This window comes from Triturus cristatus, chromosome 5_1, assembly GCF_964204655.1.
Source record: "Triturus cristatus chromosome 5_1, aTriCri1.1, whole genome shotgun sequence".
Taxonomy (NCBI): Eukaryota; Metazoa; Chordata; class Amphibia; order Caudata; family Salamandridae; genus Triturus; species Triturus cristatus.
Genome location: NC_140587.1, coordinates 86,910,032 through 86,982,120, shown reverse-complemented (window position 1 = coordinate 86,982,120; position 72,089 = coordinate 86,910,032).

Below are 72,089 nucleotides of genomic sequence, written 5' to 3'. Positions count from 1 at the left end.
CTTTATAAAAGTATGTATTTGTACTATTGATATGTACCTATATATGTGTATTGCTCTGTGCAAACGTGTAGAATAATTATGTTTTAAAACAAAGTAATAAAATACAATTTTTAAGTACAACACTTGAAAGCCGGAATTTATTGAATGCATCTTTGTCAAAGTTATGTGTATTAAATGTTTACAGCTTACAATCTGGGAAAGTACCATCACAGGATCCCGCGCTGGGGATCAGAAAACCTCAGCATGACCATAACAGTTGAATGATTTGCCTTGATCAACACAAAACCAGCTCCTTTGCTCTGAAGGTAAGCCGACTGGAGAACACAGTTTCTAAACAGAATGGAGCTTAAAAAGAGTCTTTGCAGAGGTACGAAGTTAACAGGCAAGTCCGTAGAAAGTTTAACTTCCGCCTGCGATGGAAATCTCCCCAAGCCAAGGTGCGCCAGTGTAATGCTAAACATGGAATAAAGAAACATAAGGGAAAGAGCAAAAGGAAAACCCCCACCCCCCACCCCCCACCCTACCCGTGGTGGCGGCAAAGCACAAAGATTCAAGATGGTGTGCAACACATGACTCTAATCAAAAGTGAAAGAGGTGAAGGCTTCTTATGGAAGAGGGACAAACAGCAGCCGGGAGGCCTCTGGAAAGGAAGGAAACAAGGGGTCCCCATTTAAATTCAAAATTCTTATAGTCATCTCTGAAAATATCAGCCATACGCTCCAAGCTAAGCAATCTCCAGAGACGGGAGTGCCAGAGGGAAACAGCAGGAGCCTCTCTCCGCTTCCAAGCGGCTGCAAGGGTGACTTTAGCCGCACTAATACAAAGCCACAGAATCATTTTATCGGCCCGTGTCTGATGTACTAGGGAGGCATCTCGAAGCCCCAGAAGCACTCCCGCCATGGTGAGGAACTTCGATTTCTGATCGCGATCGAATCGACCTGCCATTTTGTGGCCCGCCGCCATTTTGTGTTGCCATCACTCAGGCAGCACGGCGAACAAAGTCTATTCTGCTTTTTCTGTAGCCTGGTGTCGAAATATGCCTTCTGCCTCTATTTGCAAAGCTGGTGTTAGAACTAGCCGAGTACACTAATCCCTGTCTGGCTTTTCCAATCCCCGTCTCAACTATCTGTTGGTTCACACTATTCTTTCCTAACCTTATCTTATCGACTGGCCTTCACTGTCTCCTGCTAGCATTCTCTCATTTCACGACTGTCCTCCAACACACACAAACATATCTCGCCACCTGCAAGTTAGTTATGAGTCTGTTAATGAATTAGATTGAGGGTGGGGTGACAAACATAGGTGGAGGAGAGGTCTCTTCGAGTCATCTGACACTTTTGTTTTACAACTCTTCCCATTGGTTCCATCCTGTTTTCCTTATTGGCTCTTTCTTGTATGTTCTGGGAGGGCTTTGGGTCAATGTGTCTGAACCTTGTATGGTATTTAACACTGTGTGCCACAGAGCGAAGTGACAGTCTCCTGAGAACCTACTTTGTGTACTTCTAGGATAACTGTACTAGCTGCAGCTAAATAAATCTGATCTTTTAACGCCGACAGAGTGTCCCGTGTCTCTGTGTAGCAAAGCAGGTGAACTCCGGAGACTTTGGGCGTACCCTGAGCCGCCAGGCCCAAAAGGTTCTGGTTCTTCAACTGGCGCCCAACGTGGGGTGGCTTCAGTGGTACCGGTTCTGCTCGAAGGTCGTGAGGAACCCCGCAAGAAAATTCCGGAGGGTTCGCAAGCCACACTAAGTGACCCCTGTATGTCGAAAGTGGTCCGAAGGTCTTTTGCAGCGCGGTTACTCCTTCCTAACGGCTACTGATGACCGCTGCCCTGACTGCCGCCCTGCTTTGGCCCTTCCTTTGATGATGTATGGTAAGGCGAGATGATAGACGGGCCTCTGTTAGTGGAAGAAGACGTCCTTAGTTAAGTATTTTCGTGGATCGCGCCCACAAGTTTGGTTCTTTGATTGATTCCTTTGGGTACTTAGATTTATCCATTGCAATAGATAAAGCCGAGGGTAAGTGCATTTGTGCTGCGTAAACTGAGTTTTACTCCCTTGAAGTTTGTGAACAGGTCCGGACACATCTCGAGATGCCTGGTCTGACTAAGTTTGGAAGAATTTGTTGTCTTGGTTGTAATAGGGATTCCCGACTTGAGGACTCTTGTCCGATTCCTTCGGTTGGAACTCCCACATATGAGCTCTATTCAAAACATGGTATCGGCCCCATTGCCTTTAACAAGACATGGACCTGATACACGAAGAAAGATGGTGTTCTAAAATGGCCAGAAAATGGTAGTTTTGATCCTGATGTGCTAGATAATTTGGTAGCAATTTTATTCAAAAGAAAAGCCCGGCCGGCAATGTTTGACTCTTTCCGCCTTTGGCGTAAGGAAGTCAAACAGAAAGAAATTAAACAAGCAAAATGAGATAGGAAAGCACAGGGTATGACAATTATACAGGCTGCCCAACAGTTCAAAGACGATGAAATTGACAAAGCAACTGAAATTTCAGAAAGACAGCATCGTATGGTGATAGATAAATGCTATTGGATGTTGCCTGTTTCTCCTTCTGATAATAAGAAAGATATAGAAGAAGATCCCCTAATGTCCCACTTATTAAGGTTGCCTCCGCCCTATGCGCAAAGTGCCAATGTATCTCAGCCGTTACAGCCTGTGCAGCCACCAGCGGTACTTCTGCCTGTTCCGGCTCTTCTGCATTTGCCTCCTCCAGTATTACCGCCCTTGCCGGTTTTACCGTTAGTCTCAACTTCTTTGCCCTGATCTTAGATCTCCTTTGCCTTCTGCTCCTCCTGCAGTTATCGATTCTTCTCCTGTCAGTTCCCCTAATACTCTGTCTCCAATTCGTATGTCTAATTCTCCGTCTGTGCGTAAATGTCTCACAGACTCTGTCACTAGTATTCTATCTCCTTTCTTTGAAGCTTTAAATATGTCTCCGGCTTTTGTTCGAAGACAATCTCGTAGTCAGTTCCCAGATTTTGAGGAACGAGAGAGGTTAGACTCTCTTGCACGAAAATGGATCAAGGAGGGTCCACAATACAGTGTGCTTGATATTATGCCTACCTTTTTGCAATGGAATGCACCTACGCAAAGATATGTTTTTAATGTAATGTGCGACACTCTCATTAAAGAATGGGAAGATGTGAGTTCGAGTCCGATCCCACAGGATCTGTTAAATGTTCAGACTGATTTTGAAAAAGGACTTATTGTGGGTTCTAAGGTTGAGGAAGCTATAAGGATGCTTATCTCTTACAAATCCTTATTGTTTTCTCAGATTTTCCTTGATTCCGATCCGTCGGTTAAACTGACGTTGAAAAATTATCCTATGAGAAAGGTTCCTCCAGTATGGAAAGAAGAGGTTCCAGCAGCAGGTGCTAATCCTCTTATCCCTGCTCATTTCCAACGTATATGGGTACATGTCTCTTGGAAGAGATCTGAAGTTTTGGCCCTTAAGCAGACTCTACCAGATCCTCGTAAGAACCCTGCAGGTTATTACAAAGAATTATCACAGACAGTTGATGCTTGTATTATGAACCTAGCAGATATTGACATGCTAATGGGAAATGTAGTCCCACAGACAATATGGGCAAAGATTCGTAGAGAGGATCACGCGCAGGAACTTGGTGCTACTTGGGATGGTATAACTGATACAGATAGAGACCAAGTGGGTGGCGCAAAGCCTGACGCTCTGATCTCGGAACACCCTGGTAGAATCATTATGTTAATGAAAACTATGATGCCTGCATTGAGAGTTAATTGGGATAAACTAGCAGCATGCAAACAAAAGAAAGATGAAAGTGTCTCTGACTTCTTTACTTGTTTCGAGGAGACATTTATCGACCACAGTGGTCAAGATATGGCTACAGAGGGTGGACAGCGATTGTTCGTGGACAAATTTGTATTCAATTTGCTTCCTGAGCTGTCACACAAATTAAAAGATTCAGAAAGTTCATGGGCTGTTTCTTCTTCTGCCCAGATATTGGCTACTGCGCAATATTATGAGAATAGGGACAAAGAAGAAAAAGAAAAGCAAGAGAAAAAGACAAAAGATTTAAAAACAAAGGTTCTCTTGCAACAAGCCTATCCGCCACGTTATGCTCAGCCTCAAATTCAGCAGCCCCCGCAGTTTCAGAGGTTGTATCAAAAACCTGAGCCATACAATCCGCGTCCTTTGTTAGGTCCTAATCAATGTGCCTATTGTAGAGAGGAAGGTCATTTTAAGAATAGTTGTCCGGTTTCATTGCAGCGCAATGGAGCGTTATCTGCTCCACGAGGTCGTGCTGGCCTCCAGTCAGCAAACAGAGGTAGAGGTCGGGGTATGTTGACTCAAGAACTTCTCCCAATTCCATGAACTATTTTGATCAGCAAAATGTGAGGTCTACACAGTATTAAAATGAAGACCATTATGTTGAAGGCGAGAATGAAAGTCTTCATGCTAACTAGGACAGCCATGGACAAAGTAAGGGAGTTGTGCCAACCCCAGTAGATCAAAATGGACCTTATGTTAACATCACTACAATGGGTGTTTCAGAGCCATTTCTTCTGGATACTGGAGCAATGAGAAGTTCCATCATTCATTCTAAACTCCCTGGGGCACCTTTGTCTGGCTTAACCAATGTTTCCTTAGGATTTTCTGGCGCCCCTGTTCGCAATCCCGTTTCTTGCCCTTTGCCCATTTCAGTTGGTCCTTATGATTTGGAAGCTCCACTTCTGTTAACAAATGGTTGCGGTGAGAATCTGTTGGGTCTAGACCTATTGAAAAGAATACATGCTACAATATATTGTTCTCCTTCTGGTGTACATCTTACTTTAGGACAGAAATTGGTCTCCCCAATGTATTTGTCCAAAGATCAGTTTCCACCTGAATTACTTTCTCTTCCAACAGCACTTTGGGCCACGGGTCCGAACGATGTGGGTTGTCTTGAGATTCCGCCTTATGTTGTCACTCTCAAGCCCAATGTTAAATTACCGCGCATCCCACATTATAGAATTTCTGCTGAAGGTGAGAAAGCGCATTTGGGAATCATTCATGACTTGATTCGGAAGGGTGTGGTTGAAGAAACAAGAAGTAATACATGTAATAGTCCTATTCTTCCTGTTCTTAAATGCACTGATCCTTCTCAGCCTCCTGTGTACCGTTTCGTAATTGATCTGCGAGAAATAAACAAAATTGTTGTCCCACAATTTCCTGTTGTTCCAGATATCACTGCTTTGTTGACAATGATACCTTCCACAGCGACTTAGTTCTCTGTTATCGATCTACATAATGCCTTCTTTAGTATTCTCATTGCAGAAGAGAGTAGGGACATTTTTGGTTTCTCTCTTGGAGGCCGAAGCTTCCGGTTTAAGCGCGCACCCCAAGGCTATTGTGAAAGTCCCTCTATTTACAGCCAAGCTTTAAAATGTCATCTTGATACTTTTCATTTGCCGTCTGGTGCTGCTCTTATCCAGTATATGGATGATTTATTAGTCGCCGCCGATTCAAAAGATATCTGCAAAGATGTGACTGTTGCATTGTTACGCCACTTGTTTTAACTGAATCACAAGGTTTCACCTTCCAAACTACAATATGTTTGTTGAGAGGTTGCCTATTTGGGTCATCTCCTATCAAAGGAGGGACGACGATTGACACCAGAACGAATTCAGGCGATTACGCGAATGTCTGTACCATCCACACCAAGGGAAGTACGTGCCTTTCTGGGTATTACTTCTTATTGCAGACAGTGGATCCCCAACTTCTCTCTAATAGCCAAACCTTTGTTGGCACTCACTTTAAAAGATACACCTCACCCCCTTCCTTGGACTGATGAGTGCCAAAAGAGTTTCACTGACTTACGTACCACTCTGTGTTCTGCTCCTGTACTAGGCACTCCAGATTACACTAAGCCTTTTACGCTCTATGTTCATGAGAGAGAGGGTTGTGCATTGTCAGTTCTAACACAACAATTTGGAGACAAACAGCGGCCATGTGCCTATTTTTCAGCTACGTTAGATCCTGTAGCTAAAGCATTGCCTAGTTGTCTCAAAGCGACAGCAGCAGCAGCAATTTCTATTCGACAGTCTGCTGGAGTGGTGTTGGATCACACTCTCATTGTCATGGTGCCACATGCAGTGGATACTTTGCTAAACAGAACGAAAACGCAGCATCTTACGAGTGCTCGTTTAACTGGTTACGAGCTGACACTTTTGGCTAGTCACGTACACATCAAACGATGTAATACCCTGAATCCAGCGACTCTGTTGCCCCTTCCAAATGAGGAAAGTGTTGAGGATCAGCATGATTGTTTCGTCCGTACTGAGGAAGAGACAAAAGGAAGAATTGACCTGAGAGACACACCGCTAGAGAATCCGGATGGAACTCTATGGGTAGACGGTTCTTGTTTTAAAATGCCTAATGGAGATGCAGTTTCAGCCTATGCTGTAACTACTTTATATACGATTGTGGAAACTGCACGCATTAGACACAATTCAGCGCAAGCAGCAGAATTGGTAGCATTAACAAGAGCTTGTGTATTATCGAAAGGGAAAAGAGTGAACGTATACACTGACAGCCAATACGCTTTTGGTGTAGCTTTCAACTTTGGGCGTCTCTGGAAGGAAAGGGGTTTTTTTCTTACTTCACATGGCACCAAAATACAACATGGTCAGTTAGTGACTGATCTCCTCGAATCACTTGCCTTACCCACCCAAATAGCGATAGTAAAATGTAGTGCACACAAAAAGATTACAGATGATGTTGGTCGGGGAAATGCGTTTGCAGACGAAATAGCAAAGAAAACAGCGAGCGATTCAACAAGTCAAATGTATGTGGCAGGTCCTGCGAATTGGGTCAGAGAGAGAGGAATGTATGAGAATACAGTGGAAAGTGTAAAAGCGATTCAGAAAGAGGCTTCAGAGAGGGAGATAAGCAAGAAAGTATGGGAATGTTAGATGAGATGGGTTGTTGGGTGGAATTATCTGAACATCAACATTGGCTGTTACCAGATGCCTATGTTCTCCCAGTGGTAACTATGGCACATGGTCCAGCCCACTTAAGTGCAAAAGGTATTTGTAAACTTCTGGCTCCAGTGTGGCAGAATGAAGGTATCCCAAAATGTGCAGACAATGTAGTAAAGCACTGTATTGTTTGTTTAATGTACAACCCGGGAAAGGGAACCCCAACTCTAGCGGGTCACTTTGCTCCTCCGACATATCCATTTGAGGTGTTGCAAATCGATTACATTCATATGGAGCGATGCAACAACCTCAAATATGTTCTGGTGGTAGTATGCGCCTTTTCAAGATAGATAGAAGCATACCCTTTAAAGGATAACACAGCCCTATCCACAGCTAAAATCCTTCTAAAAGAATTCTTCCCCAGATTTTGTTTGCCGCGCATTGTCTGGAGGGACAATGGGAGCGAATTTGTTGGCCAAGTTATGCAAAAAGTTTGTGCAGGTCTTGGTATCAAGCAAAAGTTCGACGCAGCAAATCATCCACAGTCAGCGGGTTTAGTAGAATGTTACAACGGAACCTTGAAGTTAAAGTTAGCAAAGGTTCAAGCAAGTACAGGACTCAATTGGCCCGATGCTTTGCCGTTAGCTCTGCTATCCACCAGAACTGCAGTACACTCTCGTTTGGGACTTAGCCCATATGAAGTGGTGTTTGGTCGTCCGGCTAACGTATGGGGAATCCCTCGCCCTAAGAAATACTCAGACTTGCCATATCCAATGTTGATTGACTATCTGCATGACCTTACGACTAAATTGCGTGTTCTCCATCAACAGGTTCAGAGTGCTCTGCCGGAGGCTTCCACAGACCCAGGTCACTCCATCCGACCAGGTGACTGGGTATGTGTGAAGAATTTCCAGAGGAACAGCAATTTGAAACCCAGATGGCGGGAGCCCCGAGTGGTCCTTCTCACCACGAGGACAGCAGTTAAAGTCTAAGGAAAGAAAAATTGGATTCACGGTGTGCGTTTTAAGAAAGTGCCTTTGCCATACGATCAAGGGGTACGCAGAGGTGTTGGTGACTGTGAAAGTGAAAGACTTCCACGATTCGTACCCTTCAGCGATGCACACCTGAATGGGACACTGTCTGAGAAAGAGGACGACGACATTTTACAGGAAGCAATTCCATCACATCGTCGCTTGGATACGACTAAACCACGAACATTGTTCCAAGACCAGAGTGTTCCGGGGAAGGAACGATATAATTTAAGACCTAGACCAAAGAACATTTAAGACTCTTCTCTCTTGTGTAGTATTCTATCCCGGTTGCAGGGTCACGGTAGGAGTCTAAGTCACGACCTGAGTAGTGGCAATAGGCCTGCAGGATCTTCAGTGTCATAGGACGGTAGACCATCGTGACTTAACGATTGAGGAAGATTGCCGTGAGCATCCATTAGTAAGATGGAAACTACACTAGGTAATAGAGAGGGAAAAGATGAAATGAAGAAAGCATCCTGTAAAATAATGTACAGTCGTTTCAGCATAACTTTATGTGTTATTATATCATTGTGTATTGTTTTGGCGTTTATTAGTTGGATAATGTATGCTTTGCAGCCAAAAGATGCCTCCCCTTCTTCCTCTTTGCCTTCTCCTACTATCTCTCCACACCTCTTTCATACTCTTCCTTCACATGAACTCATCAGAAGAACCGAATATTATAACAATTCCTTTATCCAGCTATTACATCAGCACCAATTAGTGGTTAATACAACTGATTGCTGGGTATATGGTCTTATGCCACATACCACAGAGAAAGGAATGCCATATCTAGTTCTTCCTTTTTCTTATGAGGGTTATGCTTGGGCTTACTTTGTCATTTTTTCCAATGCTTATCAAAGCAAATTCAGACGATCTGTTAGTTCACATGTTAATTATCCGGATTTTAGTCATAGTTCTTTGATTAAGGGAATGGTAGCTATGGCTAAAATTATGGAAAATAGTAAAATCTCCATTGACGAAAGAAAAGCGTACACTAATTGGAACGTCACCCAATATATGTCTAGTCTTAGTAGTAAAGTTGGAAAAGGAAAGTCCTCGCCGATTCGGACTATACCACATCAGGGTAACTTCTGCTTACAGATAAACGATCGCTCTTCTGACACCATACACAGGAATAACTGCTCCTACACGTACGTTTATTCCTCTCAGAACTCGCCTCCTCTAGTGCCGTCTCAAGGCACCTATTTCATCTGCTATAATAGAGCTTATACTTGGTTACCAACGGGTTTCTCTGGTACTTGTTATATAGCCTTTCTTCTTCCCCCTACTTACACTGCTTCCGCAAATCATCACCAAACCCGATACGGCAGAGGGATTATTGATTCAAAGGACACAGCAGGACAAGAGGGAGGAGATTTCCTTAAGGGATTTCTTCCCTTCTGGGGTCCAATGGCTAACAGCAGAAATATAAGGCAACTGGTCCGTGTCGTAGAGACTACATTAGACATCACTGTAGGAGCCTTAAGTAACATCACGGCAGAACTACAGGCGGATCGTCTTATGACATTACAAAATCGAGTTGCCTTAGACTTTGTTCTTGCCGATCGTGGTGGAGTATGCAAATTGATCGGGTCAAGTTGCTGTATTTTCATACCTAATGATGCTCCGACAGTATACCAAGCTATCTCCAAGTTGCACATAATCTCTGAGTCTATTCATCAGGAAGAAGGAGATTGGTCTTTAACGGAATGGTTTTGGGGACTACTGTCCAAATGGGGTTGGAAAGCATTGACGTTTCTTGGTATAATCTTGGCCATTATTTTCTCCTGTTGCCTTTGTATTCACTGTGGTCCCACTATCTGTGATCTTTGTGCTACTATGTGCATCCCAAAACCCAAACCGCAAGTAACAGAAAACATAAGAATGATGTTACAGCAACAGATCGATGACCTCATGGCTATTGACGTGGACTCAGATTAGCATGAGTCTATCTTGCCTGAGTTCCGGCAAAAGGAGGGTCTGAGGAACTTCGTTTTCTGATCGCGATCGAATCGACCCGCCATTTTGTGGCCCGCCGCCATTTTGTGTTGCCATCACTCAGGCAGCACGGCGAACAAAGTCTATTCTGCTTTTTCTGTAGCCTGGTGTCGAAATATGCCTTCTGCCTCTATTTGCAAAGCTGGTGTTAGAACTAGCCGAGTACACTAATCCCTGTCTGGCTTTTCTAATCCCTGTCTCAACTATCTGTTGGTTCACACTATTCTTTCCTAACCTTATCTTATCGACTGGCCTTCACTGTCTCCTGCTAGCATTCTCTCGTTTCACGACTTTCCTCCAACACACACAAACATATCTCGCCACCTGCAAGTTAGTTATGAGTCTGTTAATGAATTAGATTGAGGGTGGGGTGACAAACATAGGTGGAGGAGAGGTCTCTTCGAGTCATATGACACTTTTGTTTTTCAACACTTCCCATTGGTTCCATCCTGTTTTCTAACTTTCCTTATTGGCTCTTTCTTGTATGTTCTGGGAGGGCTTTGGGTCAATATGTCTGAACCTTGTATGGTATTTAACGCTGTGCGCCACAGAGTGAAGTGGCAGTCTCCTGAGAACCTACTTTGTGTAGTTCTAGGATAACTGTACTAGCTGCAGCTAAATAAATCTGATCTTCTAACGCCGACAGAGTGTCCCGTGTCTCTGTGTAGCGAAGCAGGTGAACTCCGGAGACTTTGGGCGTACCCTGCGCCGCCAGGCCCAAAAGGTTCTGGTTCTTCAATGGTAGTGGGGATGGGGTAGCCCAGCATATCTTTTATATGCGCCAGGATTTCTTCCCAGAAAGGGGCGGATAGCCAGGCAGTCCCACCAAATATGTTGGAAGTCCCCGAGCAAACCGCACCCCCTCCAACATCTATCCGAGGTGGTGGGGAAGATCTGCCGGAGTTTGGCTGGGTGCAAATACCAGTCCATCATGGTCTTCAAGTGCGCTTCCCTGAGTTCTTAAGAATGAGTGAAGCCCGCAATGTCAGACCAGAGGTGCATCCATTCCTCGTCAGAGATAGGACGATGAATCAAGTCCTCCCACATGGACATATATCTGGGGCGTGGGGATGAAGCTGTAAGAAACTATATATGAATATATATATATAAGTAAGAAACTATATATGAACGAGATCACCTCTTATATACTAGTAGTCTTGGTGAGGTAGGCCTCAAATTTCGTGAGGGGCCGAGTAGCAGCATCCTGCACTGGAGGAGAGAGGGCCCAATGCATCAATTGCGTATAATGGTATTGTTCCGTGTTCTCTAGTTGATAGTCTCGCTTGCACTGATCAAAAGTGAGTGGATCAGAGTTATGGAACAAATGTGTTAGAGCCAAGCAGCCTCCCTTTCTCCAAGCATCAAAAGGTCCCTCATGTTGGGCAGGAGTGAATGCTGGATTAAAATGGAGCGGAGTAAACGGGGACGGGAACGTGGTCCACCTGTCGTCGCCCGAGACCAAATCCCATATTTTAAGAGTGGTGCATGTAGGGGTGCTAATGTACGTGTTTCGGGGTCTGTCCTCTCGCACGAGACATACCAGGTCCCAGATGGTTCGCCCTGTCACACTGCGGTCCATATGAAGCCAATGTTTCTCGGAGTCCCGTTGGGACCATTCAGTGAGGACTCTCAACTGTGCTGCTTTGTAATATAGGAGGATGTCCGGTAGGCCCACTCCGCCATCAGAGCGGGAGCGACGCAGCAGAGAGTAAGAGAAGCGTGCTCAACCTCCCTGCCAGATAAAACGCAGGATCATGGACTTCCCTTTGCGGAAGAAATCGGGCTCCAATTCAATGGGTAAGGCCTGAAATAAGTAAAGAAGTTTGGGCAGGAGAGTCATTTTGATCGCATGAATGCGGCCCAGCCAAGACAAGAAAAGAGGTTTCCATTTTGTGAGTTCCATTTCAATACGTGCTAAAATGGAAGGGAAGTTGGCAGCCTAGAGTCCCCCAAGTCTCAGCATCAGGTGAACCCCCAGGTATTGAATGGAGGAGGTGGCCCATGACAGTGAGTGGGGTAAGCGATTGAAGCCGGAGAACCTCTGTAGGTGAGAGGGTAATATTAAGTATATATGATTTGCCTAGGTTTGTTTTGAACCCTGACACTAGTTCAAAACGCTCGAGTTTCCCCTGCAAGGGCGGTAGGGACGACGCCGGCTCTGACAGGGATAAGAGGACATCGTCTGCGAACAGCAATATCTTATGGGTTTCTCCTGTAAATGGTATTCCCTGGATGGCAGGGTTATTCCTGATCGCTAGAGCCAAGGGTTCAATGCTGAGCGCAAAAAGTAGGGATGAGAGGGGACAACCCTGGTGCGTGCCTCTCGAGTGTAAAAAGGTAGAAGAGTGTACCCCATTAATCACAACTCTAGAGCGGGGGAGACGGTAGTTAGCTCTCACCATGTTGAGAAATTTAGGCGCAAAACCGAATGCCCCAAGAGTGCAAAATAGGAAACCCCAGTCCACCCGATCGAAAGCCTTCTCGGCGTCCAGGCCCACCAAGACTGCAGGGATCTGACGCTTATTGGCCTTTTCAATCAAGTGTATGATTCTACTGGTATTATCGTGCGTCTGGCGCACATTGATAAAACCCGACTGATCTGGGTGAATGAGGGCGGGCATGAGGTCATTTAGGCGTTTGGCAATAATCGAGGAGTACAATTTAACATCAAGATTTAGTAAGGCAATCGGCCTATAGGAGGCGCAGAGCTGAGGGTCCTTCCCCAATTTGGGAATCACAGAGATCACGGCTTCAGACATGGTGCCGGAGGCTGAACCTTCTTCCGCCATTTTGTTGAAAAGGCGGACAAGAGAGGGAGAAACATCGGGGGCAAATGTCTTGTAGAAGAGAGCCGTATAGCCGTCCGGCCCTGGGGCTTTATGAGATTTCAGGTTGTGAATAGCCCCGGTGACATCCTCTAAGGTGATAGGAGCAGTGAGTAAATCATTCCAAGAAGCCGACACCTGGGGCAGAGACAGCGACTTGAGATATTCCTGTTGAGCGTCCGTGTCTAAGGAATCCCCAGAGTATAGGTTCCCATAAAAAGTCCCAAATAGCTCCGCCTTGTCCCCGTCCCTATGGGTAATGGCCCCCGAGGGATCCAAAATGCCGCCTATGTATTCCTTCTTTCAATTGTCTGGCAAGGTGTTTTCCAATTTTATTGCCCTGGGTATATGATAGGTGTCGTAGCTTCAGAAGCGTGAATTCCACCCTGTTATTATAAATGGCCTTAAGTTTACTTCGGAGGGCCGTGAGGCCGCGTAGCGTTTGGCTTGTGGGGTTGGCCATGTGAGTACGCTCAAGGGCCGACAGTTCGGTCTCTAGAAGTTCTCTCTCATGGGCATGCTGCTTATTCAGTGCCGCGTTGAGAGCTATACACTCCCCTCGGATAACAGCCTTAAATGTATCCCAGGTGATAAACTCCGAGGTATCTTCCGGCCTATTAGTGTTGAAGAATTCCGTAATGGCGTTCCTGATTTTGGAACAGGATTCCTTATCCCGAGTAAGCGACGGAGGTAAATACCATCTGGGAGTGGTCGAGGCAGTCCCTAGCCAATTAAGGTAAACAGAGAACAAGCTATGATCCGATACCGAGAGGGAAAAGATCTTGGCGTCCTGTAATACACCTTGCAGAGACTGGCTAACAAAGATGTAGTCCAACCGGGAGTATGTACGGTGGACATGTGAATAAAACGTATAATCTCGCGATTGTGGGAAGAGAGCACGCCAAGTATCAAAAAGGCCTAGATCATGCATGCGTTGTTGCGTCTCCCCTGAGAAAGAACCCAGGCCTGCCCGTTGAGCGTATGAACTGTCCAACTCTTTTTGCCATATCAAATTAAAATCGCCAATAAGAACCAGCGGGCCTTCTGCAAAATCAGTCAATTTCCCCAAAAATGTGTTTAGGAAAACCGTCTGACCGGTGTTGGGGGCGTATAACGCCGCAAAAGTGCAGACTGTTCCTCTAAGGCGGCCTTTAGTCATAACCCAACGCCCCTCTCTATCGCTCTGAATATAAATAAATTATAAATTAGGAGAGTTTGTGTCTGAGACGCGAATCTTCGGACCTAGTAGATGCGTCTCTTGCAGGGCCACGATGTCAAGGTGATGATCAATAATATATTTCCATACCTTGTGACGCTTTTGGGGTGAGTTGAGACCCCTAACATTCCAAGTTCCAATTGATATCAGCATCATATTACGTAAAGAGAACTACATCTCATCCCCAGCCTATATAATCCCAACGTGCCTCCATCCCCAAGCTGCCCCTCTGAAGAAGCAGAAGACCAGAGCCCATGGACTGTGCTTTCCCAAAAACATGAAAATCCCCCATGAACCATGTTAAAAAGCCGCCACCACCACCCACCCACCCCAGCCCCCTTAAGAAAGAATGAACAAAGAAAAACATAACAACAATTCGCACGTAGCTGAAGGTCCCTCCTCGGAGCCAATACGGCCCCTCTGAGACCACGGGGGACAACAGGTCCGAGGACCCAGTCCACGCCCGTCTCGGCGGGGAAGTTAACCAAAGGCAAATGTATGCGGCTCTCAAGAAGGCCATAGAAACAGAAAGGGCCAGACTTAACGTCAGACCAAGCCTAGACAATCGCACTAAGAAGGCAGCTACATTGGAAAACAGAACAATCAACAACAGTGTGGCATACAGAATGCATCCGAAAGCTAGCAAGAATACACCCTGGAGTGACAAGACCACGGTGCTAGTATCAAAAGGAAATAACATCAGTCTTACTTATGAAGTCTGCAGCAACCATGACCCCACTTTCTCAACAGGAGGGATCCGCAGCTCCAGAGGCAGAGGCCACAGCAGGGTACAGGGCTCCCCTATTAGGAGCCAGCCCCCGTCGTGTATCAGCGGAGGTTCCTAGGGGCATCCGCCAAGACAGCAAGCAGGCCAGGAGACAAGTTGTATAGCCCCTGTGGCCTCCAGCGGACGTTCAGCGCCTCACCCTGCGGGACCAGGCAGAAGAGGAAGAAGCTCCTCGGGTTTGACCGCCACTCGCGCCCTGGACGTTGGCATCCCCACCAGAAGGAATGCCCAGCAAATCCAAGCCGTCCTGGAGGTCGGTGATATTGCGTCGTTTATTCTGCAATTCAAAACTGAGCCCAAATGGATACATCCATCTGTATCTGATCTTGTCGTCCCGCAATTTAGTGGTAACAGGTCTGAGCAGTTGTCGCCGAGCCAACGTCGCTGGTGCGACATCTTGGTAGATGGTGCAGGTATGATCTTGGAATGCGATGGACTCCCTAGCCCTGGCTGCCTGGAGAACAGCCTCCTTGACCTTATAGGAGTGGAATTTGGCCAGGACGTCTTGCGGCGGTTTCTTCTCTCCCTGTTGTAGGGGCCCCACCCGATGAACTCTGTCCAGTTTTATTTTGAGAGTCTGTGGAGACACGATCTCCGAGAAGAGACCTACCACAAAAGCCTCTAGATCAGGACCCTCAGCGCCTTCCTCCAGGTCCCTAATGCATATGTTCTCCCTCCGAGCCCTATTCTCGAAATCTTCTGCCAGTAGTTGCGATTGATGGAGCTGCTCCTAAAGGAAGGCGACATCGTCCCGGAGGCCGGTAGAAAGCTGCTCCTGTTCCTGGTGGTGGGCTTCGAGGTCCAGGACTCCGGTGCCGACTGAGTCCACATCCCGCTGGAGGGAGGACAGCCGCTCGGTCAGGTCGGCTCGCAGCTGGTCAATGGAAGTTTTGATGTTGTGACCAATGTCTTTGTGTAGTTCAGATTGGAAGTCTTTAAACATAGTTAGCAGATCAGCTTTCGTGAGCGCCATCTCAGCAGAGCCTGCATCCCCCCGCAATGAAGAACACTTTTCTGCAGTCAAAAAGAAGTTGGAGACCTTGTTTGAAGTCTTGGCCGTTGTCTTCTTAGGCGGCATAGGGCAAAACTATCAGAATCGTGCTGGTGTATGTAGCGCTAAACGCACCCACGTCGGACTGGTAAGTGATTGTAGGCGATGGCGATAGGAGTGAATCCCCTTGCTACAAGGCCTCGCACCTTGCCTCTCAGGAGCGCAGTCAGGAAACTCCCGGGGATATACCCTTGGTATATGAGGAATCGTGAGGCTCAAGAGTGCCTCAGAGCCCTTCGGACAGATCTGGCGTGTTGCTCCCGCGACGGACCACCGCAGTGGGGGCGGTAAGGTGCTAGATTGTGAGGAGCAGGGTCACCAGCTGTGAGGTCTGCATATCGTAAGCGCTGGCGTGTCGTGCAATGAGGAGGAGCTGCGTAGGCTTGACAGTGCCAAGCTACGGTGGATGACAGGCCCCGGCCCAACAGGCTTCACCCATAGAGGCCACCCAATGCCCAGCAGAACGGAGATTCTGTGCTTGACGGTCAAAGGGGCCCTCTCAGGCAGAGCCGACAGTCGGTTCTGGGCCGCAGGGCATGAGCGCGAAAGATCGCCACAAAACAGCGCGCTGCCGCCATTTTAGAGTCAGGCACACAAGGGAAGACCACAGCCGGCCGTTGTTACCGAGTGCAGGTAGTGCCGCTGGTGCCCCCAGGCCATCCCCCACTCGCCTCGCAGTCCGATGATCCCCAGGGGTCCACACAGCCGCCGTAGGTCCGCGCAGGGCACTGGCCGCCGTCACGGATGCGCCGCCATGATGGTCCGGCGCGTCCCTCACTGTGCGGACGGCGGAAGCAAACGGAGCCAATCCAGCGATGAGCAGCACTCGTCGACACCACCCGCCGCTGCCAAAGAGCGTCACATGCCCGCAGCCTTCAAGGGCGATGGACGTAAGATGCCGCAGCCATTGAAATTCCCTGCCAGGCGGCGCGCGAGCCGAGACGGATTAGGTCCGGTCGGCCATCTTGCCCGGCCACGCCCCTTTTTGAATGCATCTTTAATCTATACATACTTCCTTCCATTATGCATCTATATACCTTCCATGTACTTGTATCTATATATTTATTATTTTTCTACTAATTCATCTTATCCAATGCACTTCCCTATTTCTCACCCTGTACATCTCGCAATATATCTTCTACCTCAACTCTCTGACTCATCTCAAACCTCTTTCTACTATTCTTTCCAATACACTATCCCTTTTCTCAGTTTATACATATATATCAATATCTTTAATCTACATACAATTGCTTCCTTTATGCATCTATACACTTTCCATGTACTTATGGATCTATTTCTTTATTACTTTTCTTCTAATTCAGAATATCCAATGCACAACCCTATTTTACACCCTATATCGCTCTCACTTAATCTTCTAGCTCAACTCTCTGCCTCATATATCCTCTACCTCTATTCTCTCATTCATCCCAAACCCCATACCATCACTATGATCGCCAAAATAACCCTTTCTAGACTCTTTCCTACTCTACCCCTCCTTACATCATCTCATACCTCTTTTAATATACCGATGCCCCAAAACAAGCCTTTCTAAACCTTTCCCACTGACTCTTCCCCTCCACATACCTTTTACTCATCTCAAGCCTCCTCCTACTGCTATGACCTCCAAAACAAAACAAAACAAACGTATAAATCCTTCCCTCTTCTATCCCTCCACTTTCCTTCTCAAACCAAAATACAGAGTAACACGACCACTCATATTTCACCATATTAATCCTTTATAGGTTCCAGAGTAGCGTGCTACTTGCCAAGAAAATGCTACAACACCTCATCAGTGGTGTCAAGAGCTATATAAATGCAAACCTTTTCCCTCTCTTATCCCTCCGCTACCCTTCTCATCCCAAATAACCGACTAACGTATCCATCACTCAAATTACTTTCATATTTCACTATACTAACTCACCACTAATCCTTTATGGGTTCCCTGGTAGTGTCCTACTTCCTGAAAAAACACTTCAAAACACCATCAGAGGTAGCATGGACTATATAAATGCAAACTGTTTTTCTCTCTTCTATCCGTCCGCTATCTTTCTGAATCCAAATAACTGACTAACTTATAAATCACTCAAATTACTTTCACATTTCACTATACTAATTAGGCACTAATCCTTTATGGGTTCCAGAGTAGCTTGTCACTCAGGGGTAGTAAGAACTATAGAGATGCAAATACAATACAATACAATACAATTACAATATTATTTTGCATCCACTGGTGGCTGGTGACATTTGAAAGTGGTAGGGCATTAAAGTGTGTGATCAAGCAAGGGTAGCGAGTGAGCCCAACTGTCATGAGTAGGGTTTGGGGTGTTCTCCCCCAGGAAAGGTTTTGAAAAACTTGTGAGAAAATGGTGCATTTTAAAGCAAATTTGAGAGAGCAAGAAGGTAAAAAAAAAAGTGAAACTAATTATGACAGCAATAAAGATATTTCATATGCTAATGTCGCTGGTAGCTGCTTAATCAATATAACCAGAGAACTGCTATGCTAACTCACTGGCCTGTTCACATGGGCCCAGTGCATCAAAGGGAAGTAGGCCTCCTGGGATTGCCTTTCTCAAATTTTACACTACATCAGAGTACAGCCCGAGGCAATGGTGTCATCCCATGGAATCTGGTACCAGGCCCAGTGTTTTTATGTCCTGACAAACGTCTTGAATTATATTGCTTACATTTGGAAGCCCTTGCTTTCATCAAACCAGTTTAGGTAAGCTGCAAGCCATTTGTCAGGCCATAAACAAACACAGCATATAGGTCTTGGGCCAGGCTGTAAACTGTGCTGGAGGAGGAAATCCTTGATGCGCAAACATAACAGTCAGTCACAGCCCTAGTCCATTGGCAAATTTGCATTTTCTGTTTAAATAAATTTGCAATCAGCAGAGGCTCAGAGCACCAACATCAACAAAGACATCTCAGTGCAGTTTAGGTGAAAATCAAAAGATGGAGGTCCATCGGACTTGTGTGCATGACACATGAAAACGTATGGTGCCGGTGGTGTGTAAATGATGTAGTTTACTATCCCTGATGATAAGTGCTTGAACACCTCACACATGTAAAGTAAGCACAATACAAATGTTGCAGTCTAATGCAACGTGCATGGGTTGCATTCCTCCTTAGTGAACACACTCTTCCTCCACCTTCTCCCGTGCCCCATCATCCCATTTTTTGCTGACTCCTTTCATGATGGAGCAGGATTTAGCTTTTGATTTACAAGACAAACTCTGGAAGATTTTACATTAGCTAAGACCGAACCAGGGGTGGGAGGGCCAACACTAACATTGATGAACAAATCTACAAAGCCAGTGCTCAGAAAGCTGTAAAAAAAACATTTGGAATGCCACATGTTATCCACCCAATCTCGCAGAAATAGATAGCCCTTCGAATGTAAACTGTGTTTCTGTAACACAGCACCTTATGTCTGCAGAGCCCGGGTAAGTGACCACCAAACTCAAACCTTTACAAATATTCTCTTTGTAATACAAGTCAAACGGGAGGGAGTGTCCCACTCTAGAACACTCACACATAAAGGGAATATTTGGAAAGGTTTGAAATCCAAAATTAGTTCAGAGATGGATGGCGCATTTGTACGAGATCAACGAGCAAAAAAAGAGAATCACAGGAGCAAAGAGAGGCAGAAAGGTTGGCGAGCTTGGAGGGTGTTAGAGGGAAAGACAGACTGACAGAAGAGAGATGAAGAGACGGAAGCAGAATTAACAAAATACGTAACGAAAAAGGGAGCGAGAAGAGTGCGAGATAAAAGAGTAAATATAAAGGCAGAAATTCCAAAAGCCTCACCATGTATAGTGTCCTGGACCATTAGGCCCATATGCTGCATGAAGAACTACACTGACACAGTAGTAGGGTACTGGAACTGGCCCAGGGCAGGTGCGCCCAGCCCCTTTTTTAGCAGGGTCTCCTGAGCGGTGACGCCTGTGATGGGTGGGTGTACAGTGTGGATGCAACACAAGGCTGAATACTAGAACATGTCCAACAGGATACTACATCCCTCCCAAACGTTAATGGAAATGAAACAAACAAAATTCCAACCTATGGGAAAACAAACACCAATACACAGCACCAATGTGTCTCTTCAGGCCATCTGCCGGGCAGTGCTGGAGCTCCGGAGCGCATGCTCAGGAGGCTTTGATCCACATCGGCAATGTAGTTCAGACCCGCTTGGTCTTGTGGTGACGACAGCCAAGTCGCTCATGCAGCTGCAAAGGGTGGGGACTCAGATTCTGTGTGCTCTCGCCGTCAGGACTCAGATGGTCTTTAGGTGATTAGTCTCCACCTGCGACCTCCATGCTTCCCAGTGCCTGTCATGGAGCTGCTGCTGACGCATCTCACCCGGTTGGGTCTCCCAGCTCACAGGAACTCCGTTGAGGCCCTTGCCCCTGTATTGCCATGTTACTGCGTGGGCTGTGCAGGCCTCTCATAGGCCACACTGAGGAGTCGCTGCAGAGCTCCCAACAGGGCCACGGACAAGCATTGTGTAACCCCAAGGGTGGTTAGTCCAATGGTCAGGTATGCTCTTCTTCAGCAGGCTTCAGGTTTAAGGGTGCACAGAGAAGGTTCCTGGGTGGCTAGCCTCATTGAACTCCGGATGTCTTAAGTGTTTGGATCCACTCTGGTGGTGCGATGCTCCACAGATTTTCTTGGTGGTGATGCACCCATATGAAGGATATGACAATTTTCTTTCGGTTGGGCAACAGGAGGCAATCTATTGCTTTCGGTGACTTCTTGGAATGAGGAGAACTGGAGGGACTTCATGCCCACTTCCGGTTGTTTTCTGGCAGGTGCACTTGCTAGATGTGGTGCCATCGATGTCAAGCAGCCGGTGACAGTTGAGTAGACGGTCGCACTGAGAAGCATGGGGCCTAGAAACAGATAGCGCTTGCTAGCAGTTTACGCTGGTCCTCCCGCAAAGCTGTCTCCAGTGATGTCTCTGCACCCTGGTGGCAGGCTTGTGCTGGTGATCACCTTCTCCAGTGCTGGCATGAGTCCTCTGTCCTACCGCTCTTCTCTTTTTCAATCTTACGTGCCTGTGGTGGTTGTTTGCCCTGTGGCGTTGTGCCACTCTCCATTCCTCCTTGTTGGAATGGCGTCCTGCCACGCTCTTCTCCTTTGCTAAGTGGCATCCAGCCACGCTCTTCTCCTCCTTACGACCAGGTTCCTCACTTGGATGCGGCGTCCTGCCACATGTCTCATGCTTACACCACATGGACATTTCTCTGGTCGTGTCCGGTTCTTGGGACGGTCTTTATTTTGCTGCTGATCTGTCGCAGGTCTGTCCTGTTGGTAGGATGTTCTTCTTCTCCTTGAGGACCTCTTACAGGCCTCTTTCCCTCCTCAGGGGTTTTCGCGGTGCTCCTCAGGCAGGACGCTAGGTTACCGCTTTACTCGATGGCGTCGTGCTCATGCCTCGAGGCTGCACCGTCGTGGTGCTTGATCCTGTCTCTGTTGAGGCATGCTTGGCGGGTTTGGTCCCTTCGAGTGACGTGCTCCTTTCTTGCGGTGCGATGTGGCCTCCAGCCACTTGTTGTGTGCCTTTGGAGCACATGTTGTGGTGGCAGATTGCCACATGGAGTGTGCGACTGACCTCTTGCCTGTCTTTGGCCACTGGTGACTCCGTCTTGAGGCAGTGTGAGGGATGGCACTCTGTGCTGTCCTTGGCCCACGGTGGTGTTTCGCTGGTGCTGTGGAGATTTTCCATGTTGCTTTCCACCTTTCTTGCTTTCTGTTGAGAGGTCTCACTCTCCTGGATGCCTTCCCATTCGGTCAAACTTCTGGGTGCATGCGTTGGCACATCTCGGATCTTGCATTCTTGGTCCTTCATGACACCTTCTTCTAGAGCTTGGCGTGGTTGTTCTTTAGGTTGAGGTGGTGTCCATTCACCACTAGGGGCATGTGGCGCTATTTCCTCTCTTGTTGTGGCATCAGAAAACCACTTGGTGGTGCTCACACAATCCACTTTCTCCTTTCACCTTTCGTGGGGCATGCTTGACTGCCTTCAGTCTCCTTACTTTTGCTGGATCTTGTTTGGCACTTGATGCTTCTCTTGGCTTAGGTATCTGCACTTCTTGAGGATTCTTTGATGGGGTTATCAGTCCCTCCCTCACTTGCAGCGAATGGTGGGCAGCTGACCCGGGGCATGTGGTGCTCGCTTGGCGAGTCAGTGGGGCTGAAGGTGTTCTGGCAGGGACTCTCACCTTTGATGAGGTTTTCGCAAGACCTTAGGGGTGATATGACAGTCTCCTCTGCCTAGGTAGAATACCAGTGTCTGTTTCCCATTGTATTGGCAACAGGAGGCCACCAGTGACGTGTGGTGGTCTATATTGGCACCCTCTCAGTCTTTGCCTCTATTATTCTGTCACTGCTGGTCGTGGTGTATTTACTTGCACTCTAGGCCACTGCAGAGTACATATAGTGCTGCTTTGCTGGTTGTTTCCTTTTAACATTTGTCAATCTTTTCTGTGCAGTACTTCTCAAAGGCCACTAGGGTGCACTGCAAGTGATAACAACGAGGCCAAGGAAACTTTACTTGAAAGGGCAGGCCTCATGGAGCTGGGAGTGCAGGTGTGGGGTTGCAGGTGCGGGCCTACATGAATCAGTGCCGGCTGGCTGAGAAGACCTGCATGCCTGCTTGCTGTCCCAACGCAACGATTTTGCTGTGTTCACCCTCCAGTCTGGTGCGGGCACGCAGAGGCAATGTTGACAGTGACCACCAAGGGTCCGACTATGCTTGGGGACCAGCAAGCATGGATGAAGGTATGCAGGGAGCACTCCATATTATTCTCACATTGCCGTACCTCTTTGAAGGCTGGAGCTGCGTAGGGCTGCTTCATGTATGGGTAGGCTGTCCGGTTTTAGGTTTAAACCTATAATAACTGATAAAACCCCACCGGAAGGGAAATAGCCCTCACCAGTGTTAACATATAAACACTGAAAAAAACCTGCACAACCACAAACTAAATGCCATTCAAAGAAAGGGAAAGGAGAGTGAAAAAAAGTCATTTATATTTCTTCCTAAAGGGGCCAATACAATGTAACTTCGTTATATCAGGTAGCAGTAAGAAAGACTGAGCTAACATTATTCTGTCTGAGTTTTGTTGTTTAGGGATGTGACTAATATATTGTTTCTTCCGTTTTTTAGTTTTGTGGTCTTTGGTCTAAAGATACAGGGGTTAGAAGCATGTTTAAGTGTTGTTTATTTATTTTATAAACTGTAGAGAATCAGGAAATATCAAAATCATATTTAATTTTTTGGCTACATTTGAGTCTTTCACTGATAGGAAAAATTTAGGTTTCATAAGAATCTTTACCAATATGTACCATCACATTTACCCAAATAGAATGGGTAAAACCCCTTGATACATCAGCCCCCTTTTCTAGTGAGTCAGTAATGATAGTAGGTGAATTGCCAAACACCCCAGGCTTTAAACATTCAACGCAAGGTATAGTGACAGGTATATGTGAAAAGATTGCAGTCACAAAGCATCTGGGATACTGGTGAAAACATGACACCAGACTTGGAAAACATGGAAAGCAGTGTCACTTGGAATACTGCTGCAAAAAGTTCTTACCAAGTTTAACAAAGATAAGAGTGATTTTGTTTGTATTTGCAGTGAATCCGCTACGTATATGGACAAGTTGAGTGATGACCTGTCACAATCAATACCTGAGCTGAAGTGCTTCCCTGTAAGAGATCCTTGCCACTTGTTAGATGGTATGCTGAAAGCATCTTTACAGTCTTCAGAGTTAATGAAGAATGCGGTTGACTTTTTAGTCCATTCTGGTGCACTGTTTTGTTATGCACGGAAACTAAAACGCAAATATTTCTAATTTTGTGCTTTGTGTGGCATCAAAGAAAGAGTCATCCCAACTGTGTCACTTAGCCGGTGGTTCTCAGTCCTAGAGGCCATGAATGCCATGGTATCCATGTGGCAACTGTTTACAGAACTTTTGCTGAGTAATGATGCCAAAGGCAAGAAGTGTGAGAATCTTTGGTTGCATATTGATAGTGATTTGATAAAAGTACACTCTCCTGCACTCTTAGATTTTTACAGGAAAGCATGACTGCTGTAGTGGACATAATAAAAACAAGCATTTGCAATGCAATAGGTCTCGCATTACTGAAAGTTTGAGCTATTGGCATTGCACATAATAATGCCTTTTAGATTTTTTTTTTTTTTAAATCTTCCCAGCAGTAGCATAAGTGAGGGTGTAGTACCTTATGTGGCTAATAAAGGTCCCTTTACAACTCCACAGGGACACCTAGTAACAGCCTGTGTTACTGCACCCTTTTCTACTAATGCTACTGCTGGGATATTTTTTAACAAATAACGTAACAAACAATATAATTTGCAAAGCCAAACACTCAATCTTTCAATAACGTGAGATCTATTGCATTGCATTGCAAATGCTTCTTTGTTATACAGTTGTATTTTTATAATATTGTTCTATTTTGGGATTGCTGCTCATATGCTCCTAACTGATTTTATTCATTGATTTTATTATTTTGTGATTAATTGTATCAGTTTTCATTAAGTGAGACAAATAAATTAATTAACTCGTTCATTTACTCTCTGTGTCTCTTTCTGTCTCCCCGTTATGTTAACTTTCATTCTCTCTAATAAAGACTCCCTATTACCTACAAAACAAATCTGATTTATTTACTAATCCATCCTCAAAAGACGTTTCCCATATTTCTTGGAATTAATAAATTTATGAACCTTAGCCCCAGGAAAACGTGCAAAAGCACGGTGAAAATTATTTCTGCATGCCTTAAATTCTGTAAGAACATTTTATCACCGTGAACAGGATCTAAGACGATGCAATTACATGTCATTATTTAAATGTAACTCCCTTTTCTGTAAAACGTTGCCATATACGTATTCTGGGGAAGGTGATTAGTTAAACAAGAAAATAAACTTTCAGATACTTTAAAACTCAGGTGCAACCCGGATATTTGGGAATAATTCCCTGGACCTCAGGAATCTGTCCCAAATATGTTGTATAAATTCAAACTGAGACCGAAAAATGAAACATAAACCTTAAGAACAAATATGCGTAAATAATAGAAATTTGAAAAATAGTGTACATTGATTTTGCACAGTTTTTCAAAAGAAAGTGGCACATCTATCCAAATCTCAGTTTGAAATAGCAAAAATATGATGGTCTCTTCAGAATTACAACCATTTTTCTTAAATCCACAAAAAGTACCTGGAACTATGGCATTGTACTAGCTTATGAGGCTATATATCCATCAACAACATGTATACTGAAACAACGGAAGTTGTAAAATAACCAAAGAATACATTCACCTGTAACTGTGATAAAACCAATAAAGATCATTTTAAAACCAGCCTTGGCAAAGCCAATAGGTTTCTCCTATGCAAAATCTATTGGCTTTATCAACGTGTTCTACATGTTGCACATCATTTGAGCTGCTGTGCAACAAGGTTTAAAGTCTAAACCTTGTCATAGCATTTTATTTTTACTTTAAGCACCTCAACTGCTGTGCAACATGTCAAAATAATTTGAAAAACCCAAAAGATTTTGTGTAGGCCAAACCGATTGACTTTGCAAATGATTGTTTATCTTTTGTGGTGCCTTGCTCGTGTGGCTCAGGACACTGCTTAGGAAGAGAAAGTATCTTTTCCTAGCCTTCCTGATTCTCGTGCCACCCCTGACCTGCCCCAGTGCTAAGGACCGCTTCTCACATGAGCGGAACATCAAGACGTGGCGGGCGATGGGAGGCAAACACGGGCTTCTGCGCAGCGCTCATTTAAAGTGCTTCAATACCTTCTGTTGAGTTTGCGCCATATTGACACGGAATAAACAATAAAAAAAGCATAGGTTAAAAAGAAAGGGTAGCACGCCGAAAAGTAAAAAGCAGGAGGGAAGGAGAGGGACTGCAGGGACATGCACTCAATAAAAGTGCTTGTTGAAAAGTTTAAAAATATCAATGTATTGCACAAAAGTTACATCGTATGCAGCACATGAAAACTAACGTTAATGCAGAAACATTTTCTTTGGTTTGATTTGCAAACAGCCGAGATGCTTCATGTTTGAATCCGAAGTTGTGCGCACACGTGTGTTCAAAAATAAGCTGTGACTGGGCTTAGTCTGCGCACTTTGAAGCCAATGAGGGTATTCGTAAATAAAAGTATCATCATGGTGTTAATTTCGAAGCTTCTTCTGCAATTTACATGATCATCAGACATACTGTGCGTGGCCAAGTGACACAGTATCATCACAAACTATTTTAATCCGGCCGCACACTAGCATACTCCGAGTGCGTACTTTATGCTCTCTGGTCAATATTTCAAGTCTGCACTTTCAAAATTGCTTTATGAACCGTCATGCTTGTAATATTGGCTTTAACATGCACAATGTGCACACTCTTTTATAAAAAACGAATTCTTGGGGGGCGGGGGGGGGGGGGGTTAGAGAGAGAAACCCCCCTAGCTTCCCTCCTGACAGTTGTGCTCACTCGCTCTGTTCCCTAATGATGCACCACTCCAAAACTTTCACGGCCACCACTTTCAAATGCAACCTGCCGCCACTGGCTATGTCCCACTCTGTACCGTAAATGCAATTGTTCTCGGACATAGCTTGCGGGCACTGAGCTGTGAATCCCCATCCGTGCACCCGCAGTTACCAGTTGATGTTGTGCAATGGCAGCGCTGCTGAAGCAGAGGTCAGCATAGGGAAAAATGAGAGAGGCAGTCATTAGAGCTGAAAACGATATGAGATACTATAGAAGGTAAATGAATAAAGGGGTCGGATTGTTGTCCTTAAGTACGGCCAGGAGAAGAGGTTACTTCCCTTATAACGATGCGAGAAATTTCCTTCCGATACAAAGGGGCATATCAACAACAACCGGCGATAATTATCGCTCAGCGCTCTTAGCGTGAGGATAATTATCGCCGGCTAGCGTGAATTTTTATCGCTGAGATAGCGTGCTATTAGCAACGCTTATCTCAATAGCGATAAAAATCTACACGCTAACAGGCTAACGTGAGATTATCGCTGGAAACCCAGCGATAATCACACGTTACCTTGTTGATAGGGACAGGCAAACTTAGCCATGATATCCTCCTTCCATAGGATATCATGGCTAAGTCTGAAAATTAGCAGACGTAAAAAAGCAGCGTTAACCGCGGTTAGCGCTGCTTTTTTTGTCTCTAACAGGGTTAGCGACATTCTTGATAATAGGAGAAATGTCGCTTAGCGACATTTCTCCTATTATTTTACTCTGGAACGCCCCCTTTGCATCTCATTAGAGATGCAAGGGGAAGCGTAGAGTAAAAGGGTGCTAACATGCAAATTTGCGTGTTAGCACCCTGTTGTTGATAGAGTGCTAGTTTTATCTCTGCTTTTTTGGCTTTTAAAGCCAAAAAAGCAGAGATAAAGCCCTTGTTGATATGCCCCTATGTGACTTATTTCCAAGAGCTATAGAGAAACATAATTTTATATATGTCTAAATAAACGGATACTTTTTCTTAAAAGTGCTCTTTTTATGTTGTGTTATTTATCAATATAAATTGTTCTGTTATCCCCAAAGATCGACCACATCATGGTTACATTTAAAGCCTCAATGCGAGCAGAAATGTCTCCACAGGATCTAATCATCGCTCTGTGTGGGTCTGCTGATGCAAGCCCCATCTCTATGGTAACGTGAAACAAGGTTAAAACGGGAGGCGCGAGCACCTCAACACTGTGCATTAAGTAATGCGATTGATTGACACAGTCAGTCGGCAAATGCGTGCAAATAGGTCTTTAGAAGGAACCCAACCAGGAGGACAAACGACGAGTGGAGAATGCGGAGTGACATTATGCCATACGCAGCTACACTGAGACTGGAAGCCTGCCCGTGACGTACAAGGATATTTACTGTGCAATAAGTGCACGCAGTAAACTTGATAAAAAAAGCTTTCATGCCCGAAAGTGACCTCACGTATTTGTGAGCATCAGCGACTTACATCAGCTTTGAAAGTTGAGGAGTATTCGTCTTTTTTCCAAGTATCTTCTTTTCTAGCATTGACAGGCTTTAGAGAAAGAATGTCAAGTGGGATTTAGTAAAAACATTCATTGGCAAAGCCAATATATATTGCACAAAAGTTACATCGTATGCAGCACATGAAAACTACCGTTAAGCATTAAAATAACAAAAGCGGCCGCGAAAGTGAAAGTGATCGCGATTACGATCGCGTGCTACGGAGGAAAGACACATGGCGCTGCGCGCGTGCACGTTCACGTGCACTGAAGCTTTAGGCCACGGCAGCACTTTGAAAAGCCTGTATACAAAATGTCTCGGCCAGATCAGCGCAAGCGCTGGATCAGGCGAGCCCTAAAAACTAGAGTATGAAAACACCCATTTCTAATAAGTGTTCAGCATAATTGGTGTATATGTGAAACATCTCCTTGAGAGTAGGCTGGGCGACACTTTTAGTGACTTTGGCACTGCAACATATTCCATGTTAGAGTGCTTGCCACTTGGTAAGCAAAGAAATGTTGAGGAGCAATTCAGGAACGTTTATTTTACAATGTATGAGAAATAGCCTTTCACCAACCATGGCATTTGAAGTCAATGAAGCCTCACTGTGGTACTCTGCACAAGGTATAGATCCCTTCTGTAAAGGGAAAATTCAAAAGAGCTGCCTCATTTTAGACTGCTTCAATAACTCTGAGGCCATATGCGCCCAGTTCAACGCATATGTTGCAGAACCTGTCACAGAGAATCACAATCTTCAGATGCACCAGTATTGGCATGGAAAGCCATGTCAGTGGCCAGAGTTAGAAAATTATATACTGGCTAATTTGGCGTTGCCTGTCTCAAGGGCCAAATGTTGAGAGGGCCTTTTCACAGATAAAAGTTTACATGGGAAGGAAAGAGCGAGCGTGCATGACCAAAGACTCACTGAAGAAGTATTGTATGGTGTACTACGATAAGTTTGGTTTGTAAAAATGTATTTGGACCTCATTTACACTGTATGTACACTGTCTATATACCATGCACTATCACTGCAGAAAGCAAGCAATAATAAAAGCAAAAAGTTCCATAAACACCGGAAAAACACTGTTTCTGTAGTTTGTAATTGCTTGAAAATGTGTAACCACTGATTAACCACTGTTTTGTTAAGGTATTGAAATCACTTGAAAACACTGAAAAAACCCCACCAGAATTTACCAAAAATAGAAACTGAAAACAGGAAAGCCTATGTATGGGGGTTCCCACGCAGCAAGCAGCATGATGCTTCCACAGTGCTTTCTCAGTGCGGCAGCCTCCCTGAAGGTGTGGGTTGCACAGCGCTGAAGAATCCAGTGCCAGGTTAGTGTTTGGTGCAGAGATGCTTGTTGTTGGAGTTAGCTGTGTCTTGCCGTGTGAGAGGCCAGCTGTGGAAAGTGGGCCGCTGCAGCTCCTCGGGTTCCTCTCTTGCTGTCAAGCTGTGATAGCACTTTGTAGACAGGAAAAAGAGGCGCAGGAGTCATCTTCCCTTTCTTGTTCCTGTTTGCTTCTTGCTCCTCTCACTGCAGAATGAAGGGCACGTGGGGCTTCTTTCTCTTACATCAGGGACCGCCTTGTCCAAGGGAGTCGCGGTGCAGCTATTGGGTGCGTTCCGACAGTTCTACAGTGTCAATGTTAATCAATGTGGTACTGTGGCAAAGGTGCTTGGCCCATAATGCCGGGATGGTTGTTGTGTCCTCCGGCTCCCGTCATTAATAGATGGGAATGAGACTGCCGGGAGGTCGCGACTAAAGGCCTACGTCTCACACAAAACTCGGAAGCCGGGTGAGTATTTTACTTGGCCCGCCGTCGTAGCCTTAGTGGCATACGTACGCGCTCGACCGGCTTTTATTTGCAAAACCACGTGACTGGACGCGTATGCATTAGGCGTATCACGTCACAGCCACGACATTACATTCCTCCCCAACAAACAAGAAAAAACAAATTTAACTACAACGTTACTGACATTGGACTCCCCGCCCGGTGTCCACCTTTAGCAGAACATTTCAAATAACATAATATGGAACAGTCTTACGTGAGGTAGTCTTTTAGGCAACAGGAGGGCTCAGGATTATTCCGCAGGCTGTACTGCGACGCGCCCCGGCCTTGTGAGTCTCCGGTATCCCCACCTTGCTCCTCGTCGGGGGTCATAGCCTCTCGAGACTGTCGCCAAGGACTCACGGCCATACCAGACGACTCCCTCTGCGGAGATGACCGGGGAATGTCGTCTCTCCCGTGTCCTACATGGCCGGTTCCATCTCTCCGCCACCAGTTTCGACATCTTCCACTCGCCTTGTGTTAAGGGTGTCGCCCACCTGTTCAGGGAGTACTTCTGCTCGCTGCGGATGATACCTTTTGAAATGCGACACGTTTCTGGTTATTCTCTCTCTCCCACGAGTGGCAGTGACACAAGTTCCCTTGACGGAAACCACCGTCCAGGGTTCGTTTTCAAAAGTCAGGCGGAATTTACTTCCCTGGGCTCGGTTCTTGAGTAGTACAGTGTCCCCTCGGAAGATGTCTGGTAGGGCGGCTCTCTGCCTGATACTGACATGAGCATGTGCTTTTGGTTGCCGGGCATCAATGGCACTGTCCTCGGGAGGTTCCGGTCTCCACTCGGGGTGATGAGGGATGGTGTCAGTAACTATTCTACCCATTAGTAGATGTGCGGAAGCCACCCCGGTGGTCGTGTGGGGAGTCTGGCGATAACTCCATAGAGAAGTGAATATGGCTAATTCTACGGATTGAGCCTCGTAATTTGCAATGCGTATTACTTTATTAAGTGTTCGCATGAATCTTTCAGCCTCCCCATTCGCTTGCGGCCAGCGGGGGATGATCCGGCTATGATGTATACCCAGCGCTTGCAGGTATGAGGCAAATTCTTGACTTTGGAAAGGGGATCCATTGTCGGTTCTTATCTCTTTCACGAGTCCATGGGTAGCCATGATCTTCTCGAGTTTTGGTATGACTTCAGTCGCGCTGAGGGCCGACAGTATCTCCACTTCAGGATATTTAGAGTGGTTGTCAATGGCTACCAGGGTATGGCGTCCGTCTGGAAGACTGCCAAAATCTACACTCACTCCTGTGTCCAGCTGGCCGTTCCTTGAAGCATCATCTTGCTGCCCATGCCAGCGCTGCCTACCTTGTTGTGCTGCAGTCCCCCGCCGCCGCCATCTCCACCAGCGGCCGCAGTGTGGGGACAGGGGCGGACTACACTCCCCAGCATCCTGTGCGCCACCAGACCCGCTGACGCTGTGTTCGCGCCACAAGGCGTTTAAAAGAGCGCCGTTGCCTCGACGGAGCGGGTTCCTGTGTCCAGCTGGCCATTCCTTGAAGCATCATCTTGCTGCCCACGCCAGCGCTGCCTACCTTGTTGTGCTGCAGTCCCCCGCCACCACCATCTCCACCAGCGGCCGCAGTGTGGGGACAGGGGCGGACTACACTCCCCAGCATCCTGTGCGCCACCGGACCCGCTGATGCTGTGTTCGCGCTACGAGGCGTTTAATAGAGCGCCGTTGCCTCCGCGTCGCGGGACGCGTGCGGGCGGCGCCGTGCTGAGCCCGGGCAGAGGGCGGGCCGCCTGGGGCCGTCAGGGGCCAGAGGAGGCCGGGTCGGGCCACCCCCCCTGCGTCGTCTCCCTGATGTACTGTTAAAATCATCCTGACCGGTCATTGGAAACCATTCACTGTCGGACTGCCCTACTCGGACCAGCTGAAGTCATCAGACGGTATCGTGCACTTTAACTCTTCTTCATAGCTCATTAATATGGAACCACGTAAAAGTACAGTGGGCACTTTAGATGCGTATCTACTGAGAGCTGAATCCCTACTCATTCAGGAAATACAATCCACCGAAAAAAGACTTTCAATAGAACCATCATTAAGATCAATCAGACTTTCTGACGCTTCCAGCCCACCCTCACTGACAAGATCCCCCATCAGGTCAACGGCCACTACGGACCCCCCAGTCCATCTCCCCTCTACGTCACCGGGCTCAAAAGGAATACAGCAGAAAGTCACCTCTCCACTACCAAAAGGACCCTTAACTCGGGGGAAAGCTAACATTAAACCAAGCATTGGGAGGGGGGCGCACAGAAAGGGCCAATCTGTTAAACCTGGGACGACACCAACCCATTTAACTACTCATGATATAGGTATTCAAACAGATGAACCAATACCACTCACCCACGCTCGATTAGATACCCTCGAAGAAATGATTAAGATGACAGCACAAAATAGTATGAAGGAAATTCAAACAGCTGTTAGCCATGATATAGAAGAAAAACTGAGTGAAATGATATCTTTACTCTCCTCGGTTTTTGAGGACAAATTTGCCCAACTTACGAAAACCTTACTCGATGGCAGAACACAATCACACTTTTCAAACACCGTGTCAGCATTAAGTCAATCCAATCCCCAGCAAGCACGAAACCCATCTCTACCAACAGAACACCCAAATAATCCCACTGCAATTACTTCCACCACTGTCTTAACAGCAAGACCGCCAAGCAAACAGGGCACACAGGGAGTTGCTACACCACACATAGCAATGGAACAATCCGTGACACCTCGCACAATTTTAAACCATGAGAGCAGGGTAGACTTGACTACCACCACAATCCCAAACAAAGAAAGTTTACACCTACCGCCAGCTGCTCGACCATATGTTTTGGTCCTAACAAACGTCTCGCCCCTACAAAAAGATTCCAAAGAAACATGGGTTTTATTAAGGAACAAGGTTGCCAACTGGCTCACTAACAACACCTATTTCCACCCCAGGCATATAAACCAGATCCTGATGGTGAGAAGAGTGGGCTGGATTGGGGACCTTAATAAAAAAAAACCTGGAGACTGTATAGTCATAAATTTCAGGTCTCCAGGTCTAGTTCGCTCCCTTCTCAGGATCAATAGGGGAATAATACACGAAACCACTAACATCAATTTGGTGCCACTCGATTTTTTCTATCGTATCGAGCAAACTAAACCCCACAGAGGGAATGGGTGCATCCTCACTCAAAACAGGGACGAACAACTCTCCATGTTACAGGAGGTGGAATGACAGCTAATACCATTGGATATCCCTACTCCTCCAATTTCCACTTCGACCCCTCCTACATTAAACGAGCATCCTAGTTTACATCCTGACACAAATAAGACCTCGATCATATCTCGCCTTACTTACCCATTACCAACAGTTCAACCGGGGACCCTTTTAAACCCCGATTACACCAGTGCCCTTGAAAACATCTTGTTCCAAACAGCCAGATCCTGTAGGGTGGACGTCAACACTCCCACAGAGTACACTCTCGTGGGCAAACAAATTACATCCAGGACCCCTAACAGAAGTAACGGAGAAAGCTCCGTTTTAACTATAACATTTTGGAACATTTCGGGCCTTCTCTCAAAGATCCAGAATGAAGAATGGATCAAATTTATGAAAGCAACCGAAATAATTGCTCTTCAGGAGACATGGGTAACCACTCCTATCCACATAAATGGTTTCAAGACTTTCTTTAGTCCAGCACTCCCCTCAACATCCGGTAGAGCAAAGGGCGGACTAACCATCTACGTCCCAAACTTAATATCCACTCTGGAAGCTTACCCCCTTAAAAACGAATCACAGTATCAGATCCTACGAGTTACCATAAACAGAATGCCACCGATATTAATAGTTAACATCTATAATAACCTCACTGACTCCAGCTTTAACTCCAGCTTTATGGAGGTTATTAAAGAAATTTGTGAATTCTTACAAAAACAACTCACTCAAAGGAAAGGAAATGACCCTATAATAATCTGGGGGGGGGGATTTTAACTTGACACAATGTAAAAGTACAATAAACGGAAACTGTGGCAATACGGACCATCAACAAAATTATATCCCCCACTTCGTGCACTCACACAAGGGATCAATCCTGAACGAGACTATGATTCTTTTGCAATTAGCATTTGCAAACGAACACACTGTACCTCTAACTCCCTTTGCTCCAACTTTCAATGGCAGAGGCTATCTTCCTGCATTGACTATATTTTAGTGGGAAATATTCGCCCAAAACAGATCCTTGATGTTACTACACACGACTGTGTTTTTAGTGACCATTTCCCACTATCTGTCGCCATCCAAATTACCACATTGCGAGCAAATGCTCAAACAATACTTCATGATGATTTCATTTCCATGTCCCGCTCAAACGGTTATGCACTTAAATGGTCAAACATCGACCCCGCAGACATTTTAAAAACTGTCATCACCACAGCTCGCCCAGCCTTTGAAGTCTGCCTAACAGAAACTTAATCTCCCGCTGAGATAGTGACCAACTACGAAGAAATAATCTCAGCGGTAAGAAACGCCCTGACAGTGCACCCCAGGGGACAAAAACTGACAAAGGACAAACCTAAGTTCAGATGGTTTAACCCAGCACGTTCCAAAGCCTATAAACATCTTAAAAGATCTTTAAAAAAAATCCCCAGAAACACGCTCGAGGTCAAAATGGCCAGGCAAATTTACAATAAAACAATAGCATCCAGAAAAAATGAATTAAAAGAGGAACACTGGACTGCTTTGCATAATAGCTGCCTAAGCAAAGACTCGGTTACTTTCTGGGAGATTGTAAATTCCCCCTTCCTGACGGGCCCAAAAGGCAGTGGAATGCTTGAGTCGACCATCTCTGAACAAGAATGGGTCACCCACTTCTCAAAAATATTTTCAGCCCCAACAGACCAATCTCCACAGACGTTAATCTTACCACCGGCCAAAACTAACCTTGCAGCGATGAATTTCAATCTTGCCGAGGTAGAGCAAGCACTGAATGGTAGTAGATCAGGAAAGGCCCCAGGACCAGACTCGGTTCCTATGGACCTCTACAAATCGAACATCGACTTCTGGGCCCCCCTGCTACTAAACGTTCTAGTGGCCCTGGGACAGGTAGGACTGCCAACATCCTGGTCAGACTCGATTTTAGTCTCTATTTTCAAAAAAGGAAATAGGAACTGCCCTACGTGCTACAGACCTATATCCCTACTGGACTCCTTTGGTAAAGCAGTAGGTAGAATTCTTTTAGTACGACTACAAACCTGGGCAGAGACAAATAATATTCTATCTGACATCCAGTTGACCTATCGGCAGCCTTCGACTGCGTAGACCATAACAAGCTCTGGGCCATAATGACTAACTTGGGAACCGATATAAACCTGGTCAATTACATCAGAGAAATCTACTCGAATACCACAACAAGAGTTAGATTTGGCACAGGGGGCCAGCTTACTTCATCTTTCGGTATTGAACGGGGAGTCAGGCATGGCTGTGTCCTGGCGCCTTTTCTTTTTAACATTTACACCAATGGTTTAGAAGCAGCTCTGCTAAAAGGTAGCCAGGACCACCCACATATCCAACTGCGCCCAATCCCCGCCCTTCTCTATGCGGACGACGCAGTTATAATAGCCCGTACCCCACTGGAACTTCAAAGGACCTTGGACAGATACACAAATTTTATGCATTCATTGGGCTTAAACATCAACGCCAAGAAAACCTTTACAATGACTTCAGGTAAACAACCGCGCAAAAGTTAAAATATCTACTCAAGTGACTCTAAAATAGAACACACTACTACCTATCCCTACCTGGGAGTCATAATAGACAACAAATCCACCTGGAATAGTGCCGTAGAGAATAGAAATTCACAATTCCTAAAAGCAACAACGGCACTGAGAGTGTTTGCTCGGAGACTGGGAAAAAGAGCATCCAAAGAAATGCTTGACATTTACAACTCAAAATGTCTTAGTGTGGCGATTTACGGGGCAGGGATATGGGGTAGCGCACGAGTCACCTCAATCCAAAAAACAGAGAACTCCTTCCTGAAATTTTTTGCTGGCAGCCCCGCGATCCACCTCAACTTTTAACATTCACAGCAAACTGGGCCTCCCATTTATCACAGACGTAATACGAATGCAGCCAATTCTCTTATGGCATCGCATCTGGTCTACACCGGAACTAAAATTCACACAGACACTCATTTTAGATTGTATGAAATTGGAATACGGATCACGCATTACTTGGCTCACCTATGTCAAAAACTTTCCTACTGACTTAGGACTCGAACACTTTTTTACCAATCCCCTAAATACTAAACAAATCTCCAGAAAGAAAATGCGTGACATATGCTCAACCCACCTAATAGACCTACGTCTGGCACTTGAATCAAACAAAACTACCGTGCAACCGTTTCTCCATATCCAGACAACAGTTCAAATGATTGGTCAGCCCAATTGGCTCTCTGCCCCTGTGACGACTCCTCTGTTCAGTCGACCCTGCACACAATCATGTTTTGAATATTTTATACCGAGGCAAGAAAGCTATACCTGATTCGTGTTTTGAAGCATCTGGGCCTAACCCAATGTAGACCAGCCTTCATGACTCTTCAAATGTTAGAAACAGAAATGTTGGCAACTAACATGGCGAAGTTCCTAAAATTTTGCGTGCGACACAGAGCAAATCTCTAAACGAAATTTCATTCAGACGGCCCCTCGAGCCACTTAACTATACCCTACGACGAACTGGGATTAGCCCCCCTTGCACCCTAAACCTGCAATTGGGGGGTTCTGTTTTTCGAGCACCGTCTGTACATTTTTACATTTTTATTGTTTTAAAATTTGTAAGGAATTGTGATGAATTATTTTATATGTATATTTGTATGTGCTTTTATGGTATGCAATTTCCTTACCGAATAAAGCTTTTCATTCATTCACTCACTCGGGACCAAGGGACCCTCGGCCGAGGTTCCATGATAACAGGGGCAGGTCGCGGTGCTTCCCCAGTGACTTGGCACGATGGGCAAGTACGGACGGTGGCCTCATCCACTTGACATCCATTAGGGGGAACCAAACCTTTGTGAGAAGCCTCTATTTTGTTTTCACCATGCCCTGATGTCCTACATGGGCGAGGTCCACCACCCTCTGTGTTAGAGATGTAGGAATTACTAACCGGTGTCCTCGTAGCAGGCACCCTGTGTCACCCTCGGTGAGCTCATCCCGGGCATGGTACAAACTGTCCATTATTCGTTGTGCCGTGGTTGTCAAGCTCTTCCACTCCTCCTTCGCTTTGTGCCAGCTGCTGCTCCGGATGGCTCCCTTGGAGGCGCTGCAGACACTCATCTTGGCCTGTGGCTTCCCGTAGACTGGCCATGGAAATGGATATGGGGCATGATCGAGCGGTGACACACCTAACATATTCCTCAGTGTCAGCGGCCTCCTCCATTTCCTGGGCCGTGGCTTTTCGAGGATGGCGGGACAGGTAGTCGGCCGGATTCTTGGATCCGGGCTCATACTCTATTTTACAATTATAGTTCTGGAGTTGGAGCATCCACTTCTCAATCCATGGCGGCGGCTTAGTCGAGGTCCCTGAGAAAAGTGCCACCAATGGCTTGTGGTCTGTTGCTACTACAAACGGTTTCTCATACAAGTACAAATGGAAGTGGTGGCACCCCCAGTGAATAGCGATGGCTTCCTTTTCTATTTGTGAGTATCTCTGCTCAGTTGCAGTAAGGGATCTGCTGGCGAATGCCACTGGGGTCCACTCTTCTTGAGGGTTCCTTCTTTGCAGGAGGACGGCTCCTAACCCGACCGGACCAGCATCCATGGCGACCATTGTTAACTTGGTGGGGTCAAAGAACGCCAGAGTAGTGGCTTCAGAGAGAGACTCCTTGATTTTCTCGAAGGCCTGGGCTTGTTCATCGCCCCACTTCCAGGTGGTGGACTCCTTGGTCAGCTCCCTCAGCAGCGCCGTCAGGTTGGCCAAATCTTGGATGAATCTTCCACAGTAATTGACCATCCCAAGGACGCTGCGGACTTCCGTGACGTTGGTGGGAGCGACAGCTTCTTTAATGTCCCGCACTTTCTCAGGATCTGGGTTGACCCCTTCCACGGAGAATGTATAGCCGAAAAATTGCAGTTTTGTGCATAGGAATTCGCATTTCTCTCGGTGAAGAGTGAGGCCGGCATCTCGTATTCGGCGTAGCGCTTGGAGCAGTCGCTCATTGTGTTCTTGGATAGTTTTGGCGTGGATCATGATGTCATCGCTGACATTGATTACCCCCGGGACGCCTGCAACTAACTCCTGTATCACATTTTGGAATACCTCTGCAGCACTGGATACTCCAAAACTCAACCTGGTGTATCTCCGGAGTCCCACATGTGTGGAAAATGTGGTGATGTTTCGGGAGGCTTCGTCCAATACCAGTTGGTGATATCCGGACCTGAGGTCCAGTATTGAGAACCAACAGGCTCCTGCCATTTCTCCGATGAGATCATCTATCGTGGGAGTGATGTGGTGTTCCCGCTTGATCGCGACGTTGGGAAGTCGCATGTCGACACAGATCCGCACCGTGCCCGGCTGTTTGGGCTTCCGGGCAACAACAATGGGGGATACCCACGGCGTGGGACCGGACACTTTTTCAATTATTCCTGCTGCTTCCAGCTTCTTGAGTTCCTCATCCACCAACGGCCTCAGGTGAAACGCTATCCGCCAATGTCGTAGGGCGACAGGCTGGACCGTTGGGTCGATGTGGAGATGAATTTCTTTCCCTCGGAACTTCCCGATCCCCCGGAAGACTTCCTCGAACTCGCCCAGGATGTGCTGCAGGGATTCTTGGTGTACTCCAAACGCAAATGTCACGACTCCCAGGTCCTCGGCCGCTTGGCACCTCAGCAGCATCCCCTGACCGTCTTCAGTGACGTATATGTTGGTGGTAAATGACTGCGTGCCGTGGAAAATTACCGTCCGGAACCTCCCACGTATTTTCAAAGGGGCTTCCTGGCCATACGCAAATACTGTTATCATTGAGGAGTGTAGAGCCGGCTTCGGGTGCATAGTGCTGTGTAGAGCGGCGGCCATGATGTTAATGGTGGCACCCGTATCCACAACTGCGGTAATCTCCTGCGACCCTACCCAGATGCTGCATTGTGGTAGGCGTCTTGCCATGCGGTTGGCGGTGCCAATCATGTGGATTTTGTGTACCACTCTCTCCTCCTCTTCATCGTCATCCATGTCGCTGGGTGCTGGATCTTCTTCCTTGAGAGTGTTTGCCGCTTGTCGGGGCCTGCGGTACTTTTTTGACCGGTATACCTTTTCAAAGTGATTGAATCTTCCGCACCCGAGCACCTTTTGCCTTTCGCAGGACACTGTTGCTGCATGCGGCGATCCCCCGCAGTATCCATACGACTTTGACTGTCCTGGGGAAGGGGTTCCCGCTCCTTTCTTTCCCCACCTCTGTGTGGGTCTGGTCGACACCGCATTTACAGGTTCGGTCTTCACTGGCGCTTTAAGAACTGCTTCCATGTGCGCCGCCCGCGCTTTCGACAGCTCTTTAGTCTGACCCAGTGTCAGGATTTCCGCCAACGGCTTCCCGGACTCTTCCAGTATGCGCTCTCGCAGCTTGGCTGATGCACAGCCCTGGATGATCTGCCCTCTGATTTCTTCAGTCTTATCCTGGAACCTGCACGTGGCGGCAAGGTTCTTCAGGCGGGCGTGATACGTGTCTAGTGATTCTTCCGGAAGCTGCCGCGCTTGCCGGAAGATGAACCTCTCATAATCGCGGTTGGCCATCGGTTCGAAGTGTTTATTAAGGGCAGCTATCAGTGTCAGGTGTGTTTTGGGAGTGGCCTCCGCAAGCGTTTTGACGATGTTGTGAATGTCTTTTCCACCCAGGTGTATGATCATTGCCCTTTTCTGGTCCCTATGGACCTTGGTGGCCTCGAAGAATATACGCAGCCGATCTTCCCAGTCCTTCCACTTGGCCGCAATCGCCGAAGGTGACCCCTCTACTATGAAGGGTTCAATTGGCGGTATCGTGGCCATGGCTATTGCTCAGCACTGTGTGTGGTCCTCCCTGGCCTCTGCGGGTGTGTGTGCACTGCCTGTTGTGCCCCTAGTCCTCGTGGGCCTTCCCCTTCTCTGGGGCGCTCCCCTTGTGTCCTTGTGCGCGTGTGCTTGGGGTCTTCCACTGCGCACTGTGCCTGCTCCTGACTGATGGGCCTCCCTCCTACTTGAGGTTATGAAAAACTAGGCCTCTGTACTTTGATATGATTCTTTTCTGACCACCCAGCAGTTGGGGCCACAGTCACTCAGTCACAGGTACTCACAGGGCATCCCAGGGGTTGCCTCCCCTTCTGTAATCCGATCAGCAGGCACTTGCAGGGCTTACTCGCGTTGGGGCACCACGACCGGCACCCTTGAAGGCCTGGACCACGTGGCTGGCAGGCCGATGGATCGCGCGCCTCGTGCGTGAATACTGCAGCCCCTCAACCGGGTGGTGCGGTCTCACCATGCACCAGGCTCACCACGAGGGGCACGGGAATCCGCACTCCACGCTGTGCTGGGGCACGAGCGCCGCGAGCCAAGAGCAGCGCTCGTGGCTGCCACACCAGCGCACCACACGTCGGCGAGGGCACACCCGCCCTCGTCGCCAGTTCGTGTTGTGTCCTCCGGCTCCCGTCGTTAATGGACGGGAATGCAACCGCCGGGAGGTCCCGACTAAAGGCCTACGTCTTACACAAAACTCGGAAGACGGGTGAGTATTTTACTTGGTCCGTCGTCATAGCCTTAGTGGGGTACGTACGCGCGTGACCGTCTTTTATTTTCAAAACCCACGTGACTGGACGCGTACGCTTTAGGCGTATCACGTCACAGCCACGACATTACAGATGGTACATCTCTTTACTTACGGAGAAAATGAAAGCCTTCTCAGCGCTGCAGGCCATTCTTTTCTCCGCAGGTGCTGTGGAAACAGATGTGGGGCATGCCGTGTGGGGGCGGTGGATCAGGGCTGGGGCGACCACCTTGCGCTTGCCAGCCAGGGCAGCCTACCATCACTTTATCGCACTTCCCATTTGCAAAAGCGAACAGTGGTAGGCAGGGGCGGATTGTAAACACCTCAGTACCTGGGGACATAACCATTTATTGCTGTGGATCTCTCCTGTTTATGCTGCATCTCACCAGGCAGAAGGCAAGGGGAGCACTGGATGGTGGGCGAGGACCAGATGCTTCTCTCTCACCTCAAGGCCGGTCAGTGTCACAGGCTGCTGCCGGGGGCAAGAACTCGCCAACTCGCTCACAGCAGGTACAGGGGTGCCTTCTATTCCGTCAGTCTTCTGCTCCCACCACGAGGAACAGTATTGTAGCAACCGTGGATGCACGGGGGTCAGACCATCTCATCACCAATATGGTGTTGCTACACGAATGACCACGCTCACACATAGTGTGTGGTGCTAGAACTGGCCCAGGACACTTGCACCCAGCCCCTTTTATTTGCAGGGTCCCCTGACTGGTGACGCCTGTGATGGGTGGGTGTATGGTGTGGGGTGCAAACAGGCCGAACACTAGAACGTGTCTAGCAGGACACTACAGACTGCGGAGCGAGGAGCAGCGTTTGCAGTCAGTGGCGGTGCTGGCTTTTCACTATGCTGCATGAGCAGAGGCATTGTTGCTCATTCATCAGTAAACAACTTCCTTTTCATTACATTTGTATTTTGCTGGAAAGAAAAGGGCGTACCCTCACCTTGACCAGCTTTCCCTCTAGTACAGCTCTGTCAGTTACGAGACTGCTACTGGTCAGTGAGATCTGCTCGACTTCTTTTGTCGCCAGAGACGCTAAAACACGTGTGTCCCAGTCTGTCCTGATAAGACATGATCCCAGACCGGACGCTCATCTGTGCTCCAATAAAATGCAGGATCCCTCGGTAGGTGCTGCTAACTTGCTGAGTCAATGATTACAAAGCATTTACATATGAAATGCTAGCATTCTAGTTTTGAAATTCAGGGGCATTGTGACTGATATTACAAATTAGTTGATTGCTTTTTCATTTAAAAATAAATTACGTTTTTTTCTGCCTCATGCCTGTCACCGATTGCCAGTCACAGGTGCACCAGAAATAACACATACATGTCTACTGCAATAAGCTTTCATTATTGCCTCTATGATTAATTTGTTTTTTTATTTTCTTGAACATGTTTTTTCTTGTAAATAGTAAAGTTGAAAGATGGTTTCATGTGCTAATAAAATGACGCTGTCTGTCAGCCTGTTTAGCAAGGAAATCCATCAAATAATAGAAACGTTGCTTGCAGAAAACACGCTGATGTTGTGAGATTAAGGACAGTCAAAACGCAAGCTCTGTGTCTGGCTGTTAGTGGAAGCAGGGAAGGAAAAACATTTTCTGAACCTATTTGCCTATATGATGGTAAGGAGTGGTAACATTGGAAACACTTCTTTTTACATTACACAGCCTGTAAACAAGGTGCAATTACTAATTCTGATGCAGGTATTGGTGTGTCTGCTGATGGAGAAAATTTTGGTTCTCATCAGAATTGACTGCACATATGTATTTCTGTACCTTGGGCAATGCTCTTAGGGGCATATTCTCAAGGAACGAACGCTGAGTTATTGGCACTTTATCACAGTCAAAGTCACGATAAATGTATCGCCCCATTCACAAGCTGATGCTAACAGCCCATATCACCAGTTTACCTGCGATAGCAGTCGCAAAAAACATCGCTACAGATTACTCCGGCAACTAACGCTAATGAGATGCAGAGTAGGCGTTCTCGAGCAAAAAGCCTCAACAGCACCACTCCGCAACATTCCCAACGAAAAGCCAGATCCGCGATAAGACCACAAAACAGGCGATAAGGTCCGTTAGCAGCAGGAAATTAACACCTGCTCTGACCTGGTGCAAAGTCGGACAACAACCTGCACCAGAAAAGGGAGCCCAGCCCACAGCCACACATGAAGAATAACAGATGTCATGGAGCTACTCATCATGCAGATCGGAGCCCCAACAGGGCCACAACACCTACCGCAACCACCCCCAGGCCGCCCCCCCCCCCCGGATCCCCTTCCCCCCCCCGGGACCACCACAGAGGCAGCGCAGACAAAGACAGTGGACCTTCAGGAAATGCACCAGCCTCACAGACTTAACACCAGAGAACGTCATTGCCCACTACAAACTCAAAAGGAGAACCGTCCTATGCATCCTGAACATCATTGCCCACAGGCTGACAGTACCAACTCAGATAAAGCTGCTGGCTATGCTGTACCTGTTGGCCTCTGGTACCTTCCAACCAACAACCGCCAGAGCCGGAGGAGTCTCACAGCCAGCCCTATGCAAGTCTCTCATACCTGTCCTGGATGCCATCATCAGCTTGGTACCCCAGTACCTATAGTTCCCACACACTGTGCAGGAACAGCTAGAGACCATACAAGGCTTCTACGCCATAGCTGTTTTCCCACACGTGTTAGGGGCAATTGACTGCACACATGTCCTACTTGTGCCCCCTGCCGACACTGCACACAATTACGGCAACAGAAAGCACACGCATTCCATCAATGTGCAGGCAATAGTGGACCACCGGGGACTCTTCACCAATGTCGTCGCCAACTACCCAGGCAGTGTGCATGATTCATACATCTTCCGACAGTCCATCATCGACCGGCGCTTCCAGGATGGCACCTACAGAAATGCACTGCTTGTTGGTAAGTACCAATTGAACACACCACACACCTCAACTCCACAATCATGCAACTCACAACTCTGGGAATGTGCACATTACAAACTCACATACAACATGCCCACCCATCATACACAACAACACGTACTGCGGTAACCTGGGCTAGCCATGTACATGAGCCATCAACGGCATGGCACCTCAGCCACACAATAGCAGAATGGGGGGAGATGTGAGAAACAGGCATGTGCAAAGGAGGCAAGTGACCCAAGAATGAGAATGCACACAATGCCAAGTGTGGCGTGGAAGAGTCGGACAGACTGCAGTATACAGACCACAGACATATCTATGTCAACATACTGCTGGGGGTGGTAGTGATGTGGACCGTAAACGCAACCATGTCACCACAGCCAGTGAGGAAGATCCCGGAAATGTAGCTTGTTATGCCCCCCCTATAAGCAAGTGCGGAGTGGGCTGGCCCACCATACGCCAGGCTAGCATGGGGGTGGGATTAAAAAGCACGTAGCCCTGAGCATGGTTCTCTTCCGGAATGCCTAAGGTGTCTGCTAGGGCGGTGCCTCTCACCCTGCCATGATGCCGATGTCATGTGCGGCGGTGCCTGAGATCCTGTGCGCCTGCCGCAGCCTGGGCCACTGTTCCCTGAACCAGTCTTGTCCGCCCCTCCGCATCCAGGCCCCACTGCTCACCTGCCGACACCGGCATGTCTCCAAGAGGGCCCACCACGTGCCGGTGCAAGCTCCAAGCCCGAGGCCCGCGACCTTGGCAGCCTCTTCAGACCATCACAACCTCTGCGACACAGGCCCGCGGTACTCCTTTCTCATTGGCGTACTCCACCGGCATAAACAGCGGACAAGTAGGTCACACATTTGGAACTGAATCTTGATTACACAATGGCAGAGTACATATATTATGGCTGATTTTATGTCCCTATATTCCCTTCAATGTGGTGCCACCAACTCTGTGCATAGCATTCCGACCACAAGTGTCTGTGGGCCCTTGCTGACTTCGGCCTACACCGCGGTCCAGCAGGCCTCACACCAATCCAATACAGTCCGTACCAGGCAGGACACAGCATCGTTGCAGGGTGCACACCCGCTCAGCTCTTGTGCCTCCACCTCCGTCAACCAGAAATCTTCTCCACATGTCATTTCAACGCCGTGTGTTAGAGATCCAGGAGGAGCTGGCTGCACAGCGGTTGACCCACGCTGACCGTTGCCTCCTGCCTACACTGCGGTCGAGTAGGTCACACATGTGGAACTGAGCCCTGAATTCGTCATGGCAGAGTTCATGTCACAGTAAGCAAGACGAGGAGTAAGAGGAAGAAGGGGTTCAGAACAAAGGACAAAAGGATCTCCGTTACGGAGGTGATCAGACACTACCTACAACTGCACTGGTGCCACTGACTCTGTGCATTGCAAGCCGACGACACATGGCTATGGGCCACTGCTGACCGCAGCCTCGGGAACACACTGCGGTCGAGCAGGTCACACAAGTCTTGATTTGTTCATTGCAGAGTTTACATCATTGTACAGGCCTCATCGCAGACTGCATCCCTTTCCAGCTCTGGTGCCACTGTCTCTCTGCCACGGGAGTCATGGACACTCTCTGGATGAACTGTGATGGCATCTGAGTCTGTGCCCTGGGGGTTGTCTTCATCATCACTGTAGGAGAGTAGGATCTGCTTCACATGGGTACCTCCACTGTTTGCTGGTGTTTCACTGTTTTTCGACCTTAGTCTGGCTGTGGCCCTGCTAATCAGGACCACAGGCTAGCTGCTTCCTCTCTAAAATGGTTTGCATGTACATTAGGTACATATCTCATTGGATTATGGAGTGTCTTATAAGCCCCTAGTATATGGTATACTATGTACCTAGGGCATAGGTACCTCAGAGACCTACCAGGGGCTGAAGCATGTATTATGCCACCCCTGGGAAGCACTCCAAAATGGCACTACAGGTCTGCTACTTCAGCCTGGGTAAGGCTGTGCTTGCACCCCTTACAGTGGTATAGGCTACCTATATCACTACCATTGCACACACATATAAAACCTCCTATGGCAGGCCTTGACAATCCTGAAGGCAGAGTGCTTGGTGCTTATGTGAGAGGGTGCCCCTGCATGAGCAGAGCCTCTCTGCAGCGTTCAGAGTACCTCCTCTGATGATGTTTGTGGTGCAGCCTGACCATATACTCTTAAGTGCATTTTAATCTCGTGGTAAATGCTAACTTTGGGATGGCTGCACGGGAACATGTCGTATTTGGTGTCAAACCCTTTGGAATACTACCCTTGGTAGCATTCCACCCTTCTAGAGGGAGAGACATGTTCACACTGGTCTAGCCCGGTAGGACTTTCTTGAGCCCTGGCATCACAAAAGGATGCCTCTGCCACAGACACTGGCCTGGCCTCCTGCTGCTGACCGAAACTCCGGCAGGGGAGGCCTGGACAATAGGTTTCCTGTCGAAGGGATGTGTAACCACCTCCCCAGACAGGAAGATGTGTGTTGGGGCTTCGGCGGGAGCACTCTCTGGTGCTTTGAAGTCCTGCACTGGGGGCACACTTGGTGTCCCTGTGCATAGTCCAGTTCAAACCAGTTACAGGGGCTACCTACCCCTGCTCTGGTGTGAAACTGGACAAAGGAAATGGGTGTAACTGTGGTAAATAATTTAATTACCGGGACTTAATTTGATACAGAAAAATAATAAATATAGCTCAGTAAAATAAGAGGCAAAATCCGTGACATTAGAGGTTCGGAATGGGCTTTATTCCAATGGACGATTCGAATCGTTGACTCCAGGTTCCATCACCACGGAGGTTCAGGAAGTGAAGTACATACTTTATTGATAAGTAATCACTTTTATACAATAGGCATTACATTGAAGCAAATGCAAGAGGCGTAACAATTGATAGTGTAGATAAAACATACATGCGTAGCAAAAGTGGGCGTAACTGGGTGTGACTAAAGAACGTCATCAGGTGTGATGTCATAATAGGGTGGCTCCATGAAAGAATTTCGCAATGTCAGCAGAAATACTTGGCAGAAATGCGCGCGCAGCAGCATGACGTATGACTGACGTGCAACTAGGGGATGAAGGGGACTTGACATTTAGCTCTACATGTGGCGACAGATGTCTGGAGGGTCAAGTCAACCTTATCCCAAATCATATCTAACATCCTATGTTTAAAGAACTATGTTATCCAAAAGAGAGATCTCTTAGAGTAGAATCTTATTCTATACTGACTATACTGACTGTTAGTGCGTGTACAAGCGTCTAAGTGTCTACACTAGATGCGAGGGCGAAAGTCTTCCATAATAATAGGGCTATGAATTACTTGCATAAAGACAGAGAAGCCGGGCCTTTGCTTGGTAGCTGGAAGACTGTTTACTTAAACTACTAGACAGGAATGCGTTGGGCAGGGAGCGGAGCAGATAATTTCGAAGGTGAAATACAGTTTTTGGCAGGCAGCGAGCTGATGTCAGGCACCGTGAGCCGCGCAGAGAATGAGGACAAAGTTCATGGATACAGATGCAGGCTCAGACTGGAGCTCTCAGAGGCAGAAGGCAGGAAAAGCTTGATGGCAGAATCAGGGCCTACTCGCCTGAACTGTAAAATGGCATAAGTGAACCATATAAAGCCGGTGGCCTTTCGTACTTAGGAATGGAATATCCGGCCCATTCATGGCGGATCTGAAAGAGGACATGTTAACGGTGGACGCACATGTATTTGCGTCTTCATAACTGGAACTGGAGGGAACATACATGTACTTGTGATTTATACATGGAACCGTTGGGGTCCAAGATAGGGGACATAACTGATCAGAAAAATCCATATTTCCACATTCCCTCCTTGTCCCCTACTTGCCCGTTAAGAGATATCAATCTTCATCAATCCGTTGATCTGTTCATATAGCATCATTTGTTCTTCTTTTTTCTTCTTCCGGGATGAATGAAATCTTGGTGGTGGAATACACGATGTGGCACACAGACCACAGATCGCTGGTCCACATTGTAGACATAGACAGCAACTGAATAGTATGAGAAAGCCAATACCTAGGAAGGATAGGATTCTCCATCCCCAGGCTGACAACACGCCCCAGAACCAACCGGACCAAGTCCAGGTGCCTGGATTCTGGTGTATCTGGCTTACAATCTTATGAAGGCGGGTTATGGCTTTATATACAGATGGCGAATTTTCTGGTATGAAAATGCAACAACTTGATCCGATGACCCTACAAGCTCCGCCCCTATCGGCCAGGATGACGTCAAGGACAAGACGATTTTGAAGCACAACAATCCGCATAGCAGACTGCTCTTCTGTTAAATTGCCTAAGGCGGAAATAGTTTCATTCACTACTGCTTCAAGGGTTCTAGTTAATCTACGTATCAGCTTACTATTAGTAACGGTACCTATATAGGGAAAGAGACCTTTATTGAAATCTGTGTATTTTTCCCATGCGGTCTCAGTATAATCGACTATTGGGAGATCTCTCCTTTCTCTATTGTGTACTAACTGAGTATTTCTGTGATAATCAGGAGGAGCTAGGAAAACAGGTGGCAAAAGGAATGCTATATAACAGGTACCATCCCAATCTAGAGGTAGGCGTATATATGCGGTCTGACCACATATAAAATAGGAATGGCGGTAAGCTCTAAATGTCGACTTGCCTTGATCACTAAATTCTATTACAGTGGTGCATCTACTATGGCCCATATGTATGGAACCATTCTTTCTTACACATAATTCACCTTTTACTCGAAATACTGACATGGCGGGCAAAATTGTAGTAGCTTCGGATTCGACATTTAGGATCATAAGATTAAGCGTAAAATTACCTAATCCATATACTTCATTTTCTAGATCAGTTCCTGTTCTTTTGGGAAGTCCCTCCTTGTTGGGGTGGCAGACTTTAAGTAAAACTAAGTTCAAATTTCCCCATACCCAGTTGTCTTGATAAACTGCAGAATTTGAATCTAGGGAATTAATTAAACTAAACCATGCTCCACAGGAGCCGTTGTGTGTGAACGGGTATGGAAAGAGAGGTAGAATTCCTTTATAATTCTGATAGGGAGGGAGTCGGCCACATATCCAACAATTTGTAGCATTGCTAACCTGATGGGAATGATGTAACATACTAATAAAAGTGTTATTGCGCAGCGCAAATCTATATGACAATTCATGCGGAGGTAATTCACTAAAAGAATGTTCAGCAGTAACATTATAAACATGTCTAGAAATAGGATAACATATGTGCAACAATATACTTGCAGTAATTATTAAAAGACTTAAGAAAAACAAAATTAATAACGTCACTGTGCAATGACTACGCAGTGATTTACAGTATGCATGTCGTTTCAACATTTTTCGGGTTTTTTCTCTATTCAGGTCTAAGGGATACATGTCAGAGACAAATTCAACCGCTTCACCTTGGAGAGGACTTAAACAATCAAATTGCCTGACTGGTTAGACCTGAGTTTCAGTTTATATTGTTCGTGATTACTTGATTCAACCAAAGGAAGTTTTGAGTCAATGGGTGAAGACACACAAGGTGTGGTATTTACATCCGATGGTAGTCCATGAAATTTCTTGATATGACTTGAATGTACCCAGCCTTTTCGACCCTCGATCTTCACGGCTGTCCTCGTCGTTAATAACACGAGCTGAGGCGACCTCCACCTAGGGTCCAGCTGAGACTTCCGATCAAAGTTCCTCACTAAGACCAGGTCTCCTGGAATGACGTCATGGGGTTTCACCTCAGTGTTGTCGGGAAAAGCTGCAGCTACCTGTGAACGACAAGATTGTAGTGCAGACATCAAGGAAGCCAAGTAATCTGTCAGCATATTACAGTCAATATCAGTTATTTTGCGTGGTATAGGCGTCCCCCACATATTTGGTGGTCTACCGAAGATCACTTCATAAGGGGATAGCCCTGTTCGAGAGTGTGCTACCATTCTCATGTAAAAGAGTGCAACTGGTAACGCTACTACCCAGTCGACACCTTTCTCCCTGCATATTTTGGACAATCTAATTTTCAGAGTTTGATTATGTCTTTCCACGAGACCTGCTGCCTCGGGGTGTCGGACACAGTGGAATTTCCACTGATAGCCTAACAAAAGTGAAACGTGTTTCATTAGTTCGGATGAGAACGGCTGGCCGTTATCTGAGTAGACAACACGTGGTAAACCGTACCGTGGGAAGAATTCTCGAACCAACTGTTTGGCAGTAGTCGGGGCAGTGTAATCTGAAACCGGGTATGCCTCTGTCCAACGGGAAAGAGCACAGACAACTACGAGAACATATTTGAATCCTCGACATCGTTCCATCTGGATATAATCCATCTGGAGGATTTCAAAAGGGTGATCAGGAGGCTGAAATCCACCCTGTTCTACGGGAATGCTTTTTCCTGTGTTAAACTGACAACAGATCATACAGGTACGGACTTTTTGTTTAGCTGCTGCTCGTAAATGCTTGTTGAACCAAATGTGTTGAATGCTGTCTAGCATAGCTTTTTCTCCTAGATGTGCTGGACTATGTACAGTGTTAATAACGACTTGGACCATTGAATCAGGAAGGAACCACACAGATTTTTCCTTTGTCATCCATCCTTGATCCGTTTGGATCCCTCCTAATTCAGTCCATTTCTTTATTTCGTCTGGAGTAGCATGTGTCTGTATGTCAATTACGTCAAGAGCGGGATCCTTAACCATCATTCAATGTGTTGGCGTCGGGACTATTGTCTTTGTCATGTCGGATGTTTGAGTTTGAGCAGTCTGTTTAGCTGTTCTGTCAGCTAGATCATTGCCTTGAGAAATGATATCAGTAACTTTCGTATGAGCTTTACATTTCATAATTGATATTGCAGTGGGTAGATGTATTGCATCTAATAAGGCATGAATGAGGGGTCCGTGCTGAATGTGGGCACCGTGAGAAGTTAAATAACCTCTCTCTCGCCACAGCACGCCGAAGTCATGTACAACTCCGAATGCATAACGTGAATCAGTGTATATGTTGACTTTTTTATTTGTGGCTTGAATACAGGCTTGTGTCAGAGCGATGAGCTCTGCTGCTTGAGCGGACAAGGTATTTATGCAATTTGTTTCAATGACTTCAGTGTCTGTTGTGACTGCGTAAGCGGCCACTAACTCTCCTGTACTTGTTCTCATACATGAACCATCTACATACAACGTCAGGTCTGGATCTGATAATGGAACGTCTGTTAAATCTTGTCTGGGTTTCGTCGTGATAGTGATAACTTCAATACAATCATGTGCAAGTGGATCTGTTCCATTTACAGGTAACAGTGTGGCAGGATTCAATGTACTACAACGTCTGATTTCTATATGTGGCTGAAACAATGTTAATTCGTAACCGGTGAGTCGTGCTATAGTCAAGTGTTGTGTTTGTGTGCGGTTCAAAAGAACCTCTACTGCATGTGGTACTTGTACTGTCAATGGATGTCCTAATACTATGGCATCGCTTTGTCTGATTGCTAAGGCTGTTGCTGCCACTGATTTTAGGCATGCAGGCAAAGCCTGAGCTACGGGATCTAATGTACTAGAAAAATAGGCACATGGTTTGTGTGATCCTGCTTGTTCCTGTGTGAGTACTGACAAGGCAGTACCTTCGCGTTCTGTAACAAAGAGTGTAAACTGTTTATTGTAACATGGTGTTGCTAGGACAGGTGCTTGACATAAAGCTTTCTTTAAACTTTCAAAAACGTGTGTATGTTCCTGAGTCCAAGGGAGGACAGTCGATGTGGCTGCCTCCTGTGTTGTCAATTGAATGAGTGGTTTTGCTAGAAATGCATACTGAGGGATCCACTGCCTACAATATGAAGTGAGGCCTATGAAAGCCCGCACCTCCTTTTGTGTCGTGGGTATTGGCATATTTGCAATTAGCTGGATGCGATCTGGTGTAAGCTGCCTTCCCTCCTTGGACAGCGAGTGACCAAGGTAAACAACTCGCTGTACACAGAATTGCAGCTTAGAAGGGGACACCTTGTGCCCCTTTTCGGCTAGAAATTGTAAAACTGTCAGTGATGCTTTCTCACATTCAGGTTCGCTTCTAGCGGTGATCAGCAGATCATCGACATATTGAAGCAGGGCAGTGTTGACTGGCATGTGAATACTGTCAAGTTCTCGTTTCAGTGCTTGGCTATAGATGCTGGGGCTTTCTGTGAATCCTTGAGGTGCGCGTGTGAATTTAAAGCTACGTCCATTTAAACTAAATCCGAACAAGTATTGGCTTTCCGGATCTATTGGGACGCTGAAAAAGGCATTCTTGAGATCAATTACAGTAAAGAATGTTGCTTCAGAATCAATAGCTGTCAGTAATGACGAGATATCTGGGACCACAGGGAATTGTGGCACAATGCATTTGTTCAATTCGCGCAGATCAATAACCAATCGATATACTGGCGGAGCCTTTGGATCTGTTCGTTTAAGAATCGGAATTATCGGGGAATTACATACATTGGAGTCTGTTTCCACAACCACTCCTTGGACAATGAGCTCGTCAATAATTTGCAGTAAAGCCACTACAGCATCTGGGGGTAACTTGTATTGTCGCATTCGTGGTAGTACCACTCCTGCCTTTAATGTAACCCGATATGGTGTAATATTCATGCAACCAACATCAGTAGGGCCTTGTGCCCATAAATGTGTAGGTAAAGTCTGCAGTCGGGGATCCATGTCTCGAGACACATAGTGACCTTTGAAATCACGTAAAAACAATCTTACTCCTTCCGGAGAACAACATATTATAGCTCCTAGAGCTTTCAGTGTTTTTATACCTAACAGGTTTTCTGGACATGATTTAGTAAGCAATAAATCTGTAGTTCGGGTTAAGGGTCCTATCGTAAGTGGAAGAGGCTGTGATACTTCATTAACAATAGGTTTTCCTGAAAAACCAAGGGAAATATTCTGTGAGCCTGAGAGGGGTGCCCCTGGAACTTCACTACGTTTTATAGTTGTTCGACTTGCCCCTGTATCAAGTAAAAATTTTCTATCTTGGCCTAATAGTTCACTATGTACATAAGGTCCTTCTTGGTCTACAGGGACCTCGATAAGGGGTAAGTCAACTTCCCTCTCCAGGCTGGTTCATGCGTATCGTTGATAATCAGGATAATCATACTGTGCGGTCTGGTACAGCTGTCGTGTCGTGGTTTGTGTGGCAGCAACAGGCAGCGCTGGTGCAGCTGGCACAAACTGTATAGACTGTTGTGGAGCTGGCATGGACTGTGCATGCTGCAGTGCTCCTTGTTCATTCTGATCCTGTCTAGGTGGCCGTGGTCTTTCTTGTGTTTTACCTGTGGCGATATTACGCTTCAAGACTGGGCAATCGTGTATGTAATGACCTGGTTGTTTACAATAGTTGCATGTCCCTTTTACAGGTCCTGCTGAATCACCGGACTGTGTCGTACCCTTTTTATGACCTTCAGCTGGAACTGTCTGGGAGACTAGCATTTTCATTTTTGTGTCTTTCATGCGTTTCTGTTCATGTTCTTGTTCCTCTCTAATTCTATTGTAATGGTACTGTAACATTTGTAACATTTGTAATGGGGTATTACCTTGCCAGGTACTCTCGAATTTTAATACTCGATTCTTCACCTGGGGCAAGGAATTTTCAACTAATTTTGTCACAAACAGATGTGGGTATGACTCGCTACTTGCTTTTATACCACTATTTATACCAAAACATTTTTCGAATCGGGCATAGAAATCACTAGTGTCTTCATCTTGCTTTTGTTTACAGGCTGAGATTGCACCCCAGTCTTCCTTTTTCGTGGTTAATAAACGTGGCAGTACCTGTACTAGTAAACCTGGTAGTGCTTTAGTTTTATCCCCAAGCCCCGAACCTGGACCTCGGGCCCTTTCTTCATTTTCTAATGCTGTCCAGTCTATCTTTTGGTCTCCTACCTCCCACTCTTTTTCCTTGAGTTTCTCATAAATGCCAGCAGGCATTAATACCTTTAATATTGTCATAATGTCGGGATAGGTATACTCTCCCATGAGTAACATGTCTTTAATTTCTCGGTGAAAACCCGCTGGGTCTTTGTCATGACTGGGTACCACTTTCTTCATTTCTAACAATTCTATTTTCGATATGGGCGTATATACATATACACGTTTAAACTGATTGTCCTCGCCCTTTATTGGGTGTACTTCTCGTAAGGGATTCTGTCTGTCCATGTAATACGTCGTTCTTTCCTTGATGGGCAGTGAGACACGTTCTGGGCATACAAAAAGAATGTACTGCTTTCTTGATTCTAGTATTTCCTTAATTAACTTAGTACCTGAACCTCTCCATCTATTTGTGAGTAATTCAGTCAATATATCAGGTAGAAGACCAGGATCTGAATGTTGGCTTTTATATAGTATAAGAAGTTGTTGAATCATATAAATCCCAGCTAAACGCTGTTCATCTGGGGTGAGGTTCAAAAATGTGTGTGCTACTATATCATCACCATATTTTCCGGGACTGTCAGCCCAATGAACGGCTGACCTGGCTAATTCTTGTTCATCCATAGAATCGAGTAAATGATAACCCCTTCGTTCTCGGAGTAATTTGTCAGCGGCTTGGAACGAATGCTCGGGGGACCTTAGATTTATTATAGGTGTTTGGAAATTCCTGTTATTATCTGGACATATCGGACGTATCGGGTCAGTGAAACATCTAGTACTATTACAAGATCTTCCTCTACCTACATAGGCTATGGTTTCTGACTGTCCTGTGGGCAGTCCTGATCCTTCCTCCTCCTCATCTTGTTCAAACTGGTCTACCGTTAATCTCTCTTCGTGTAGGCGTTCTATTTCTTTACGGATCTTTCGGCACATGGCTATTATACATTTTTGCCTATCATGTCTCCCCTCTGATATATTCTGGCTCCATCTGGTAAGGGTTTGCATTATTTCCGGATCTACCCCCGGTCGGTCTTGATTTCTGATTACACAATTTATGAGGAAACGTAACAGTTCCCCCTGTATCTCCACTTTCTGGTATTCCATAGCTCTGTTAATACATTCAGAATCTCGCCCTGTTTGGACAAAATGATATATATTATCTAGATGCATAGTCATTCCTGGTAGCTTTCCTAAATACACCGCAGCTCGTCTGATACGTAGTGATGCCATGATCATTTCGTCCTCTTTTCCGGGCACAGGGTCATATCTACAATCTACAAGAAGTTCCTTAAGCGTGCGGGAATTTATGAGTTTGGGGGTACGTGGATGTGCTGATTCTTGAAAAGTAAGTTTATTTATTCTGGGTGGCGTAGAAAAAATGTTGGTAGCACCTCCGGTAGCCCCGTCTGGGGTATCGGGCGTGAAAGGATTCGTTGAACGCGATACAGCAACTATAGGTGTGGGCACAGCTGTAGAAGCAGCTGTAGGAACAGACGTGGAAACAGATGTGCTTGCCGGAACTGGTGTCAGGATTTGATGTTGTAGGGATACAGATACAGGATCTTGGCGTTGAACCTCCCCGGCAGACGGTCTATGTGGGGCGGGGTTAGCATACTCGGGAGCTGCTTCATCTAAATATGAGGAAAGAAAAACATCTTCTGCTGTTCTAGGATGCCCCTTAGGATGCATTTTTATTGGGAACAATGGGGGTGGCAAGTCTTTTGGTATCTCCGGAGTAGCCTTAGGTAATCCCTCGGCCAGAAGGGGATACATACCATTCATAAGGGTATTTCTTTGTCTGTCTACTTGTTCTGATTTCACTCGTGTACCTTCTTCAATTAATAGATTTTCTCGGACTTTATTTGAATTTTCCTTACTCTTCTCTTCCTGTCTACGTGCTTTTTCTGTACGTCTATACGATTCTTTACGCCATAATTCAATGGCGTCTTTCTGTGATTGTCTAGCTTTCCTTTTCCATAATTCTTCCTCTACTTTCACGATGCAATCTGCATCCCAGGTCCCAGCTGCGGGCCACCTCTGACTTTCTGGTAATTCCTTAGTGTAGTCTACCCATAGATCAAGAAATAATATGGCGTCTAGGCCATGTTTATGGTACATGAAGTACCCTGGAGTGTCCCTAGGAGGAATGGGAACAGCTTCTTCGAGTACCCCTTTTCTAGTTGTGATCTGTCTTAGTTTCGAAAAGAGCGGCATACTGAGAACTGATCTGATACTTGGTCTTGAACAAACTTAATACAATAAACACATTAATAAACAGTCATTCACACCACAATATGCAGGACGTATTAACACATTTAACATTTGACGTTTTAAATGAGCAACAATGATGATGACGATCTAAGAAAACTTAATCACAAGACATAATCCTCGGCATTTAACTGAATTATTCTGAATTTATATACTTGATATACTAGATATACTGCTAAACAGTACAGATACACCGCTAAAACAGTGCAGACCGGATTTGTGTACCCAAACCCGTCTGGACCGGCACAACTTATGTGCACGCCAGAACGCCTCCCCAGTAATGGTACTCACCGGGTAGCTCGGAACGGAAGGCCTCGGAACGGAACTGAACTGAACTGGACTGGACTCGACTCGAAAACTTCGGAAACTTCGGAACATCGGAAACCTCGGAACCTCGGAACTTCGGAACTTGGTGGGCCTCTGTATACCTCGGATCTTGCTCTCTCAGCTAGGCTCTGGTCGGGATACTTCGCACTTCTCACCGCCTCGTCTGGGTGTTGATCGCAGCCTCAGTCACCCCCGCTTGACCGGAGGGAGATACAGGAAATCCTGCTGGTACGCGTTGTTGTCCGTCCAGCTGTGGCAGGAGACCGGGCCTGCAACGCACCGCCGGCGCGTGAGATGAGAAAGTGTCCCTATTCGGGCGCCATTCATGTGGTAAATAATTTAATTACCGGGACTTAATTTGATACAGAAAAATAATAAATATAGCTCAGTAAAATAAGAGGCAAAATCCGTGACATTAGAGGTTCGGAATGGGCTTTATTCCAATGGACGATTCGAATCGTTGACTCCAGGTTCCATCACCACGGAGGTTCAGGAAGTGAAGTACATACTTTATTGATAAGTAATCACTTTTATACAATAGGCATTACATTGAAGCAAATGCAAGAGGCGTAACAATTGATAGTGTAGATAAAACATACATGCGTAGCAAAAGTGGGCGTAACTGGGTGTGACTAAAGAACGTCATCAGGTGTGATGTCATAATAGGGTGGCTCCATGAAAGAATTTCGCAATGTCAGCAGAAATACTTGGCAGAAATGCGCGCGCAGCAGCATGACGTATGACTGACGTGCAACTAGGGGATGAAGGGGACTTGACATTTAGCTCTACATGTGGCGACAGATGTCTGGAGGGTCAAGTCAACCTTATCCCAAATCATATCTAACATCCTATGTTTAAAGAACTATGTTATCCAAAAGAGAGGTCTCTTAGAGTAGAATCTTATTCTATACTGACTATACTGACTGTTAGTGCGTGTACAAGCGTCTAAGTGTCTACACTAGATGCGAGGGCGAAAGTCTTCCATAATAATAGGGCTATGAATTACTTGCATAAAGACAGAGAAGCCGGGCCTTTGCTTGGTAGCTGGAAGACTGTTTACTTAAACTACTAGACAGGAATGCGTTGGGCAGGGAGCGGAGCAGATAATTTCGAAGGTGAAATACAGTTTTTGGCAGGCAGCGAGCTGATGTCAGGCACCGTGAGCCGCGCAGAGAATGAGGACAAAGTTCATGGATACAGATGCAGGCTCAGACTGGAGCTCTCAGAGGCAGAAGGCAGGAAAAGCTTGATGGCAGAATCAGGGCCTACTCGCCTGAACTGTAAAATGGCATAAGTGAACCATATAAAGCCGGTGGCCTTTCGTACTTAGGAATGGAATATCCGGCCCATTCATGGCGGATCTGAAAGAGGACATGTTAACGGTGGACGCACATGTATTTGCGTCTTCATAACTGGAACTGGAGGGAACATACATGTACTTGTGATTTATACATGGAACCGTTGGGGTCCAAGATAGGGGACATAACTGATCAGAAAAATCCATATTTCACATAACCACCCCTCTTTCCAAACCCTCCCATAGGTGGGTCCCCAGAGTATATTCAACCCCCAAACTTAGTATAAGTATGGGAACCCAGTCCTTGAGACTTTAGATTACGCTGGATGAAACTCTGCAACATATATCCTGGACCTTTGACTTTCTATCTCGACTAGAAGACGGAAGAAATCTCCCTTGGGTTCAAGGAGTGACTCCCCTGCTTGGTAGGCACCAAAGAAGCAACTTACTTTTCTGCATTGCTGAAGCTCCCGCCGGACGCCGAAGTCTTTGCATCACCAGAGGTGGATTTCCAGACTTCCCAGAGGCTACCCTGAGTCCACAGCAAAGCTGAGGCCCGTGGCTATCGTGGATGACGAGAAATCATAATCCCTGGACAACGTGAACTTTTGCAGCAACACTATCTTCTGGGACTTCCTTGAAGTTGTACTTTGGGCTCTAAGTAGCCCCTACCTGGAGCGCCTCCTGCACCGAAGATTGCTGGTCTCCACTCAACGAGTGACCCGTGGGCCCGTTTCAAGTGCGACTGCTTGAGGCTCCTTCGCGATCGCTAGCCCGTTGGCTAGTAGGTCCCCACAAAGACAACTCCTCTTCTACTTGGGCTTTCCTGGTTGCTTCAGACATGCCCCAACTTACCTTTGCTGGGTGAGTCCCTCAGACCTTGCTGGTCTGCACCGCAGTCCTTTCTCTGATTTCCAGTGACTTGCCGTTGCTAAGGCTTGTTAGGTCCAATCTGGTCGCCGACACAGCATCACTCGACAGACTTCGTGGGACAGCTCGAATCCAGCTCCTGGTTGTCATCAGCATCTCCTGGACCTCGTGGCTGAAGAGTCAAGACGCCCATCCACTCACCTGAAGCACCCGATATCTGTGGGCATTGATCCATCCTGCCATTGGTCACTGGGAAGTGACCCAGACTCTGTCCCCTCTGCTTTCAGGTTCCTTCCATCCTAGATCCAGGCTTGGATCTCTTTGGACACTTCTCCTCTTCACGGCAGCAGCAGTTCTTCGCCAGCTTCCATTGTAAACGACGACATGACCTGACACCAAAAGACACCAATGCAACCCGGCTTCCCTGGGTGAGGTAACTCGAGTACTCCAGTGCTTCCGGGGGTGCTAGCCCTAGAACTTCTTAAGACCAAAAGTGTTTGGTCCTGACTCGATTCTGAGTGTCCGTAATCTTTAAATTTCCAACCGTGACATTGCCCATAGAAGCTAACGGGAACCCGCGGTTGTGTTCACACACTGCATACAGTCCCCGTGGGTCCCCTGTGTCACTACCTTGGGTGGTTCCTTGGGGTCCCAGCGATTCTACAGGCCCTAGGCCTTGTGTCTAGTTCAGTCGTGGTTCTTATACCATTTTTTTGGATATGGTTTGGTGCGCCCCTAGGGCCCAAACGTATATTTGTGCTATTACTGTTGATTGCTAACTTGTAAATTAAGTACTTCGAACTCCAGTCTCATAAAGAGACTAGAGGGCTGTGTTTTATCCTAAATACATATATTTTGAATATGTACCTGGTGTAGTTGTCCTTTCATTTGATCATTCAAGAGATTATAGACTGGTAAAACAAGCTGCTTTACATTCCTTCAAGACTTAGCCTGAAGGCTCCTCTCCATAGCTACCACTAGGATAGCTTTCAATAAAGGCTGTCTTTAACCAATTCACCATAAGGGGTTGTTTGGACTGATACAACGTGCCCACTATTGTTTTACCAGATAATCTCAATTGAATTGATCAACTGAAAACCACTAAAGGTACCTAAGGTACATATAATATCAAGTTTAGCTACAGTAACTTCTACTGAACTTTGATTTGTGTGTTAAGGGATAGCACACCCTTTCTACAACTCAAGAGAGTTTAGTAGGCCACACTAGTGTAGATAGTGCAATACACCACACCACATTAGTAATGTCTAACCAGCCAGGGACCAATGGGTCCCTGCCAGGAGCCAGTGAATTCCTCCCCTATAGATATGAGGATCTCTCCTTTGAACAGCTTAGGGCCTTATGTTCCATTAGGAAGCTGAAGACAGGCAAAAGCCCATCCACCCAGCATCTCATAAAGATACTCAAGCTGGATGATCTCCCAGGACCTAGTGGTTCTGATGGGGTAGGCAGTATGGGTGGGGCAGCAGGTGAGGGTGGGCCTAGGGGTAGCAATTCCCCTGACCCTACCTCTAATGCTGACAAGACTGCTGACAATGATCAGAATCTGGTAAACACAGCTCTCCTGGATGAGGATGAAGAGGATGACAACAATGCTCCCTCCTTTATTCCTCCAGGAAGAGTTGAAAGTAGGGCTAGAAGGGATAGATCTCTGTCAAGGGGATCCATCCAATGTAACTCCTCTATAGGGACCTCTGTCTCTTTTCACAGAGGGAGGGAAACCTCCCAGGAGAGGAGAGAGAGACTGCTGAAGTATGAGCAAGACAAGTTCAACCTCAGAAAGCAGCAGATGGCCTTAGATAAGGAAGCCCTAGAGCTAGTAAAAAGGAGGGACTAGAGTCCCTTGGTTGCAGCAATTTCCCTAGAGACAGGGAGAGGTCTTATGACCATAGAAACCTAAGTAATATTGTCCCTCCCTACCAGAGTGGGGATGACATCCACAAATGCATAACTGCCTTGGAGATGACCTGTAAAGTACAGAAGGTCCCTCAAGGTCAGTGGGCAGCAATCTTATGGCTCTCCTTTGCAGACAAAGGTAGAGATAAGCTCCTCACTGTAAGAGAAGAGGATGCTGATGATTACCAGGTCTTGTAAAGTGCACTGATAGATGGGTTTGTCCTAACCACTGAACAATACAGGTTAAAGTTTAGAGACACCCAAAAAGCACAAAATCAAGATTGGGTTGACTTTGTTGACTGTGCTGCTAAGGCTCTTGAAGGTTGGTTATTGGGCAGTAAATTGTGTGTGACTTCATAGGATTATGCAATCTGATAATGAGGGAGCAGATTCTTAATAACTGTCAAAATCAGCTGGTGCACCAGAACCTGGTAGACTCTGATCTGACCTCTCCCCAAGAATTGGAAAAGAAGGCAGACAAATGGGGCAGAACCAGGGTGAGGCAGAAGGTACAGAACCAAGGTGGTGACTCAAAGAAACAGGATTCTAAGAACTCTGACAAGGGTGGGGACAAGGGTAAAGACCAGAAGTCTTCTCAAGGGCCCCAACAATCTTCTGCTAATGGGGAGTCACAGTCAAGTAAGGGAAAAGGCCAAAAGAAACCTGGGTGCAAAATCTGTAAGCAGAAAACTCACTGGACCAGTGACTGCACCAAGGCCAAAGAGTATACTCTAGCCCCCACCAATGCCCCTAAGGCACCTGCTCCCCCTAGTGCAGTTACAATTGGTGGTGGGAATACACAGAATAAGGGTGCAGTAGGGTTGACCTTGGGTTCTGAGATGGACTCTGGCCTAGTCAGAGTTCCCACTCAGGCTGTGCTTGTCTGTGATGGGGGCAAGGATATGTCCCCCTGTGTGAGTCCCAGCAATCTGGGCAAATACAGACAAGAGCCTTTAATAAATGGAGTAGAAGCTTGGGCATTCAGGGACACGGGAGCAAGTGTCACAAAAGATCTTGTGGATCCTGGGCAGATTATACTTGATGAAATGTACCAAGTGACCAATGCTAGCAATGTCAGAATAGACCATTCTCTGGCAGTTGTTACCTTCGCCTGGGGAGGGGTAACTGGCCTTAAGAAGTTTGTAGTAAGTGCAGACCTACCAGTACAGTGCTTGCTTGGCAATGATCTAGAGACTTCAGCTTGGGCTTAAGTGGAGCTCGGGACACATGCAGAAATGTTAGGGATCCCTGCTCATGTCTTTGCTGTGACTAGGTCACAGGCCAAAATGTCTAAGGCTGGACAGGCCCTGGATTCTGGAATAATGGACCAGGTGCCTCACAAGAGGAGGAGCAGTAGGGTTAAGGCAGAGCCTTCCCACCTGACTCGGAATGCTGATCAGTCTTCTCAGGGAGATGATCTTGAGCCTGAAGAAGGAACTGCCCCAGAGGAGCTTGAACCTGACCAGGTTGATTTCTTGGGGACAGAGGGCCCTTTCAGGTGTGATCTGAGCCAGGAGCAGAAAACCTGCCCCTCTCTTGAACCCCTCAGAAAGCAAGCTGCTGATGAGGCTGCTGGGAATGCTAGTGGCACCCATAAAGTTTATTGGGATGATGAACTCCTATACTCAGAGTAGAGACCCCAAGCCTGGTTCATCCAGGAGGTTGGTTATACCTCTGAAGTTTAGGGGTTTCCTATTGACACTAGCCTATGATATTCCCCTAGCAGGACACCGGGCCAGAACAAGACTTGGGACAGAATTGTTCCTCACTTTCACTGGCCCCACATGTCTGAAGACACAAGGGAGTTTTGTCGCTGCTGTGTAACCTGCCAAGCCAGAGGCAAAGCAGGTGGCACTACAAAGGCCCCCCTGATACCACTACCTGTGCTGGGGGTTCCCTTTGAGAGGGTTGGGATTGACATTGTTGGTCCCATGGATCCTCAGACAGCATCTGGGCACAGATTTATACCAGTGGTGGTGGATCATACCACCAGGTACCCAGAGGCAATTCCCCTAAGGACCACTACAGCACCTGTAGTGGCAAGAGCTCTCTTGAGTGTGTTCTCAAGAGTAGGATTTCCTAAGGCGGTAGTATCTGACAGGGGTGCAAACTTCATGTCCAGTTACTTGACTGCTATGTGGAAGGAGTGTGAAGTGAACTACAAGTTACCACACCCTATCACCCACAATACAATGGTTTAGTTGAAAGATTCAACAAAACCTTAAAGCACATGATTAAAGGACTCCCAGAGAAGCTCAGGCGAAAATGTGACCTACTGTTGCCATGCCTTTTATTTGCATACAAGGAGGTGCCTCAAAAGGGGTTTGGTTACAGCCCATTTGAACTTTTGTTTGGTCACCCTGTCAGGGGTCCATTGTGTTTGGTGAAGGAAGGATGGGATCTACCTCTCAAGCCCCCAAAGCAAGAAATAGTGGACTATGTACGTGGTCTCCGCTCCAGGATGGCTGAATACATGAAGAAGGCAAAAAAAAATCATTGAGGCTAGCCAGGACTGCAAAAAGCTTGGCATGACCATGAGGCTGTACTGACTGTTTACCAGCCAGGACAGAAGGTGTGGGTGTTGGGGCCTGTGGCCCCAGCAGCCCTCCAGGACAAATGGAGTGGCCCCCATACAGTTGTTGAACAAAAAGGGGAGGTTACCTACTTGGTAGACCTGGGAACCCCTAGGAGTCCCCATAGGGTAATTCATGTCAACAGACTAAAACCATATGTTGACAGGGCAGACATGGGCTTGCTCATGGCTACTGATTAAGGACAGGAGGAAGAGAGTGACCCACTCCCTGACCTGCTTTCTCAGAACCCTGATGATGGGTCAGTTGACGGTGTAGCCTTGGCAGGCAGCCTCACTTCCCAGCAACAAACTGACTGCAGAAACCTTCTCAGCCAGTTTAGACATTTGTTTTCTCTGGCTCCAAGTCAGACCACCTGGTGCACTCATGAAGTGGACACTGGGGACAGTCTACCTGTGAAGGATAAGATCTACAGGTAACCTGACCATGTCAGGGACTGTATAAGGACAGAAGTCCAAAAGATGTTGGATTTGGGTGTGATTGAATCCTTAGTTAGACCTTGGGCTAGTCCAGTAGTCCTGGTACCTAAACCTCACACCAGTGGTGGCAAGAGAGAAATGAGGTTTTGTGTAGACTACAGAGGTCTCAATGCAGTCACTAGGACCGATGCCCAAATCCCATCCCCAGGGCAGATGAGCTAATAGATACTTTGGCCTCAGCCAAGTTTCTAAGCACATTTGACCTAACAGCTGGCTACTGGCAGATCTGACTAGCTGATGATGCAAAGCCAAAGACAGCATTTTCTACTCCTAGTGGGCACTATCAATTTGTGGTAATTCCCTTTGGTTTGAAGAATGCATCTACCACTTTCCAAAGGTTGGTGAATCAAGTCCTTACAGGTCTGGAAGACGTTAGTGCAGCATATCTAGATGATATTGCTGTCTTTAGATCCACCTGGGAAGACCACCTGGTCCACTTGAGGAATGTTTTGGAGTCCCTGCAAAAAGAAGGCCTAACTATCAAGGCTACTAAGTGCCAGATAGGGTAGAGGCAGGTTGTGTACCTGGGCCACCTTGCAGGTGGAAGCCAGGGTCAACCATTGCAGAGCAAAATCCAGACCATAATAGAATGGATTGCTCCAACTACCCAGACTCAGGTGAAAGCCTTCTTAGACCTGACTGGGTACTATAGGAGATTTGTCAAGGGGTATAGATCAATAGTGACACCCCTGAATGACTTAACTTCTAAAAAGGTTCAGTGGACAGCTAGCTGTCAAAAGGCATTTGATGACCTGAAGCAGGCCATGTGCACTGCTCCCATTCTGCCGAGTCCTGACTACTCCAAGAAGTTCATTGTCCAAACAGATGCATCTGAATTGGGGGTAGGGGCTGTACTGTCACAATTGAATGATGAAGGTCAGGATCAGCCAGTAGCTTTCATAAGCAGAAGGCTGAGCCCTAGAGAGAAACGTTGGTCAGCCATTGAGAGGGAGGACTTTGCTGTGGTTTGGGCTCTGAAGAAGTTGAGGCCATACTTGTTTGGTACTCACTTCCTTGTTCAGACAGACCATAAGCCCCTCTTATGGCTAAAACAAATGAAGGGTGAAAACCCCAAACTGCTTAGGTGGTCCATTTCCCTACAGGGGATGGACTTTATTGTGGAACATAGACCTGGGAGTAACCATGCCAATGCAGATGGACTCTCTAGGTATTTCCACTTAGAACATGAAGACTCAACTGGTCAAGGTTAGTTTAATGTCCCTGCATTTGGGGGGGTTGTGTAGGAGAGTAGGATCTGCTTCACATGGGTACTCCCACTTTTTGCTGGTGTTTCACTGTTTTTCGACCTTAGTCTGGCTGTGGCCCTGCTAATCAGGACCACAGCCTAGCTGCTTCTTCTCTAAAATGGTTTGCATGTACGTTAGGTACATATCTAATTGGTTTCTTGAGTGCCTTATATGCCCCTAGTATATGGTATACTATGTACCTAGGGCATAGGTACCTCAGAGGCCGACCAGGGGCTGAAGCATGTATTATGCCACCCCTGGGAAGCACTCCAAAATGGCACCACTGGTCTGCTACTGCAGCCTGGGTAAGGGTATGCTTGCACCCCTTACAGTGGAATAGGCTACCTATATCACTACCATTGCACACACATATAAAACCTATAAGACACTCCTATGGCAGGTCTTGACAATCCTGAAGGCAGAGTGCTTGGTTCTGATGTGACAGGGTGCCTCTGCATGAGCAGAGCCCCTCTGCAGCGTTCAGTGTACCTCCTCTGATGATGTTTGTGGTGCAGCCTGACCATATACTCTTAAGTGCATTGTAACCTCGCGGTAAATGCTAACTTTGGGATGGCTGCAGGGAAACAAGTCGTGTTTGGTGTCAAACGCTTTGGAATACTACCCCCACCAGTTCTGGCGGCGGGGGTAGCATTCCACCCTTCTAGAGGGAGAGACATGTTCACACTGGTCTAACCCGGTAGGACTTTCTTGAGCCCTGGCATCACAAAATGGATGCCTCTGCCACCAACACGTGTCTGGCCTCCTGCTGCTGACCAAAACTCCAGCAGGGGAGGCCTGGACAATAGATTTCCTGTCGAAGGGAGGTGTAACCACCTACCCAGTCAGACAGATGTGTATTGGGGCTGGGCGGGAGCAGTCTCTGGTGCTTTGAAGTTCTGCACTGGGGGCACACTTGGTGTCCCTGTGCATAGTCCAGTTCAAACTGGCTGCAGGGGCTACCTGCCCCTGCTCTGGTGTGAAACTGGACAAAGGAAATGGGTGTGACCACCCCTCTTTCCAAACCCTCCCATAGGTGGGTCCCCAGAGTTTATCTATATTTTGAATATATACCTGGTGTGGTTGTCCTTTCATTTGATCATTCAAGGGATTATAGACTGGTAAAACAAGCTGCTTTACATTCCTTCAAGACTTAGCCTGAAGGCTGCTCTCCATAGCTACCACTAGGATAGCTTTCAATAAAGGTTGTCTTTAACCAATTCACCATAAGAGGTTGTTTGGACTGATACAAGGTGCCCACTAGAACTAGCGGACAGCATATATCAGGCCACCTTCTCACAATCATGTAGCTGATAATGCTAGTTTTTACTAAAAGCTTTGGGTAATAAAGTGCTCTATAGATATATTTAACATAACATAAAAAAAATCATTACTCCGGTTCTACTGATTGAATTTTGTTGTTGTGGTGTCAAATAATTTATTACAATTTACTCTATTTATGTAATGTGGTTTGGGATTTTTCTTCTGTTGTATTTTTACTTTATTACTGTTTGTGTGAAGCATAAATACTTTACACAGTGTCTCTAAGTTAAGCCTGACTGTTTTTTGTGCCACGCTACCCAGGAGTAAGCACAGGTTAATTTAGTGACTTCTTGCAGTTAATCCTGCAAGAGACTGTGGCTGTTGCTTGACCAGGGTTCACACCTTAGTCCCCCAACAATACAATTTCTCACGTTAACAATAACTAGAACAATATCTGTAATATGTATTATGAAAGGGGAGTGAAAAACAAAAATAGATGATAAATATTTACTCTCAGCTACAAAACATCTAATAAATGTGGAATACGTATTTCATTTTAGTTGAGATTAAACAAACGTGTTGGATCATTCAGAATTTCAAGACCTTAGCATGAAATTAGAAAAATGTGCATTCTATGTCAGGAGGGAAGGCAAAAATGATCCTGTCCAAATGTTCTTACAGTCATTCCGTTTCAAATAGGGGTAACAGTCATCACAACACGGCTGTATACATGGCGTACCTTTACCACACATGCGTTACAATGCATGCACTGTTACCACGCTTAGCAATTAACACATATTTTTTACAACGCATATGACTTTACCACTCATGCCATTACAACACATCAACACTGTAAAGGTTTGAATGGTACAAGCATATACAGTATACAGTGCTCTGGTGGTAAGGGCATATGCTGGTAGCGGCGGTAAAGGCACCAGCATGGAAAAGGCTATCAGCATCGTTGGAGAAAACGGAGAGACCATTCTGCTTCCTCTTGATGACCTGTGCTGCGTCTAACGTGTCATCCTGTAGAGATTGTGGGGATTGGGCCTGGGGGCTTCGGATTTTTGGCTATAGACTGGGGATGTTTTTTTTTAATTTATGAGAAGATCGGGTTTTCGGACTCAGGGCAGGGGTCGGGTATTTTTAAAAAGGTCTGGAGCCCTGGGGGTGGACTGGTCGTGCTCGGGTCCAGTTTTAAGGGCTCAGGGCAGAGAGCGGGTATTTTCAACAAGTGCTGGGGACCAGGGGGGTCGCGCTGGGGTATAGTTTTAGGGCTCTCAACAGAGGTCAGGTATTTTCACAAGGGTAGGGGGCAGCTGAGGCCAGCAGAGGGGCAGCGAGGGAAGCAGGGGCAGAGGGGAGCGGTTTGAGGGCAGGGGTGAGGGGAAACCTTTCCCTTGTATAGGCCTTTAACATAAATGTCTTTACAATGAAATTCAATGTAAAGGCATGGTTGGTAAAGGCAGATTAGTTGTAAAGAAGTCTGTGGTAATGGTTATGCCTGGTGAAGACATTCGCGTTGTTGTAATGCATGCATGGTAAAGGCATACATTGCAACAGAATGCATTGTACCATCATACATTCCTCAAATAGGCTTAAAGTAAAAGAAAAAGGACAAATGAAAAAATATGATTGATATTGTTCCACTCACCACTCTCCAATTTTACTTTTAATGACCCCAGCTCACATCGTGGTCTGCCTAATTCAATGGACACACTCCCATCCTATCTTTATAAGCCTTTGTGCAACTCACCACACACAAATGGAACAAACTGAGAAAAATATGGTAGCAAATATATTTGGTGTTATTTTCTCAGCTCCTAACAACAGTAAAGGAAACTCCACTGGACTAAACATTCTACAATATATATCTACAGTGCAACATCGGAAACTCTCCTGCACCTTTTTTGATAGTTGTTTACATGGCTGTAATGGTTAATGTCCCCTGTTAAAACCAGGGGTTAGGGAGACTATGGAATGCCTGAAGAATAAGGTTGTTCATTGGCTTAGCTCTTTCACATGAATGTAGGGTCTCCTACCCTTGCTGCTCGAGATATAGGTTTACTCCCATCTGGGTTTTTTTTCCCAACATCTACAAGGTCTACTCTAGGCCAACATACTGATGGTTCACAGAACTTTCAGGCACCAAGGGTGATGCCGAGTTTGAACCTGCCATTTTGCTCTGATTTTGAGGTGCCCAATAGATACCAGGTTCTGAGCACACTAGATGAAAATGAATGACTCAGTTATGGCCGATACGATGCCAGGGGCCCTAGGAATTACTGTAGATGGGATCTTATCACTCAGGCAAGCTATCCGCCCCTCAAATAGGATGTACTTATTTCTGGGATGGTTCCAGACTGTAGGTCGGCTGTAGGCAAGGTTATAAAGGCAAGTTGTAATGAACATCCTAGTGCTCGTTATACATCTACCTGTGCCCTAAATATGGACCCCGTATATCAGCCCCTTGAGGGACGGTTTAAGCTTGCAACTTGGAATGTGAATGGGCTAATGAATAAGATAAGAAATGTTGATTGGATTAGCATTATAGCTGGTTATGATATTATATGCATACAGGAAAACTGTTTCACAAGCTGAGTACACGTAGAAGGGTTTTTCTCACACTTTCTAGTGTGTTAGCATCGCAAGCCAGGTGGGCAAAAGGTAGACTACAGTTACTTATCTCTAAGAAAATCGCTGTAAATGTTAAGAAGATTTCATCAGTGGGCCCCCATTCCCAATTAGTGTGGCCGAATAAAAAATAGGGGAGAGACCTAGTAATTGTTAATTTTTATAATAATGGCAGTGAGGCTACAGCCCTTGCCCATGGCCTTGAAGCCTTTCTAGCTTCAATTCATACGGATGCTGTACTAGTATGGGCAGGTGATTTTAATATCCAGGCATGTGCAATCTGCACCACCAAGGCATGTGGTCATATTTACCATGATGGAGAGGGCCATGAACATTTCTGCCATAATAAGTAAGGTGAAGCACTGAATTTAATTATTTCTAAATATGACCTCCAATTACTTAGATGTGGTTGTGATATTAATGGTGAGCTATCCCCAACCTATACTGGGAGAAATGTGTTCTCCACTATTTATCACATTTTGGTGTCTGACTCTGCTAACAATATCAATCAATCAATCAATCAGTCAGGGATTTGTGAAGCAGGCTACTCACCCCTGAGGGTCTCAAGGCACTGGGGTGGGGGGATACCGTACAGCTCCATCTCACCTGAAGTGCCAGGTCTTGAGGCTCCTCCTGAATGCTTGCTGAGTGGAGAAACGTCAGATCCTGAGTAGGAGTTTGTTCTAGGTCTTTGCCACAATCTAGGAGTATGCTCTTGCAACCGTTCAGGCTCTGTGGATGCGAGGGGTTTCGGCCAGGACGAGGTCGGCGGAGCAGAGGCTTCTCTTGGGTGCGTAGAAGGAGATCTTTTGTTGAGGTCTCGGTGACCGGTGTTGTGGAGAGATTTGTATGCGTGAGTGAGTCGGCGATATGTGTCATAATCTTAGTATCATACCTTTTAGTGACCATAATTTACTCATACTAGCCTTCTTTTTTTGGGTCAAAGGCAGGTTTCATATAATTTAGTACATAGTATTACTCCCACTAGGGTAAATGGTGTAAGAACCAAGTGGACGGGCATTGACCCTAGTGCGATTTTGCAGAAAATAGCAGTGAATAACCTTAGGGAAATAACCTACTGTCTTCAGAACGAAATTGACTCAAGCAGAATAATAGATCATTTTAGCCATATTACCACTTCTATTAAATCACTTTTAACCCAGTACCCAAATACATTAGGGAAAAAGAGGAGGGGATGGTTTGATAGTGCTTGCACTAAAACCTTACAGTCACTTAAATATGCCTTATCCAATTCCCCACAGTATTTATTGGCTAGTAAGTCCCATCAGGGCAAGTATAAATCAGCTCTAACCACTTAAGAGAGTTCAGGCTGAAGATTGGGGAAACCTGGCTATGCTGCAGACAATAGTAACACCAAACTATTCTGGGATAGAGTGAATGCACCCTTTCTAAAAAAAGAAAATATGATTTCCCTGAGTTCTGCTCTTTTGTCTCCTGCGACAGATGGGTGATCCTTTTTTCGCAAATTTTTACATCAAGTAGTGAGGATGTCATAGGGCATGACTGTGAGCCGTTGTGCGAGGGTGGGTGCCTCCCCCTGAATATAACTAATGGAGGAAGTTCATCTGGCCATACAGGCCAGTGCTAGGTGCTGGGAACCAGGCCCAGTTGGGATGCCAGCTGATGTTTTTAAATTCACCCCTGAATTATGGGGTCCTATTTTAACCAGGGTGTTTAATTCAGCTGCTATTGATACAATTCCATCTTCCTGGGGGGAATCTACCATTGTACCCATATTTAAAAAAGGGGATAAAACAGACCCAAAAAACTATCACCCTATGTCCCTCCTGGTCACCTCTCTGAAAGTAATGCAAAGAGTCCTGTGAATAAGATTAGAGAAATGGGTGCAAGAGCGGTCTATTTTATCCCTGGTGCAGTTTGGGTTCAGAAAACAGCTGGGGAAAATCAAGCTAGAGCAACTTATTGGTAAATATACTAAGGCTAAGGCAGACACAATTTACATATGATTTAAGCAGCGTCCTTGATCTGGTAGACCATAACTTACTCTGAAATACAATCAAAACAAAACAAAATATCTCTACCTGAGTAATATACTAAAACTGCTTATCATCACTGACACAGATACGTACACACATGAAAACTGGCCCACTGCAATACAGTACACACTTAATAACAATTTTTCCCAATGTATTCAATATATGAAAAAGGATACAAACATTTTGAAAATGCAGTTATGCTAAACACATGATAGCCCGAGCGCAACCCAGCAACTCACACTCTCTATCGTTCAAACCACCAGTGCATACTCATACAAACACATGGAGGGAGTAGCAGAACTTGAGTAACAGGCATAGCCCTCAAACAGCGGTGCAGCAGCGAGCCAGGTCTCCAGCAGACTTGGAAAAGAATGCCCTCCAATCTTCATTATCAATCATCCCTTTGAGGCCCGCCACGTTCCGGCTAATGACAGAAAGAGTTCTGTAATGTGTATGCAAAGTGTGAGTTGCGACTACGATTGTCCTTAAAAGGGGGTAACAGTGTTGTCACTGTGGAATTGCCTTTCAAAGATGAAGTACAAGGAGTAGCAGTTGTTAAAATCTACTTTAGGGTCTGTGAGTCAGTCCAAATCAGAGTGTGCATCAAATCTATTAGATGTGGGTGAAGGGCACGAGACAGAAGAAGCGCTCTGTAAGGCCTTAGCTAGCAGCAGGATATTAAAGAGTGGTTGACTAACTGTGACTATCTGTGCTGTTTTATCTAGGTGTGTGTTGACGTCCCTATGGCAGTTGGATGTGGTTACAGCATGTGCAGTACGGATTAAAGCTGAGTCAGATGGGCACTGCCTGTGATCAAAGGGGGGTCTATAGAAAAAAACTAACGGGAACAGAGAGATGGAGGTAGTGGCCCGATTGTTGGATCTAGCATTACATAACAGATGGTGAGCCAGGCCTGGAAGACTGAAATTAATAACCATACAATTTCCATGCAAGTCCAGCCCATTTGGCCCAATCCATGCACATCTCCTTACATGCAGGATGTCCTTATTATGCCGAAATGGCAGGCCTCTATATCATGCCAGTCAGTTGAAGAGCTGCTCATAGGATTCGCGTTGGTGTGAACACAATGGGGGTACCCCGCTCAAGGCGGCCATATATGGGTGTGCAGCAGGGTGGAGATTAGTAACTGTTAGTTGTGACTGAGCCTGACAGTGGGTTGAAGCCACTCTGCTCTCTGAATCCCTTTTGATGTTATTAAAATGGGAAGTGGAAGTAGGTGATTGAACTGCTTTGTGACTGGTAAAGAGATTTCTGTTGCGTGAGGGATCAGCATGGACTAGCAGATTGCGGGGAGTAGACAGTGCCTGTGTTGCTGGAATACACTTTTGAGAAGGGCCATCAGGATGCCTATTCAAGATACAGTGCCAGGTGGGAGAACTGATTAAAGTTCCTTTGGCGGAGCCTGAGAGATTGATACCAAGCGCAACCAGATTGGACTCAATATTAGCCAGAAGTGAAACCAGAGGCGAAAGTACAGTGTTAATTGTTGAGCACAGTTTTTCTGAGACAGTCTTTAGGTGGCTAACCAGAAGGACGTTGAAAGAATCAATGAAACAGGACTTGCCAACCTGAGAGAGTTTGACTGGGGTTGAAACTGGAGCGTCTGGGGCTTCTGTACTTGGTGCCAGAACAGGATCTGGCTTGGGCACAGATGCTTGTAAGGTCTCGGAAGAGGATAAAAAAGGGCTTATTACCTGTTTATGTGCCTTACCTTGTTTAGCTTTCTTAGGTATTGTTTTAAGCAGGTACTTCTCGTTCACACCTTTAGAGAAAAAGGAGGGAGTAGCAATTGGAGGAGTCAGTGCACAATTCGTTGTGGGTCGTTGTGTGGAGAGAGAATCAGCATACAACTAAAGGTGTGTCCGAAGG